The 64,385-nt window shown below is 45.9% G+C and overlaps 1 protein-coding gene across 1 annotated transcript; it reads right to left on the minus strand.

Annotated features, from left to right (window-relative positions):
- Positions 1–19,505: 19,505 nt before the first annotated feature.
- On the minus strand, positions 19,506–54,150 carry CCDC69 (coiled-coil domain containing 69). The gene is made up of 10 exons (XM_061188986.1): positions 54,145–54,150; positions 53,175–53,348; positions 36,708–36,777; positions 33,603–33,709; positions 33,011–33,098; positions 23,217–23,290; positions 22,206–22,307; positions 21,601–21,720; positions 20,545–20,642; positions 19,506–19,848 (listed from the first exon to the last, which is right to left on the minus strand). The coding sequence occupies exons 1-10, from the start codon at positions 54,148–54,150 to the stop codon at positions 19,671–19,673; spliced, it is 1,017 nt and encodes a 338-aa protein (XP_061044969.1). The 3' UTR covers positions 19,506–19,670.
- Between the last annotated feature and the right edge of the window lie 10,235 nt (positions 54,151–64,385).

Here is a 64,385-nt window from a genome sequence, read left to right on the forward strand (position 1 = left end):
AAGGTCACACAGCTAGCGTGTAGCAGAGCAAAGCTTCAAAGCCCAGCACCACCGGCTCTAAAGGCCATATTGCCGTCAGTTTGCCCAGGCTTATCCCCACTTCTCTGGAGTGGCTTAGAGAATACCTCCTTAGAGAATCTTTGTTTTCAGATGCCAGACCTCAGTGTCCTAGGCCACCTCTTCAGTATGTTGAGTCCAGCTCTTCTCTCGGAGGCTTAGTTTCTCAACTTGTAAAAAGGGGATAATAATGCTCGTTGGGCGCCCTTTTGGGGCTACAGCAAGGATTAAACCAGAATGTGGGTGCAAAAATTCTCTGCTCTGTTAAGTGCTCTCCATGTAAGAACTTCAGAATAAACCTCCCCCAAACTACCAAAACTTGCCCCAAACCATTGCAACTTCCTTTCCCTCCAAGGCTGGGCATGGCTCCCAGGATATATCCCTGCCAGGGACACTAGGGAAACCTTTTACACTTTTAGTGAAATTACAGAAAAAAGATATATTGGTCTCTGTACCCCGTTCCTGGCACGAGCTTCTAAAAACCCTTGGAATTTCCTAAGTGATAGGAGCACTGGGAGCATCTTATAATGTTTGGGTTTTGACCCCCGTTCCTGACACAGAGCTCCGAAAGCTCTTGGAATTTCCCAAGTGACAGGAGTGTCTTTTGTTCTAATGAGGTGACTCTTGGGGGCTCCTGGATGAGGGCTGGTCACCATCAAGAGCAAGCCACGACTAGAAGCTTGGAACTTTCAACTCTACCCCCGTCCTCTGGGAAGGGGAGAGGGGCTGGAGAGTGAGTTGATGGATCATGCCTACGTGAAGAAGCCTCCTCCATAAATATCCCCAAAGTATGGGGTTTGGAGAGCTTCTGGAGCTAATGGGCAAGTTCTGGGAGAGTGGGGCACCACAGGAGGGCATGGAAGCTGCAAGCCCCTTCCTACACACCTTGTCCTATGTATCTCTTCTATCTGGATATTTATCTGTATCCTTTGTCACATCTTTTGTTTCTTATTTTATTATTATTTTTTAACTTATATTGGAATATAGTTGATTTACAATGCTGTGTTAGTTTCAGATGTACAGCAAAGTGATTCAGTTATACATATACATTTATTCTTTTTCAGATTCTTTTCCCATTTAGGTTATTACAGAATACTGAGCACAGTTCCCTGGGCTACACAGTAGGTCCTTGTTGGTTATCTATTTTAATATTTATTTATTTGGCTGCGCTGGGTCTTAGTTGCGCAAGCGAGATCTTTAGTTGAGGCGTGCAGGATCTAGTTCCCTGACCAGGGATCATACCTGGGGTCCCTGCATTGGGAGCATAGAGTCTTAACCACTGGACCACCAGGGAAGTCCCGGTTATCTATTTTAAATATAGCAATGTGTATATGTCAATCCCAAACTCCCAATTTATCCCCCGCTCCACCTTTCCCCTTTGGTAACCATAAGTTTGCTTTCTAAATCGGTGAGTCTGTTTTGTAAATAAGTTCATTTGTATCATTTTTTAAAAATTCCGCATGTAAGTGATATCATATGATATTTGTCTTTCTCTGTCTGACTTCACCTACTATGATAATCTCCAGGTCCATCCATGTTGCTGCAAATGGCATTATTTCATTATTTTTAATGGCTGAGTAATAGTCCATTGTATATATATACCACATCTTCTTTATCCACACCCCTGTCCATGGACACTTAGTTTGCTTCCATGTCTTGGCTATTGTAAATAGTGCTGCTATGAACATTGGGGGTACATGTATCTTTTTGGATTAGAGTTTTGTCTGGACATATGCCCAGGAGTGGCATTGCTGGATCATATGATAGCTCTATTTTTAGTTATTTAAGGAACCTCCATACTGTTCTCCATAGTTGCTGTACCAATTTATATTCCCACCAACACTGTAAGAGGATTCCCATTTCTCCACACCCTCTCCAGCATTTATTGTTTATAGACTTTTTGATGATGGCCATTCTGACTGGTGTGAGGTGATATCTCATTGTAATTTTGATTTGCATTTCTTTAATAATTAGTGATGTTGAGCATCTTTTCATGTGCCTCTTGGCCATCTGTATGTCTTCTCTGGAGAAATGTCTATTTAGGTCTTGTGCCCATTTTTTGATTGGGTTGTTTGTTTTTTTGATATTGAGCTGCCTGAGCTGTTTGTAAATTTTGGAGATTATTTCCTCTTCAGTCACATCATTTGCAAATATTTTCTCCCATTCTGTGGGCTGCCTTTTCATTTTGTTGATGGTTTCCTTTGCTGTGCAAAAGCTTTTAAGTCCCATTTGTTTGTTTTTGTTTTTATTTCCATTACTCTAGGACATGGATCGAAAAAAGATATTCCTGTGTTTTATGTCAAAGAGTGTTCTGCCTATCTTTTCCTCTAAGAGTTTTATAGTATCCAGTCTTACATTTAGGTCTTTAATCCATTTTGAGTTTATTTTTGTGTATGGTGTTAGAGAATGTTCTAATTTCATTCTTCTAAATGTAGCTGTTCAGTTTTCCCAGCACCATTTATTGAAGAGACTGCTTTTTCTCCATTGTATAGTCTTGCCTCCTTTGTTGTAGATTAATTGACCATAGGTGCACGGGTTTATTTCTGGGCTTTCTATCCTGTTCCATTGATCTATATTTCTGTTTTTGTGCCAGCACCATACTGTTGACTACTGTAGCTTTGTAGTATAGTCTGAAGTCAGGGATCAGCATATCTTTTTATAATAAGCTGGTAAGCATGTTTCCCTCAGTTCTGTAAACCATTCTAGCAAGTTAACAAGCCCCCAGGAGGTGGTTTTGGGAACCCTGATTTGCAGCTGGTTGGTCACAAGCATAGGTGACAGCCTGGGACTTGAGTCTGGCATCTGAAGTAGGGGGGCAGGGGCAGTCTTGTGGGACCGAGCCCTTAACCTATGGGGGGGGGGTCTGATGCTCTCTCCAGGTGGATATTGTCAGAATTGAGTTGAATTGTAGGACATGCAGCTGGTGTCCCAGAATCGTTTAGGGTAGGGGTGGAAAAATCCACACATCTGGTGTCAGAAGTGTTGTGAGTGTGGTCGTAGTGTGAGAACAAAGGAGAAGCAAACAGGAGTGTAGTTTTTTTCTTAACAATGGTGAAAACCAGAGGACTCAGGTTTGAAAGTGGTGGTTTGGATCCTTTATTTTGTTGTTTTGTTTCTGCCCATTGGGTGCCTGTGTGTTGGTGATGGTGGTTTGGGGCCATAAAAAAAGGACGATTGCTAAACTCCACTGGGACTTTTCACTATTACTGCTGCCCAGACACTGTACCAGAGTCTCCTTGCCCCGACTGGCCCCTGCCATCTGCACCAGTGATGGGGTTGCCCAAGGCTTTTGTAACATGGTGGTTTAAGAAGATGCATCTGATGTCGTGTGTAAGATAGTAGGACAGAGGCAAGAAGACTAGCTGGGAGGTACTGCAACAGTCTAGATGCGATCTGATCACAGCTTTGACTGTGTGGTGTTAACAGTGGGGATAGAGGCAAAAGGATGAATTTGGTAACTGTTAGGAAGGAAAAGAGCCTCGGGACTTAGTATAAATTTACAACTTCCTCTGTATGAAGAGAGATTTGGGGGCTGGAGTGGCAGGCAGGCATGTGGAATGATTCCACTTCCTCTTCCACAGGGAAGATAATTAGATCAGTGGTAAAAGCTGGAGATAGTGGGTCCATTTCTGAAAGGACTGTTGAGCAGCCAGAGCCACTCAGTGTCAAGATCACTGCTGGTGGAATTACCGTGGGCTCTGGAGTCAGGCTGAGCTAGGTCTGAGTTCTGGGTCTCCTACTTCCCCACATACTTTGGGAAAGTTAGCCTCCGTGAGCCTCAGGTTCCTCATCTGTAAAATCAGAATAATACTTTGCAGTCATTAAGAGGATGAAATAAGATGTATATAAAGGGCTAGTCCTGTTCCAGAAACACTATAGGTCCATTAACGGTAGCTATTGGTATATTTAAATACCAAGCTCCCCATCATGAGACATATCTAAGCGCAGGTTAAGCTGCCTCTTTTGGAGCATGCTCTAGAAGGTTTTGAAATATTGGTGGCAGCTTGGATACGAAAATGTGTAAGGTCCCTTGCATAGCCTACCAGCAGTTCCGCTTCTAAGGAATTCGTTCTAAGGAAGCAATCTGATTGAAGGTGCATGAACAAGATGATAATTGCAAAATTGTTTATTTGGGCTAAGAATGAAAAACCCAAATACCCAAAAATAAAGATACATCACTGTCATGAAATACCATTCAAGTTATTAAAAATGTTGGTGCGCGTGTGTTTGACACGGAATGGTAATCACATACTAACTGAAAATGCAGATTATTAATATGTATTATATTCCATTTTAACAATATTTATTTAAAATATTTGAATTAAAAAGCCCTGGGAAAATATGCTTCAAATACTCATGGTGATTATCTCTGAATGGTAAGTTTTGGGGCAAATTTAATCCTTTTTCTTGGTTTGTCTGTATTTTATAATTTTTCTCTAAAGAGTGAGAATTACTTGTATAGTAGTAGTAAGTATGAAAAACAACAGAGCTCTGTGGTTCTGTCAACTGCTCGGGTGAGGAAAGGACAGAATGGTGGAGGCTGACCCCAGACTCACCGTTTCTTCCCTGCAGCTGAAATCCAAGAGTGTGGCAGAACTCCAAAGCCCAGAAAAGAGGAGCCTCAAAGCAGCCAGCCCTGGTGAGGTGAAGGCCCCAGGAGCTCCAGGTGATAGAACCCAAATCAGACCAGAGCCAGAAGTCCCTGCAGATAAAGACGCCTGTGGAGGCCTCAGCCCCAAGCCGCCCAGCTCCCTCCATCCTGACCCAGGTGTTAGGGAGGGGCCAATTCCAAAAGGTGGGGGACTCTGAGCCTGTGGGCTGGGGAGTCCCCGGAGCTGCCAGCAGAAGGTGGTCTGCTGGAGGGCCCCTGTGAACCTGGAAGAGGAGGGTGAGGGATGCCTGAGGTATGGGATGGAAGAACTCCTGTGACAGCCTAAATGGATCCAGGGGTGGGTCAGACGATGTCAGGCAGTAGTTGTCAAGCACTTTGAAAAGTCTTTATAGGGATTAAAATGGCCCAGAACCCACACTGGGCATCCCATTACAAGCAACTATAGGCATTTAAAAGGCACAGTAATATGGGCTCACAGGACCCGTCAGCTGCCTAGTGGTTTTACAGAATGGGAGATAAGGCTGTCCACAATCTTGGGATGTCAGTTGTGGAGGCAGTAAACAGTGCCTGTAGGGAAAAAGGTGGCAATGGTAAGGCCAAAAGACTGACCTATCTGTGCTTGGAGGTCAGGCTAGAGACCACCCTTCTTTCAGGCGCTCCATCACAGGGAAGGCAGAAATAAAGGCAAAGTTGGTCCCACAGTGTTGCCCACCTGGGTCCGGAAGAAAATCAGGCAAAGATTGGGATATAAAACTGGGTTCAGAAAATTTGTCCTCCCTCAACTGAGTCTTTTTTTTTTTTTTTTTTTTTTTGCTGCACCACACAGCATGCTGGATCTTAGTTTCCCAACCAAGGATTGAACCCATGCGCCCTGCAGTGGGAGCTCGGAGTCTTAATCACTGGACCGCCAGGGAAGTCCCTCAACTGAGTCTCTTAAAATGAGAGTTCTGTGGACTCTGCGTCTTTTGGCAGGTGGAGGCATTCAGAGGGCATTTGCTGGCCTGAACAAAGGGACACAGGAACGGAGCCAAGGAGGGCAAAGGAGTTTGGGAGATTTCATTTGCAATGTGTGGACAATGTCAGTGCGGGGGAAGATGGACCAATTAGAGGTTGCACTTGAGGCCAGTGGGATAGGAGAGCCGATCAAACTGTGGGTAGGGCCAATACAAATCCTGACAGCTCGATTGGGGAAGACTGGGTGGGTGGAGTGATAAAAATTGGGGAAGGGGACTGTCAGCCAAACAAACGCTGCCCACTAGGTGTCTCAGGTCATCCCCATCTCCTGCCCGCCCTGGCCCACTGCCCACTGCCCACCAACTGTCTTTCAGAATCAAGCCCTTCAGCCAGCACAGTCACTTGCAGCTGGTGGAATCTAAGGGCACAGAGATGGGAATACAGCTGGTGGGCTTGGCACTGCCAGGACAGCATGTGTGCAGACAGCAAGGACCTCCAGGGGAAGACCTTCATCTTCACAGGTGCCCTGGAGTCAGGGTCTCCAAGAAACTCAACTCAGAAAGCCCTTCAAACCTGTCTTCAGTATTTCTCCTTAGACCCACCTATAAAATGAGAGGATTGCACTAGTGGATCTCTAAGGTCCTTCTTGTGACATTTTGGGATTCTGTGGCCAGGTCCATGTAGAATGGAGGAGTCCGAGTCCACCTTTGTCCGACGGAGGAAAGAGATGACTCTTCTAGACTCAGCAGTGTCTCTCTCTTACTCAGTTCCAACCCTAGCAGTAATGATAAGCTAATCTAGAGGGTCTTGATCATGACTATCAGCATCACCTGGGAGCCTGTTAAAAACAGGTTCTTAGGCCCCACTGCCATTAACTCTGGACAGAATCTAGAAGCCTGACAAGTCCTATAGGTGATTCCAATCTTCAGGAAGATTTGGGAACCAACAGCCAGTGTGTCCCAGCTATGGCTGCACATCAGGGTCACCTGGGGAGCTTTAAAACCGCTGATACCAAACCCTCGCCTCAAGCCAGGTCCCCATGGACTTAGTCTGGGGCTGGGGCCCAGGAACTGGTTATCTTAAAAGCACCTCAGGTGACTCTACTGTGCAGTCAGGTTAAGAACCTTTGCATTTGTCTAATTCTAGAGCTTCTTCACCCAATACAGAAGCCACTCAACAGATAGGGCTGTTTAAACCTAAATGAACTAAAAGCTGAAAATTCAGTTAAGTTGCACTAGCTACATTCAAAGAGCCCTATAGCCACATGTGGCTAGTGGTTACATCTTCAACAACACAGATACAAGTACAGAAAGTTCTATTGGTAGCACTGCTTTAGAAAGCTAGTCCCCAGTTAATTCCTACTCAGTGCACCATTATGCACCGAAGAATCTGACTTGAGATTGTGTTGCTAAAAGTACCGTGAAAGAATTTGATGAGTGTTTGCCTCCCACAGGCCTGGTGCCTCATATCCAGTATCTCATTTGCTTGTTATCAGCTCTGCAAAATAGGCCAGAGTGGGATTATTGCTCCTACTTGATGAAAAAAAACCAAACAAGAACCGAGGCTCGGAGGAAGAAAGTGATTCGCTTAAGATCCCACAGCTTAATGGGTGGCAAGATTAGGAATCAAACCAGAAATCTGGACTTCTAGTTCAGTATTTCCTGTGAAATTTTTCACAAAGAAAGGCTCTTAGAGACTGAATGGTCTGAACCCCTCATTGTACAAATGAAGACACTAAAGATCAGAGAGGGAAAGAGACTGAAGATGCACAGCAAACTGATGACAAAACTGAAACTAGCAGACTGGTCTTCAGCCTTCAGTGCAGGACACCATATGAGATAGCCAAGCGCATGGAGAATGGGGATGGACAGGTAAGGTAGGATTTCAAGTCCCCACCAGCGACCTTATGCTTGTGGGTGGTGGTAGAGCATCAGGAAGCAACAAATCTGTCAAGCTCATTCTCTCTCCTTCCATACCCAGAGGAACTCTTTGTCCTCACAGAGGATTATATGAGGTGATGCAGCCGTGCAGCTATCAGCCAGTTCCAGTTCTCTGTCAGGTGACCAACGCCCTGGCCCAGGTGACACTGCATTGGGAGTTACCCCCTAAGGAGTTCCCCGTGGATGAGACCGACGTCTCCTTTTCAAGTTTTATTTTTATTATTTTTTTATTGAAGTATAGTTGGTGTGTAATATAAGTTACAAGTGTACAATATAGTGATTTACAATTTTTAAATGTTATACTCCATTTATAGTTATTATAAAATATTGGCTGTATTCTCTGTATTGTACAATATATCCATGTAACTTATTTAGTACATGATAATTTGTATCTCTTAATCCCTTACCCCAGTATAGTAACCCCTGCTTCCCTCTCCCCACTGGTAACCACTAGTTTGTTCTCTGTATCTGTGAGGACAGACATCTCCTTTGTTGTGAAGAGGGCTTCACCATCCACTGGCCCTGAGCTTCCTTGGCTGGCTCTCTCTTCTGCTTGGCCACCCTGGGCGGCATGAGGCGAATCTCTACCAAGTACGTGCTGATCTGCATCAACTGTGCATGAACTTAGGGCTCTGGGTGGGCAGGGAAGGGGGAGGTTATGGGGAGAGATGCCTCCTCTGGGCACCTCAGGTTGGGGTTCTATGGATTATGGAGCTCTAAACAACCAACCAGATTTAACAGTGCTCCACATATTCAACCACCTTGTCTGACAGCCAGTCAATCAGCTTAAGCTAGCTTGCATCAGGTCAGCCTGTCTATTCACCCACCCATTCTCAAACTGTTCCACTGATCCACACTTCTTCCAATCAACCATTCCATTCATCCATCCTCCATTAATTCATTATACCCATTCACATGGCCTCTATCAATTCAACCATCTCAACCATTTATCCTCTTATCAATTTAACTATTCCTCCTATTCATTCAACTATTCTCCCATTCTGTAGGTAGTCTTTTCATTTTGTCAGTGGTTTCCTTTGCTGTGCAAAAGCTTTTAAGTTTAATTAGGTTCCACTTGTTTATTTTTTGCTTTTATTTCTTTTGTCTTAGGAGACTGATCCAAGAAAATTGCAATGATTTATGTCAGGGAGTGTTCTGCCTATGTTCCCTTCTAGGAGTTTTATGGTTTCAGGTCTTACATTTAGGTCTTTAAAACATTTTGAGGGGTTTTTTTGGGTATATTTTTGTATATGGTTTGAGGGAATGTTCTAATCTCATTGTTTCACATGTGGCTTTCCAGTTTTCTCAGCACCGCTTCTTGGAGAGACTGTCTTTTCTCCACTGTATATCCTTGCCTCCTTTGTCATAGGTTAATTGACTGTAGATGTGTGGGTTTATTTCTGGGCTCTCTATTTTCCATTGATCTATGTGTCTGTTTTTGTGTCAAGATCATGCTGTTTGGCTACTGTAGCTTTGCAGTATAGTCTGGTGTCTGCAAGGGTTATACCTCCAGCTTTGTTCTTTTTTCTCAGGATTGCTTTGGCAATTCTGGGTCTTTTGTGGTTCCATATAAATTTTAGGATTCTTCTAGTTCTGTGAAAAATGTCCTGGGTAGTTCGGTATGGATTGCATTAAATCTGTAGATTGTTTTGGGTAGTACGGCCATTTTAATAATATTAATTCTTCTAATCCAAGAGCATGGGGTATCTTTCCATTTCTTTGAATCATCAGTCTCCTTCATCAGTGTTTTATAGTTTGCAGAGTATAGGTTTCTCACCTCATTGGTTAAGTTTATTCCTAAGTATTAATTTTTTGATGTAATTTTAAATGGGATTTTTTTTTTTACTTTCTCTGATATTCCATTACTAATGTATAAAAACACAATAGATTTCTGTATATTAATCTTTTATCTTGCTACCTTGGTGAACTCATTTATTCTGATAGTTTTGGGGTGAAGACATAAGGGTTCTCTAGAGTATCATGTCATCAGCAAATAGTGACAGGTTAACCTCTTCCCTTCCAATTTGGATACATTTTATTTCTTTTTCTTGTCTGATTGCTGTGGCCAGGACTTCCAATGCTATGTTGAATAGAAGTGGTGAGAGTGGACATCCTTGTCTTATTCCTGAGTTTAGTGGGAAAGCTTTCAGCTTTTCACTGTTGAGTATTATGATGGCTGTTGTTTTGTTGTAAATGGCCTTTATTTGTTGAGATATGTTCCCTCTATGTCCACTTTGACAGTTTTTATCATGAGTGGATGTTGAATTTTGTCGAATCCTTTTTCTGTGTCTATTGAGATCATGTGAGTTTTGTCTTTTGTTAACATTGTGTATCACACTGATTTTGCATATATTGAACAAACCATCCTTTTGTGATCAATCATGGTATATGATTCTTTTTATGTATTGTTGAATTCAGTTTGGTAATATTTTGAGGATTTTTGCATTTATACTCAAAGATATTGGCCTGTAATTCTCCTTTTTGGTAGTCTCTTTGTCTGGTTTTGGTATCAGGGTAATTGTGGCCTTGTAGAATGACTTTGGGAGTGTTCCCTCCTCTTCAGTCTTTTGGAATAGTTTGAGAAGGATCAGTATAAGTTCTTCTTTATGTTTGGTAGAATTCCCCAGTGAAGCCATCTGGTCCTGGACTTTTGTTTGCTGGGAGTTTTTAAAATTACAGGTTCACTACTAATGATCAGTTTGTTCTTTTTTACTTGGCCATGCCACATGGCTTGCAGGATTAGTTCCCCTACAGTGGAAGCATGGAGTCTCAACCACTAGACCGCCAGGGAATTCCTGATCAGTTTGTTCTAATTGTCTCTTTTTCTTTTTCTTTTAATATTTTATTTATTTATTTATTTGGTTGCACTGGGTCTTAGTTGTGGCATGTGGGTTCCTTTGTTGTGGCATGCAAACTCTTAGTTCGGCATGCACATGGGATCTAGTTCCCTGACCAGGGATCGAACCTGGGCCCCCTGCATTGGGAGTGCAGAGTCTTAACCACTGCGTCACCAGGGAAGTGCCCCGTCTGTTTCTTCTTGACTCAAGTCCTGGCATGCCATTTGTTTCTAGAAATTGGTACATTTCTTCTAGGTTGTCCAATTTGTTGGTGTATAATATTCATAGTGTTCCCTTAATGATTTTTTGTATCTCTGTGGTATCAGTTGTTATTTCTCCTCTTTCATTTCTTATTTTATTTGAGTCCCCTCTTTTCTTGGTGAGCCTGGCTAAAGATTTGTCAATTTTGTTTATCTTTTCAAAAAAAACCAGTTCTTGGTTTCCTTTCTATTGTTTTTTTTTTTTTGATCTCTGTTTCATTTCCTCTCTGATCTTTTAGTTCCTTCTTTCTACTGACTTTGGGCTTTGTTCTTTTTATTATTCTTTTAAGTTGTAGGTTAGGTTGTTTGAGATTTTTCTTGTTTCTTAAGGAAGGCATGTATCACTACGAACTTCCCTCTTAGAACTGCTTTTGCTGTATCCCATAGATACTGGAAAGTAGTGTTTTCATTTTCGTTTGCCTTGAGGTATTTTCTGATTTCTTCTTTGCTTTCATTGCTGACATGCTGGCTTTTTTTTAGGAGCATATTGTTTAGTCCTCGCATGTTTTTCCATTTCTCTTTCTGTAGTGGACTTCTAGCTTCATACTGTTGTGGTCAGAAAAGATGCTTGATATAATTTCTAGCCTCTTAAATTTGTTGAGGCTTGTTTGTGACCTAGTATGTGATCTATCCTGGAGAACATTCCATGCACACTTGAAAAGAATGTATATTATGCTTTTTTTCTATGTAGTGTCCTGTGGATATCAATTAAGTCCACCTGCTCTATTGTGTCTCTTAGGATCTCTGCCTTATTGATTTTTTCTGTCTGGATGATCTGTCCATTGATGTCAGTGAGGTGTTATAGTCTCTATTATTGTATTATTGTCAGTTTGTCCCCTTATGTCTGTTAGTGTTTGCTTTATATATTTAGGTGTGCCTATATTGGGTATGTATGTTAACGAGTATAATATCCTCTTCTTGTATTGCTCCTTTTATCATTGTATAATGCCCTTTGTCTTTTGTTATAGTCTTTGTTTTAAAGTCTATTTTGTCTAAGTATTGCTACCCCTGCTTTCTTGTCATTTCTATTTGCATGAAATAGATTTTTCTATCCCCTTGTTTTTAGTCTGTGCTTCTTTGACCCTGAAGTGAGTCTCTTGTAGGCAGCATATTAAAAGGTCTTGTTTTTATCCAATCAGCCACCCTATGTGTTTTGATTGGAACATGTAGTCCATCGACATTTTTTCATACATATTTATTTTAATTTTTTTTGGAGTATAGTTGATTTACAATGTTGTGTTACTTTCAGGTGCATGGCAAAGTGAATCAGTTATATATATATATATATATATATCCACTCTTTTTTTTTTAGATTCTTTTCCCATATAGGCCATTACAGAGCATTGAGTAGATTTCCCTGTGCTATATAGCAGGTTCTTATTAGTTATCTATTTTACATATAGTACTGTGTATATGTCAATCCCAATCTCCCAATTTATCCCTCCCCCACCATCCCTGGTAACCATAAGTTTGTTTTCAACATCCATGACTTGACTTCTGTTTTGTAAATAAGTTCATTTGTACCCATTTTTTAGATTCCACATACAAGGGATATCATATTTGTCTTTGTCTGACTTACTTCACTCAGTATGACACTCTCTAGGTCCATCCATGTTGCTGAAAATGGAATTATTTTGTTCTTTTTTTATGGCTGAGTAATATTCCATTGTATATATGTATCACATCTTCTTTATCCAGTCCTCTGCTGATGGACATTTAGTTTGCTTCCATGTCCTGGCTGTTGTAAAAGTGCTGCAATGAACATTGGGGTGCATGTATCTTCATGAACTTTGTTTTTTTCTGGGTATAAGCCCAGGAGTGGGATTGCTTTGTTGTATGGTAGTTCTATTTTTAGTTTTTAAGGAACTTCCATACTATTCTCCATAGTGGCTGTACCAATGCATTGACACTTAAAGTAATTATTGATAGGTATGTGCTTATTACCACTTTATTCCTTGTTTTCCAGTTGTTTTTGTAGTTCTTTGTTCATTTCTTCTTTTTGTTTCTCCCATTGTGGTTTGTTTGTTTATTTATTTAGGCCAAACCACACGGTTTGTGGGATCTTAGTTTCCCTTGGCAGTGAAAGCACAGAGTTCTAACCACTGGACCACCAGGGAATTCCCTCATTGTGGTTTAATTTTCTTTTGTAGTATGCTTGAGTTCCTTTCTTCTTGGTTTGTGTATCTATTATAGATTTTTGATTTGTGGTTACCATGATCTAGTTTAAATTGATAATCATTTAAGTTCAAACACATTCAAAAAGATCTATATTTTTACTACCCCTCCCCACATTTTGCTCTTGATGTCATATTGTACATCTTAATCCTTAACTATTTACTGTTTATTTTAGTTGTAGTTGCTTAAAAATTTTTTTTGATCTAAGTACTGGCTTATTTAAGTGATCTTCAATCTTTATATTTGCTTTTCTTATTGGGATTTTCCCTTTCCTGCAGAGTCTTACTACTTTTCCATTTAGTGAAGACCCTTCAACATTTCTTTTAAGGTAGGTTTAGTATTGATTAATTTTTTTAGTTTTTGCTTGTCTGAGAAATTCTTAGTTTCTCCTTCTATTCTAAATGATAATCTTATTGGGTAGAGTATCCTAGGTTGCAGGGTTTTCCCTTTTAGGACTTTGAATATGTCATGCCACTCTCTTCTGGCTTGCAAAGTTTCTGCAGAGAAAGCAGCTGATAGCCTTATGGAGTTCCTTTGTATATGACTCTTTGTTTTTCTTCTTGCTGCCTTTAGAATTCTCTTTAACTTTTGCTGTTTTGATTATGATATGTCTTGGTGTGGGTCTGTTTGATTTCATCTTGTTTGGGACTCTCTGTTCTTTCTGTACCTGGATATCTGTTTTTTTAGGCTTGGGAGGTTTTCAGGCATAATTTCTTCAAATATATTTTTGATCCCCTTCTCTCCCTTCTTCTTCTCTGGAACCCCTGTAATGTGGATGTTAGCACATTTTATATTATCCCGTAGAGCTTGTGTATTTCCTCCTTCCTTGCTCCCTCCCTCCCTCCCTTCCTTCCTTCCTTCCTTCCTTCCTCCCTCTTTCTTTCTCTTTCTTTCTCTCTCCCTCCCCCCTCCCTTTCTCTCTTTCTCTCTTTCCTCCTTCCTTCCTTCCTTTCTTTCTCTCTCTCTTTCTTTCTTTCTTTCTTTCTTCTCGCTTATCTTTCTGCCTGCTGTTCTGATTAGGTGATTTGCATTATTCTGTCTTCCAGATCACTTAGGCGTTCTGTGTCATTTAGTCTGCTATTCATTGCTTTTAGATTGCTTTTAATCTCAGAGACTGAATTACCTATTTTTGATTGGGTCTTTATAGTTTCTAGTTCCTTATTAAAATGATCTGTGCTTAGATCAATTCTCTTAACTCAGTTCGCATTTTTATTACCAACTTTTTGAACTCATTGTCTGGTAGTCTGATTTATCTGTTTCATTATTTTTTCAAGGGTTTTCTCTTGCTCTTTAAATTGGGAGTAGTTCCTCTGCCTTTTCATTTTATTTAACTTTCTCTATGAATTTAGGCGAAACAGTTACTTATTGTGGTCTCGAAGTGGTGTTTTTATGTGGGAGCATCCCTATGTAGACTGTGTGTGCCAGTGTCTTCAGTGTGAGGGCTGGATTTGATGTGGACACCAGCCACATCTTTCCTCAGGGTGTGGTAACCACTATCACCTTGAGAAGGGGTGTGATTGGTATTGGAGAAGCCAGAGCCTGCATAGGGTGTGAGGTGGGACTCACTGTCTGCTCAGTGGTGGTCGTAGGCCTGTTGGGTGGGGCCCGCTCCCAAGTTGATGGAGTAGATGACTTGAGGGTCAGGCTCAACCTGGCTCTGTTGCCTTTTAAGTGTGTTTTCCTCCTCCCTGCACTGGGGCCTTTGCCCCAAAGGAGGGTGACGCTGAAACAAGTGGGGCTCCCGTGCTTCCAGGGGTCTGATGCACTGCCTGTGTAGGCGGCTGCTGCTCCGTTCAGATGCAGCCCATGGTCGCGTCGCTCCCCGTTGTGTTCGTCTGTCCCGGATCTAGTGCAAGGCTGTGGTATGGGGTGGGTAGAGCTGGAGCATTCACTAGGCTGCTACTGGGGATGGTGGCCTTGTGGTGGCGGGAACTGAAGTGGCTGCACTGCAGTCAGAAGTCTGGGCTGCTTCTGTGGTGCTGTTTAAGTAAGCGCCAGCAATGGCCACTGCTGCCCCACCTGGACCACACCCCAGGCCCCCAGGTCACCTCTGCATCCCTAGATAGTCTTTTCCCAGGTCCGGGCTTTCCTAGATCCAGTGCCAGGCCGTGGTGTGGAGTGAGTGGGGCCGGGGTGTTCGCTCAGCTCAGGTTGGGAATTGCGGCGAGGCAGTTGCTGCTAGGGCAGACCTCTCCACCCTGTCTGCTGGCAGGCTGGTAGCCCTGTACTCCTCACGAGTGGAGTCCTGGCTTTGCCAGCATTTCTGTCTGTCCCACTGGTTCTCCAAGCAGCCAAGAGGGCTTGTCTCCTCCGTGTAGGACCCCAGGACTGGGACACCCAGTGTGTGGCTCAACCTACTCACTCCCCAGGGCGAGTACCCACCCCTCTGATTTACCTCTTAGTCCCCTCCCAGGCTCACAGGTGCTGACCCAATGCTTTTCTTCCCATCCTACCCGATTCTGAAGGAATCTTTTTGTAGCCTTGGTTACACAGGAACTCTTCCAGTTTCCAGTTAGTATTCTGAGAGACTTGTTGCACACGTAGATGTATTTTTGATGTGTTTGTGGGAGGGAGGTGAGCTCCATGTCCTCTTGCTCAGCCATCTTGTTCAGGCTCCGACCCAGACCCTCATTCCAACCATTCTAACAATAATTCAACATATGTGTCCCCATTTCTCTCCCCTTCTCTCCATGGCAGACCCTTCTTTCTCCCCCGAACCCACCATCCAAGCTTCAGCAACATTGGTGCGACTGGGAGAGAACTTCAGTGTGATCTGCACAGTTCTGAGTGAGCCAGAGGTGGCTGTGGACTTGAGTTGGGAATATCCAGGGCAGAAGGTAAGAGGAGGCAGTGTGTATGTGGTGGTGGTGTATCAGGGCAGGGGCGTGGGAGTGAAGGCTTGGGATGAGGGCCAGGAGCCAGAGGGGAGACAGGGCTTGACTGGGAATCTGAGCAACCTGCATTCTAGTCCCAACTCTTGACACTGCTTCTCTGAGTGACCTTGGGGAAGTCACTTCCTTTTCTGGGCCTCAGTTTCCTCATTTGTCAAGTACTTATCAGCTTATTGTATAAAAATATATAATTTGTTATAATTTGTCCAACAATTATTGAGCACCCACCACGGAGCAGACACTGAACTAGGTGCTGGGACTACAATGACGAATTAAAGAGAAAGATGGCTCCCCCCTCTTTGCAAGCTTACAGTCTAAATGGGGAGGAAGAAGTGGGAGATGAACAAACACGATCATCTACACAATACTAAGTGCTCCATCGAGGATACAATAAGGCAATGTGAGAGGGTCTACTGAGATAGTGGTCAGGGAGTCTTCTGAGGTGACACTCAAGCTGAGACCAAAGTGGCCCAAATCCCATGAAAATGGGTCTTGAACAAATGCTCACGCCCTGTGGCTGGGTGTGTATGTGATAGGAAATGGACCAAATGCATTAGTAACTGTTTCCTGACCATCCCATGTGGGCCCAGACCTTCCCCAGGTGGTGGTGGTGTTCTTTTCTCTCAAAGAACTTAACCCATAACCTCAAACATCTAAAGAACTGTGCTAAGCAGTAGGCTACCAGCCGTGCGGACTTCAGGAATTCTTAAAAGAGCTTCCTGGAGGGACCGGAATTTGAGGTGCAAAGACTTGAAGGTGAGCCCCCCAGAGGCCTTAGGAAGTAGAGAGAGTGAGGTATCATTCTCCCACTTGTCAAAAGTGGAAACTTGAGACCCAACAAAGGGAAAAGAACACCCCGATGGCTGGGAGACACTGGCTTTGCTAGGCCAGCGTTTCCACAGACATGTTCCTTGGAATGGCAGAAAACCAAAAAAATCATACCACCCCCTCCTCCAAAAAAAAAGCGTCCTTAGGAAAACACTGCCTCTTAAAAGCATTTGCCTTGGAGATTCAAAACATACAGGGACACGTGTTAGACTCAGTGGTCTGAGTCTCCCCAGTTTTACTTTGCTTGACTATTTACCAAACAATTTTGCCCACCTCTGCAGAGGGAACACCCCTTAACATCCCCACAGAAGCAGAGTGCAATAAAACCCACACCGGGAAGTGCCGAGTTACCTCCTGCTTCTCCTTGAGTCGGGGAGGAGATCCCAGCTTCCCTCCAGGGACTTGAACAGCTTATTTTTCCACAGAGAACCTGGCCTTTCAGGTGCTCTAATACTGAGGTGTGACCTTGGCCAAGTTGCTCCTCCTTTCCCTGAAGGGGTACATTGTGCCTCTTACCTGCCCACTGTGCCCCAGTCAGAGATGGCACCTGGGGCAGCTGATGGACAGGTTTTTTTGTCCCTGCAGCTGGGTCCACCCCCCGATGTCAGTGAGCAGGCCCATGGCGATGTGGACAGGTACGCCAGGAAAGCCAGGTAGGATGTGGGGAACACCCTATATGTGGAAGAGACCTGGGCCGGGGACACTGGCATTGACGCCTGCCAGGCCATGAACCTTCAGGGCCCAGGGACAGCTACCACCCGTGTCCTTGTGTTCCCCCGCTCCCTGGCATCCAGGTGTAGAGCAATAGGTAGAAGCAGGGGTAGGTAATCGTATGAACCTCGGTGGTTTTGATGCCAAGGAGGTGCCCCTTGCAGAGAGAACCTTCACGTTCACCCACTACACTCTGCCAGCCCATCACTGCTTTCACCTCTTGTTTCAGCCTCATGGCCTCACTCCAAGCCTCGCCCTATTCTGACAGCCAGCCTTTGAGCCAGCCTTTACGCCAAGCCCAGGCCCCACACCAAGCCTGGGCAAAGCCAGGGCCCGTGGGGCCCCGGTACCTGAGGAGGAGCCCAGAACTGCTGGTGAGTCCCCCCAGGCCCCAGGACTTACTCCTCAAGGATCCCTGCCCCTAGCAGAGGCCTTGAGTAAGGACCCACCTCCACCCTCTCCCAGAAAAACAGAGGCCAAATCAAGGCAGTATCACGTGTTTCTTAGTTTCCATAGCTTGCCTGTCCCAGGGTGAGGGTAGGACCACAGTTCACCTCCTCACAACCACCACGGGCTACATGAGGGAAACCCCACTTCCCACGACCTGCCCCTTCTCCAGCCCTCAACTCTCTCAATTAGAACGATGTTTGCTAAAGTGCATTCTGCAGCCTGAAGTGCTCAGGTTGGGGGAGAAACTTGGTCAAAGATGTTTAGGAGATGCTGGACACTTTGCTTCCTCCTTGGGAGTTTGCAGTGCATGTTAGCATATTAAAGGCTCTGAGAAATCCTGCAGTTTGCAGAGCTGTTTAACTTGAGTGAACCTAGAGTTTCCCAAATTACTTGGCTACCCATTCTTTTCTTGGTTGTGACCATTAACGTCCAATGAACTAGCCTATCCTAGTCAGGCTTTGGGGAAAGTTACAGGAAGGAGTATGTGTGTGATTCACTCCAGAGCTGTCCCCAAGGCTCCTGGATAACCTGTTTGCCCAGGCTGGAGAAACAGAGTCACATCCGAACCCCTAGAACTAGAAATGGATGAAGCCCAGATCTGGGGGAATGAAGAAGGCAGTCTGGGATGACAGAGGAAACCTCAGTTCCTGTGAGTTGACTTTTCCTACGTGATGATCCGGGGGGCTGGGGGACCCCAGGCAAGGCCCATTGGCTCCTGTGATCTCAGTTTGCTCTCTGCTAAAGCTGGGTAAGAACCTGCTTTGAGGATCTTTTGCAGATCAAGGAGGGCGGTGTGTATGAAAGCATTTAATTAAAATGCTTATACAGGGGCGGGATTGTTACTGTTTCCAGAAGACCCAACACTTCCTGAGAAGAAGCTTGAATCCACAGACAGTCAGGACTGGACAGCCCTGCCGGGGTTAGTTATTCGAGCCACCGCTTTGCACTGACGGGGAGGCTGAGGGCCAGGATCCGTGGGCCTGGGGTCAGGGGTGGTAGAAGGAATTAAGTGGAGAGCAGGAATGAAAGAGAGGACTGGTAAGGGTGGGGGGCAGTCAGAGCAAGGAGGAGAAAGACCAAATCTCAGACATGACCTCCCAGAGCCTGGGGAGGAAGAAAAAGTACGATAAGGTGAAACCTGGATGCCAGATGAGGCCCTAGTCCTGGCTCTGCGGGTCCCACTCCCCACCTTGGTTTCCTCATCAGTACAGGAATGAGTTTCCAGCTTGGCTGTCGAGGGTACTTAGATCCACTAGGTGGCCCCCGTGTCCTGATGGCACTGAGGCTGAGGGACCGGGAGTGCCGGGCAGTGAGCCTTGCCCGGTCCAGGAGGAGCAGCTCTGCCGGTAACCCCTAGACTGACCGGACTCTGGGCCTGGGACCGGTGCCATGCCTGATCCAGTGCCCCCCTCCCAGTCACTCACCCTCCCCAGTTTGATTCACAGCATGTGGCCCCTGTCCTCCCCTGCCCCCCAGCCCCTAGTCTAAACTTCAGACAAGCCTAGAATGGGACACTAGGGCCGTCTGTTCAGTTCCCCAACCGGTTCAGAGGCTGAGAAAAGGCCGGGGTGGGAGTGGGGCTTGTGGGGTGGCTGCGGGAAGTGAGCTGGCTTCAAAACTGACAAGTTACAACCAGGGGTTGTCCCGTCTTGGTCAGATGACCAATGTGGCATGGCTGCCCCTGGGGGAAAGCCTCAGAACTCCCCGATCTGAACAGACAGAAGGGGAGGGAGGAAAGGGCTCCTCTTGCTTGTCCCCCGCGCCAACTTGAGGGGCCTCCGAAGCCCCGTGGGTGAGTCTACGTGGCCCAAGCCCCCAGGGCTGACCGGGCACACATCCTGGCTCCCCATCTCACTCCCACCCTGGTCCCCTCCTAGGGACAAGAGGCCCCTGCTGTTTTCTCTGCCAAGTCCTCGAGAGAGAGCTGTGACCACAGCATCCCGGCGGTCCAGGCCCTATGTGGCGAGGAAGGAGACCTCAGTGGGGGTGAGAGAGGCCAGCGGGAAGGCGGGGGAGGCGTCGGCCCCGAGGACCCGGTACAGCAGCTCCTCCTTCTCCTGCTGGAGCTGCCGGCGTAACTGCGACTCCTTCTCCAGGGCCTCTCGGGCGAGAAGCAGGTCCTCAGAGAGCTGCCTGTGGACACAGACAGAGCCCGGGGTTGCCGGCGGGGAACCGCCCCTCGGGGTCTCCATCGACCGCAGCGACCAGCCCACTTCTCCAGGATCCCTGCCCGGGGGCCCACCGCCCCGTCTGCCTGTCTGCAAAAGGCAACTCCAGCTGTTGACCAAGGAGCGTGGCCCTCACAGGCAGACAGCTCTGGGTTCAGATCTGCTCCACCACTGAGACGCGTAACTCTGGACAAGGTATTCACTCTTGGTGAATTTGTAAAACGGGAATGATAACAGGACTGGCTCTTAGAGTAATTACGAGGTTTAGATGAGATAATGTGTAGTCAGCAAATTACATCTGACACATGATCTTAGTTCTCATTTACTGATCTCTTACAACTGATTCATTCATTCATTTGGCCTCTTGAACCCTAAGCTTCCTGTTCCTCCTTCCTGGATTGGGCTTTCCCATGGAGCCCACTTAGCCAGGATGGAGACAAACAGATATTAATCAGCCCTGTGACTTCTGTTTCCAGGCAGAGCCGGTCCCTTGGGATTTCCCTTTGCTGACCCCCCCAAGCAAAGAGGAGCCGCATTCCCCAGACAGGCCTGGGGCATGGGGCTCACGTCAATCCATTCCCAGGGCCTCTTGGAGACTCTCCCAACTGGAAGTTCACAAAAAAAGCTGTGGGGATGGGAGGAGGGGGGTGGGAGCAGCTACCTGGACACAGCCGTCTGGTTGCGGCCTCGGGCATGGAGGTCCTCGTTCTCCTGCTGCAGGGTGGTGATCTTCTCCTCCAACAGCAGGTTTTTTTCTTTCTGTGACAGATAAGAGCGAGCTCAGAAAGCCACCAACCTCACTCGACACAATGTGTGCTGTCACCTCCCTCTTATCTGTGGTCACTGAAAACACTGATTAACTTGAGACCAAATGTCACATTTCGTGAAGCAATAAGATTACTTGGAACAATACAGCTTGGAACAATACAGCTAAGGCGTGAACACAGGACTGCCAACTTTTCACTTTGCCAGATGAGTATTAAAAAAAGAAGAGAGCCACTACTATTTAAAATCTCCATCAGTTCACAAGAGAAAGAGTATTTTGGTTCTCCAAAAGTCAGAAGTATCTAATGTACAAAAATGTAAGTGTATCTGTTATGCTATTCCACAGAAATGGTTGAAAAAAATTTATAGGGAAGCTCTGAGATGGTCTGATTTAAAATTTAGGTTGTGCGCCACACAAGAGGACAGGGAACTTCTTCCAGGACAACGTAACATAATCTGTTTGGATTCAACCCTAGGTGGGAACCTAGGCCTCCCCTGCCCCCCTAGAAGGCCTCCCTTCTCCTGGAGACAAAGCCACCTGTGTCCCCAATGCCCACCACTGCCCAGGCCTGTCTTTGCTGACTCTGGCTTTCCATATCTGTCTGACTTTTTTTTTTTTCAGCCTTGACTTCTTCCTCAGCCCCTGCCCGACCTGTGACATCTGCCAGCCCCTCCTGATTATCCAGGCTACCTGCCCAGTGTCACCCAAGTGACAGCAACATGAGCGGTCAAGAAAAGTATAGGACCCGGATGACAAGGAGGCACTGTTGGACCCAGACCAGCCGCAGCGGCTCAAGGGCCAGCACAGGTGGCAGGTCACAGCTGGTGTGGACCAGGCTGGGCCCTCCTCAAAGTACCTTCCCTGGGCACACTTGACAGAGGAAATGCCCAGAAAGCAGAAGCATGAGCTGCCCCCCCTACCATCCCCCACCAGCCGCTGCCAGCCACGGACCACTGTCTCCATGAGGATCAGCCGCTTGTCTAGCTCGTGGATTCGCTCGTTCTTCATCTCGATGACAAAGTGTAAGCTCTCCAGCTCCTGCTCCCAGAACTGGCTGGGGCTCCCGTACTCCTAGACAGGAACACAGAGTGATCTCAGCAGACCATCCGGCAGAGGGGGCAGCAGGGCACAGGCTACCTCCCTCCTACCCACTCTGCCCCCAACTCTGACTTTCTCAAGTCACCTCCCTCTCTTGGCCCATGGAAAGTGCTTAATGTGCTTTATCTTACTCTAGTCAGTACTGCATGTTGTGCTCACACCATCACAGATGAGGAAACCGTGGTTCACAGAGGTCAAGTCGCTTGTGCTAAGTGGCAGGTTTGCTCTTTGCACCTAGTTCTGAGTCCAGAGCCTGAGCACTTGACCATCCCATATGCCTCTCTCTGAACTTTACCTTCCCCCTCAGTGACATGGGGACACTGTTTCTTCCAGACCCTTGTGGAGGTAAGAGTGTCAGGTCTGAGCTCTGTCCTTGAAGAGGGACTGGGCTTTCCCGTTGCCCAGACCTGGACCTCCCTGGAGATTGAAGGAGAAGCTGCGGGTGAACTGCTGCCTACCTGGATGTGCTTCTTGTAGTCTTGGCTCAGGATGGACTCCTCTACCCTCTTCATCTTGGCCTGGAAGGCCTCCAGCTGTGCGGTCAGTCTGTCAGTGGTCTCCTGGAGAAGGGCGTGGGATGGAGATGATGAAACCCTGGCCCATAAGTCTGGAGATGGACTTCTCCACCCCACAAGGAGGGGTCAGTATTGGGTTCTTCAGTCTGTTGTTGCTCTACCCAACAATGCAGGCTCTAGCTACTTCAACCACTGCTCGAAACACACAGCCCCACCTCTCCATACTCTTGGGGACGATGTCAGGGTATTCAAGGCCGGTGGTAGTCTGGCATTCAAAATACATGCAAACCAGGCTCAGTGTCCTTGCCCTGTCTCTTCTCTCACTGGTCCCTCTACACGCCTTCTCCTGCAGCCAACATCACATCACTCTTCCAGCTGCCAGGTGCATTCCTGTCTCCATACTGCTTCCCTGCCAAGGATTTCTTCCACCCGAACCTTGCCCATTGCCTTTAGGATAGTGCACCCCCTTACTATGGCTCACAGACTCCCACCATTTGGTCCTTGCCTCCCTCTCTGGCCTCAGCTATCTCCCACTTATACTCTATACCCAGTCATCTTGGACTTGTTTCAGTTCCACAGGTACTCTATATTTTTTCCCTTTCCTCCATGCCTTTAAACACTTTTTTTTTTTTTCCTACCTAAGGCACTTTTCCTTACCCTTCTTCATCTGAAAAATTCTAACCCACCCTCAGATTCCAGCTTAGATCTCACTCCCTCTAGGAAACCCCTGACCAGACAGATTGGGTCGGACACCTCCTTTCCTGCTTCCACAGGTCCCTGTGCATCCACCCATCGCTCTAATCACACTGTGGCACCAGGCCCATGAAGTCTCCAAGATGCTCCCAACGGTCCTTGAAAAACAGGCCAACCCTTATCTCAGACCAAGTCCTCCTGAGCTAATATAATAGTGTGGTGGCCACATCACAGAGACTGACACGGCCCAACCCGTCTCACCTGCAGGGCCGCCTTGGCCTCCTGGAAGGAGTGGGTAAGGGCTTCTTTATCCTGCTCATGGGAGGCCTGGAGGACTGGAGGGAAAGGAGACCACTGTGAGCTCAGATCCCTGACACTTCACCCTAAAGCTGTCCGGCAGGCCCCATGAGCTTCAGAGAGCCCAGGTGACCCCCTGGGATCATGGGGGCCAGGAGTCTGAGAATGCTTTTATTCCTCCTCCTATCTCATGGGCTTGGGTGGGGCTGTACCAGAACTATAGTAGATATTTAATAGAAGCTCATGGAAGGGGAAACAAACGAGATCCTGGGAAGAACTGTGAACCCTACCAGATTGTGGGTGCCACCCATACCTGGCTGAGGGGAAGATCCAAAGATCTGCGGCAGGCTGTTAATCTCAGGCCACAGCATGCTGTGGAAAATGCACAGTGCCAATGTTCTATAAGTTGGGTTAGCCAAATCACAAAATCATTGACTCATTAGTTGTCAAACTATGGCACAGAACTACAGTAAGTACATTAGATTTGGGGCCAGGAAATCTACCTGGTCCTAATTCTGCTTCCTTAAAACTGAGAAACCTGGAGGAGATCACTTGAAATACCTAAAATTCCTGTTGATTCAATTGTGAAATGGGTCAAAATAAGCCTGGCCTAGTTGTCTCTAAGGGGTGAGAAAAGGACATGCAAGGGCTCTCCAGGCTGGTCAGTGCTGTGCAGAGCTGGACTTATCACTCTCCAAATTCACAGAGTTTATTTTTCATCCTGCCTCCTCTACAAAGTTCCTTTTGGAAAATTCCAACCTTGTCTTGGCTGAAAGAAGATAAGAGGGAAATGACTAGTCACTGGGTGGGATGGGAAATAGGACAGACAACAGGAAAGTGTAGTACAGCCAAAGGCCCAGGTATATAAGGGGCCTGTGTCACAGTGGGCAGTGACACAAGGAAAAGAATGTTCAGTAACATAAATGTGATAGAGCTGTCAAAAATAGATAAGATCAGCTATATAAAAACCACAGGCTTAATTTTTATAAATTATGGGCTTAATTAATTGGCCTATCAAGACAGGTTTGTTTCCAGGTAAGATGGAGGAGGCACACTCCATGCAGTCTACTGAATTTAGCTATAAAACCAGGACAGAATGAATGGAACAACTATTTTCAGACTCTGAAAAGTAAATGGTAGCAGGCAGACTGGGCAAGAAGATCAGAATTCAAAGTACCACTCAACCAGTACATTTAATTTAAACAAGACCCAGAATCTGATGTATTCAAACATCCAAAATATCCAGAATGCAATACAAAATTGCTCAGCATACAAATCCAAAATTCCTCAGCTTGCACTTCTAAATACTCAGCATCCAAAAAGTGGGAAAATCTCAATTCTCCTGAGAAAAGACATTCAACAGATGCCAACAGTGAGGTGCCACAGATGTTGGAATTATTAAGGGACTTTAAGGAAGCCGCTATACAAATGCTCTGAAATAAGGGTGAACACTCTTCAAAAGAATGGAAAACTAGAAAGTGTAACCAAACATTAAAACTAGGAGGGAATTTTAGAACAAAAAAAATGAAGTAAAAAACTCACTTGGTGGGCTCAATAGAAGATGACATAAAAAAGAGCTAGTGAACTTTTGAAGATCAATAGAAATTACCCAATCTGAAAGAAAGTGAAAATATATTGGAAAAAAATGGACAGAGCCTCAGGGACCCAAAAGATAATCCCAGATATCTGACATTTGAGTCAAAGACTCAGAAAGGATGCAGCGCAGAAAAACTATAGGAAGGAATGGTTGAATGCTTCCCAAATTTGGCAAAACATAATCCTACAGATTCAAGATGCTCACTGAACATCAAAGTAAACCCAACAAAATCCACACTCAGACATATCATTTTTAAAAACTAATAATCAGCCATAAAAAGAAACGAAACTGAGTTATTTGTAGCAAGGTGGATGGACCTAGAGACTGTCATACAGAGTGAAGTAAGTCAAAAAGAGAAAAACAAATACCGTATGCTAACACACATATGTGGAATCTAAAAAAAAAAAAAAAGGTTATGAAGAGCCTAGGGGCAGGACAGGAATAAAGACTCAGACGTAGACAATGGACTTGAGGAGGGGGAGGGGGAAGGGGAAGGTAGGACAAAGTGAGAGAGTGGCATGGACATATATACACTACCAAATGTAAAATAGATAGCTAGTGGGAAGCAGCCGCATAGCACAGGGAGATCAGCTCAGTACTTTGTGTCCGCCTAGAGGGGTGGAATAGGGAGGGTGGGAGGGAGATGCAAGAGGGAGGAGATATGGGGATGTATGTATATGTATAGCTGATTCACTTTGTTATAAAGCAGAAACTAACACACCATTGTAAAGCAATTATACTACAATAAAGATGTTAAAAAAAAAAACTAATAACAAAAAATCTAGAACAGAAAGAAAAATGGTGCGTTACATAGAGGAAATAAGTTTGAATGAGTTGTGGATTTCTCATTAGAAAGCTTGGAGACTAGAAGGCATAAGAACATTTTAAAACTGCTGAAATAAAAGAACTGTAAATCAAGAATACTATCTTCAGTAAAAATATCCTTCAGGAAAGAAGGTGAAATAAAGACATTCTAGATGAAGAAACACTAAAAATTCATCACCAATAGACCTGCTCTAAAAGAATTGCTCAAGGAAATTCTTTAAATAGAAGGCAAATGGTACCAGAGGGCAACTTGAAACTTCAGGAATTTAGGAAGAACAACAGAACTGGTAAACACCTGGGTAAATGTAATAGACTATTCTTTTTCCTTTGAGCTCTTTAAAATATGATGGTTAAAAGCAAAAATTATAACATTGTCTGACGGGGTATTCAGTGTATGTAGATGTAATACATAAGACTAAGTATAACAAAAAGGGGAGATGATAGAGAGACCTATATGATGATAAGGTTTGTACATTCCACTTGAACTGGTAAGATATTAATTCTAAGTAGACTGTTACGCATATCGTAATTCTTAGAGCAATCACTAATACGTACATACACATACATATATACATACACAAAGAGATATAGTAAAAGAGAATAGGTAAGTTAAAAAGGAATACTAAAAAATGTTCAGATACTCCAAAAGAAAGCAGGGAAGGGAAAATAGAGGATAAAAAAAAACAGAACAAGGGCTTCCCTGGTGGCGCAGTGGTTGATAATCTGCCTGCCAATGCAGGGGGCATGGGTTCGAGCCCTGGTCTGGGAAGATCCCACATGCCGCGGAGCAACTGGGCCCGTGAGCCACAATTGCTGAGCCTGCGCATCTGGAGCCTGTGCTCCGCAACAAGAGAGGCCGCGATAGTGAGAGGCCCGCGCACCGCGATGAGGAGTGGCCCCTGCTTGCCACAACTGGGGAAAGCCCTCGCACAGAAACGAAGACCCAACACAGCCATAAATAAAATAAAAATAAATAAACATAGAACAAAAAACCTGTTTAAAAAAAAAAAAAAGAACAAACAGAAGACAAATACCAAAACGACAGACCTAAATTCAACCATATCAATAACAACATTAAACTGCCTAAACACTCCAAATAAAAGAAACCCCAACTATGTGCTATTGACTTGATATAACACCTACTTTTTTTGTTTGTTTTTGGCCATGCCGTGAGGCTCGCAGGATCTTAGTTCCCCGACCAGGGATCAAACCCATGCCCTCGGCAGTGAAAGAGCAGAGTTGTAACCATTGGACCACCAGGGTCCCTACAAAACCTACGTTAAATATGTCATAGATAGGGTAAAAGTAAGAGTGGAAAAGCAACATTTAAGAATAAGGAAGGGCTTCCCTGGTGGCGCAGTGGTTGAGAATCTGCCTGCCAATGCAGGGGACACGGGTTCGAGCCCTGGTCTGGGAAGATCCCACATGCCGCGGAGCAACTGGGCCCGTGAGCCACAATTACTGAGCCTGCGCGTCTGGAGCCTGTGCTCCGCGACAAGAGAGGCCACGACAGTGAGAGGCCCGCGCACCGCGATGAAGAGTGGCCCCCACTTGCCACAACTGGAGAAAGCCCTCGCACAGAAACGAAGACCCAGCACAGCCATAAATAAATAAATAAAATTAAAAAAAAAAAAAAAAAGAATAAGGAAGATTCTCGGGACTTCCCTGGTGGCGCAGTGGTTAAGAATCCACCTCCCACTGCAGGGGATGTGGGTTCGATCCCTGGTCAGGGAACTAGATCCCACATGCATGCCACAACTAAGGAGCCTGCGAGCTGCAACTAAGGAGCTGGTGAGCCGCAACTAAGGAGCCCTCCTGCTGCGACTAAGACCTGGCACAACCAAAAAATAAATAAAATTAAAAAAAAAAAAAGAATAAGGAAGATTCTCAGGGATGAAGATGTACACTACATCATGATAAAGGGGTCCATTCTCCAGGAAGACATAACAAACCTTAAATATTTATACATGAACAGTCGTTCTTCAAATTACATGAAGCAAAAACTGACAGAACTGAAAGGAGAAACAGACAAATACACAATTACAGTTGAAGATGTCAACACTCCTCAGTATTCGATAGAAAAGGTAGACAGACAGTAAGAATATAGAACTGAACAATACTGTCAATGACTTGTTTTAATTGATTCATTTATAAAATACTCAATACACATTCTTTCCAAGTGCACATGAAACAGTCACAAGATGGACCATATCCTGAATCATAAAAAAAGCTGTAAAATATTATAAAAGAAATGAAATATAAACTGTGTTCTCTGACCATAATGGAATCAAACTGGAAATCAGTAACAAAAAGGGAACTGGAAAATGTCCAAACACTTGGAAGGAAATACACTTCTAAATATTCAGTGAGCCAAAGAGGAAGTCTCAAGGTAATCTCCCTTGAAGATATTTTGAACTGAACAAAAATAAAAATATAAAACATCAATTTGTAGGATGCAGATAATGCAGTGCTGAGGGGGAAATTTATAGCACCAAGTGCTTATGTTAGAAAAGGAGATAGGTCTCAAATCAATAAACTTCTAGTTTAAGAAACTAGAAAAAAGAGCTAACTAGATACAAAGCAAGCAAGCAGGAGGAAGGAAATAAGAAGTCAGGGAGATTGAAAATAGAAAAATAGGAAAAAAAAAATCAATGGAACCGAAAGCTGATTCTTGGAAAGGATTAATAAAATTGATAAACCTCAAGCAAGACTGACAGAGAAAAAAAATTAAATGCACAGATTACCAATTACAGAAACTTAAGAGGGGATAGCATTATAGATACAGAAGATATTTAAAACAATATTAAGGGACCACTATGAACAATTCCTATGCACATAAACTTGACAACTTAGATAAAGAGTACCAATTCCTGAAAAACTACAAACTTCCAAAACTCATCCAAGAAAAAATACATAACCTGGACATTCCTTTATCTATTGAAGTTAAATCTGTACTTAAATACTTTCTGGAAAGGAAATGTCCAAGCCCATCTTTTCTTGTGTTTATCTGCTGTCTGTATATCCTCTTTGGTCAAGTATCTGTTTAAATCTTTAGGTTTCTCTGACAAATTCTACTGAATATTTAAAAATGATATAGTACCAACTCTATACAATCTCTTTTAGAGATAGAAGAGGAAGGGGCATTTCCCAACTCATTCCACGAGGCAAGCTTTACCCTGATACTAAAACCAGACAGATGGTACAAGAAAAAACTACAGACCAGTAGCCCTTATGAACATAGACACAAACATCTTCAGTAAAATATTAGCAAATCAAATTCAGCAATATATAAAAAGACCAAGTGGGGTTTTGTAACACAAGTCCAAAATTTGAAAAATCAGTGCAATCTACCATGTTGACAGTATAAAGAAGAAAAATCACATGATTATATGGATCATAGACCTAAATGTAAAACTTAAAATCATATAACTTTTGGAAGAAAACATAGAAGATCTTTGTTACCTAGAGTTCAGCAAAGAGTTCTTAGATATGACACCAAAAGCATAATTGATAAAAGAAAAAATAACTTGGAATTTATCAAAGTTAAAAGCTTTGCTTTGTGAAAGCCATTAAGAGAATGAAAAAGAAAAACAAAACAAAACCAAAACACCCACACAGACTAGGAGAAAATATTTGCAAATACAGAGAACTTGTATCCAAAATATATAAAGATCTCTCAAAACTCTACAGTAAGAACAAACAAGCTAATTAAAATGGGCAAAGGATTTGAACAGACATTTTACCAAAGAGGTTATACAGACAGCAAATAAACACAAGAAGAGATGTTCAACATGATTAGTCATTACTGAAATGCAAATTACACCCACAGTGAGTCATCACTGCTTATTTATTAGAACAGCAAAAAATAAAAAGTATTGACAAGTGTTGGTGAAAAGGAACAGTGGAACTCATCCATCGCTGATGGGAATGTAAAATGATGGTCCCTTAGGAAAGCAGTTTAGTAATTTCTCATAAAGCTGAACATACATTTATCATATCCATTCCACTCCTAGGTGTTTACCCAAGAAACTTAAGAACACAGAGAGACCTGTACACAAATGTTTAGAAGAGCTCTGTTCATAATTGCCTCAAGTTGGAAACGACCTGTCCCCCCCGGGACAAGGGGATGAGTGAACACTAGATCACAACTCAGCCATGAAAAAGAAGGTACTATTGATACACCCAGCCACTTGGATGACTCTCAAAGGCATCATGATGAGGGAAAGAAGACAATGTTAAAAATTATATTGTATTATTTTGTTTCTCTAACAGTCTCAAAAAGACAAAACCATAGTGGTGGAGGACAGATCAGTGGTTGCCAGGGGTTGGGGTGGGAGAGGATGTGAATACAAATGGGCAGCCTGAGAGGGTGTTTTGGGGGTGATGGAACTGTTCTGTATTGGATTATGGTGATGGTTGTACGAATCTACACATGTGTTAAAGTTTATGAAACTATATCAGAAAGTCAATTTTAATGTATAATAATTAAAAAATAAAAACAAAAATAGAAAATAAAAGACAGCAAGGTTATCAAACATGAAAAACCACCACTAGCCTCTCCCAGTTATACTTCCCCCATGCTGTGCTTTTAGTCATTCATTTAATACACACTTAGGCAGCACCTAATAGGTGCCAAGCAATTTAAAAGTAACTATGAAAGAATTCTGACTGATGGGAAGAACTCAAGACAGGCAGTCCCTTCCCCTCTGGGGTTTTTACAGTAGGAAAATTTTCTTATCAATATATTTACAATGCTAAAATTAATATCAAAGCAATGCTCTGCTTGGAGAAGAAAGTTGTTTTCCCATAATAGCCTTGAGAGGGAGGGAAGGAAGATTTTAGAGATACAGATACTGAAAGGAGATTCAAGGTAGGTTTTAGAGATATAGAAAGTGAACTAAGGTCCAGTGACAGACCCAGTTTCACGGGGTGTATTAGTATTAAAATGCAACCCTTCAAATTCCCAGGGCAAGGCCTTCAATTCTATTTCAAAATTGCGCTAATGTTGCAATATGTTTCAAGATTCTTAAAATTGTTCAGAACTCTGTTCTAGTTATTCCATTTCTGGGACTCTAAGGATATAATGTAAAATGTGGGCACATCTTTACGCAAAACACGTTTAGTGCAGTGTTACTTACAATAGTTAAATCTATATGTCTAGACTCACAGGAAGTAAGGAAAACCATGTATGCAGTGGTCTAGATTTTACATTTTAGTAGCAGAATTACTTGGAAACATGTTTGATACAATGTTAAATAAAAAGAACAAGATATAAAATTTTGCATATAAAATAATCTTAACTGTGTTTTAAAAAAGATAAATAATTCTGGGGGAAAGTCATACAAATACTGATGATTAAAGAAAAATTGGTATAACATTTTCAAGGTCAATTTCAATAGCATCAAAAATCTAGATAACCTTCCCCAAAGAAGCTATACAAATGGCCAGCATGCACATGAAAAGATGCTCAGCAAAATTAGTCATTAGGGAAATGCAAATCAAAACCATGATGAGATACCACTTTGCGCTCACTAGGATGGCAATAATAATAATAATAATAGCAACAACAATGGAAACTAACAAGCGTTGGCAAGGATGTGGTGCAAATGGAACCCTTGTGCATTGCTGTTGGAACTGAAAAGTGGTGCAGCCACTGTGGAAAACAGTTTGGTGGTTTCTCAAAAAGTTAAGCATAGAATTACCATGTGACCCAGCAGTTCTACTCCTAAGCGTACACCCAGGGGAACTGAAAGCAGGTGTTCAAGCAGGTGCTTGTACTGGTGGCACTGGTTCATAGCCCAGGTATCCATCAACTGATGAATGGATAAGAGAGTGTGGGGTGCCCAGGCAATGGAATATTATTCAGCCACAAAAAGGAATGGAGTAATTTTAAAAATGGGGGGAGAAAAAGGAATGGAATGCAAATGCACACTGCGGCATGGATGAGCCTTGGAAATGTTATGCTGGGTGAAGGAAGCCAGATGTAGGGGTTCTATGATTCCATTTACATGAGTGTCCGCAGTGGCAAAGCCATGAGACTCAGAGCAGATTGGTAGTTGCTGGGGGGTTGGAAGGGTGAGGGTGGGGTTTGGGAGTGACTGCTTAGTGGGTATGGGGTTTGCCTTTAGGATGAGAGAGTTCTGGAAGTGGACAGTGGTGATGGTTGCAGGGCACTGTGAATGGAGTAAATGTCACTAATGGTAAATCTTATGTGTATTTTACCAAAATAAAAGATATACGTACATAAACTTTGCCATACCAACCCTACTAGGATGTTATTCTAATGATAAAATCATGAGTGTGGCAAAGATTTTACAAAATGAGGTTCACTGTGTAAGTATCACTGCTATTATAAACAATGGCAAAAGTTTGAAACTGCCGAAATGCCTAACCAAAGGGGCTCAGTTAAATGAACAAGGGTACACACTGGAATGCTATGTAGTTACTAAAACTGTGCTACAGGAGTTTAATGACAAGATGTTAATACAGTTCAAAGTGAAAAAATCAATTTATCTCCTCCCCCCAAAGTGTGTGTGTGTGCATAGATATATATTCTAGGTAAATACACACAAAAGAAGTAAAAGGGATCTATATCAAAGGGGTAGCAGTGATTAGTTCTGGGTGGAATTACACACAATTTTAATTTTCTCAGTAATAAAATAATAAATACTAATAAATACTTGCTAAGTATCTTGTGAACTATCAGGGACTGTTCTAGATTCCTTCATCTACCTATCTATCTATCTACCTAACTAACTATAAATTAAATTGTTTGATTCTCATAAAGACCCTATGAACAAGGGTTAACTAACTTCTTTAAGGTTACACAGCTGGTAAATGGTGAGGCTGGGATTCAAACCCAGAGACCATTTGCAGAGTCTGAGATCCAACCATTATGCTGTAAGATCTTTTTGTTTAATCCATACATTCTAAATTTTCTATGATGAACACATCACATTGTAAAAGGAAAGAAAGTTACTTGAAAAAAATAATCAACCTAACCATAAATTGTAAGAGCCGTCATCATTGTGGGGAAGGAAAACAGATATTTTAAAATTCTCCTATTTGTCAAGGTTTTCCAAATTTCCTGTAATGAATATGAATTGCTTTTAAAATGGAAAGGAAAAACACCTCTCAACTAAGGTAAAACAAAGGATGGGGTCAGATTTTACATGCCTGGAAGGACAAGTCGAAGGACCCTGCAAATTCTAGCCCTGAAGTGACCAACTGCTTACGGACCAGAGGTGGGAGGGAGGGGACAGTGGGAGTCCCGTGTGAGCTCAGCAGGTAGAACAGGAGTCTGTTCCACACCCTCCCAAGTGCATCTTGTCCTTACCTCTCAGGGCCTCCGCATGCTCTGCCTCCAGGACTCTTCGCTGTTCATTCAGTTTCTCTCCAAGCTCTAGTTCCCTCTCCTTCTCCACCTGGGGGCGGAGGGTCCGGAGCAGGATGAGATTGAGTAGGTTCAGGGCAGCCTCGCTTATTCAGTCACCGACACTGGAGCCTTTTGGAGGTTGGTGATCAGAGTCCTACCCGCTGATCTGAGTGATGGGAATGACACGTGCCCAGAGAGGGCACAAGGCCTCCAGGACACAGCAGGTGTGGCTGACTTTGCCCTCTTTAGGGCTTAGAACGGGGCTCCCAGAGATTTACCAGGTGGAAAGGGGTTTTGGAATCTTCTAATCCTGATGCCACTGAAGGCAGGGAGCCCTTTATTATGTTAGTGTTTCCCCACCTTTCATTGCATAGAATGAATATAATGAATTATAGGCCAGCAGTTACAAATATTTGTTCAACAGATAAAGGACTCTCTTCCTGGCAAAACAAGTAAGAGATACTTACACCAACAATGAAACCAAAAGATGGCCTCACTCTGGGAGTTAACATGGTTAGCAGAGCAGGAGGAAAAGAGAGGGGCTGGGACTTACCTTCTGTGCCCATTTCTTCTTGTCCTCTTCGTGCTGCTGGAGAATTCTGGTGACAGACTTCTGGTGCTGCTCGGCCTCCTCAGATGCACAGAGATGGGCAGCTGTGGCTATAGGTGAGGGAGGAAAAAAAAATCACAGAGCAGAGGTTGGGACCAGGCCCAGCAGGGAGGGTGTATGAGGCTCAAGCTAAGGGGTGGGGAGCCTGTCTCCTCCTCAAGAATGGTCTCAGTTGGGGGGAATCAACCTCCAGAGGCAGCCCCTTAAATCTCCCTGGCTTTGGAGACCCTCCTTCATGAAGTGCAGGAGCCAGGGGTCTCATTTTGCCCCTGGGATCTATAGCAGAGCCGGTAACTCACGGGACACGTTCAGCCCATAAAGGTGCTATTTGCTCTACCCCAGGGGTTCCCAACCCCCGGGATCTAATGCCCGATGATCTGAGATGGAGCTGATGTAATAATAATAGAAATAAAGTGCACAATAAAAGTAATGCGCTTGAGTCATCCGGAAACCACCCCCCCCCCACGCCCCAGTCCTTGGAAAAACTGTCTTCCACGAAAATGGTCCCTGGTACCAAAAAGGTTGGGGACCGCTGCTCTACCCAATATCTAAATTAAAAACAAATAGTGGCTGATGCTTAATAACTGGGCAGATTTTACTTAGTACGACAGATTTCCAACTTATCTTGAAAAAGCCAAAGAAGTGGCGGTGTGTGACTTAGTGTCAAGCAGGAGCTGGGCTGAGGGGCAGTTGCCTTCCCCTCCACCCAGGATGTGGCTCTGCCGTTTGCCACTGTCCTTACCTCTCCTCACACAGGACGCGTGTAAGGGGCCACTTGGTCACACACTTTACCTGCTGGGCCCTGTGTCTGAGTGTGTGACCCCTCACCTTCAGCATCCCCCGAAGCGGGGGGCAGAGAGGCTGCTGTGAACAGTGAGGAGACGCAAACAGGAAGTCTACAGGGAAACCCCAAAACAGGCCTGGTGATGCCACTCTGAGTCCAACAGGCTCTGGGTCTCACCTAAGGCAGGGACCCACCCTCTCGGAGCCTCAATTACCCAATACGTTAAATCAGGATAATGATAATACCTACCTCATGGGGCTATTGAGATGATTAAGTCAAAAAACAATGGCGATAAAAATAACAACAGCAGGTAAAGAATAAAGAGAGCTTACCATGCTCAGAAACATGCCCAGCTCTGTTCCAAGTATCTCACAGGTATTACTCACTGAATCTTCACAACCACCCAGAGTGGTGGGCACTATGATTATCCCCATGTCACAGATGAGGGAACTGAGGGACAAAGAAATCATGTAACCTGCCCAAGATTACCCAGTTCACAATCGGGATAAAGGACAGCAAACATTCTGAACTACCACCTTGTTCTACCAGCTTATGCATAAAAAGCAGTAAGTGTACAATAGCCAACACATGGAAGCAACCTAAGTGTCCATCAACATATGAATGGATAAAGTAGATGCAGTATATACATCTAAAGGAGTATTACTCAGCCATAAAAAAGAATGAAATTCTGCCATTTGCAACAACATGGATGGACCTAGAGGGTATTATGTTTAGTGCACTAACTCAGAGAAAGACCAATACTGTATGTTACCACTTATATGTAGAATCTAAAAAATACAACATATGAATGAATTTAAAAAAGCACTAAGTATATTGCCAGGCATTTGGAGGTACTCAATAAGTACTCTTCTTCATTGTTCACTAAATGTTCTTTAAATATTCCTCGGTGCTCATGACAAGCATTGGAGGCTAATACTAGCATTGTTAGCATTATTATAAATGTAGTAGTGATAGGGACTTCCCTGGTGGCACAGTGGTTAAGAATCCTCCTGCCAATGCAGGGGACACGGGTTCGATCCCTGGTCCGGGAAGATCCCACATGCCGCGGAGCAACTAAGCCCGTGTGCGCCACAACTACTGAGCCCACGTACCACAACTACTGAAGCCCGCACGCCTAGAGCCCGTGCTCCGCAACAAGAGAGGCCATTGCAATGAGAAGCCAGCTCACTGCAACGAAGAGTAGCCCCCGCTCGTCGCAACTAGAGAAAGCCCGCGAGCAGCAACGAAGACCTAACGCAGCCATAAATAAATAAATAAATAAATAAAAGTAAATGTAGTAGTAATATTACTACAGAACTTCATAGGCCAGGTTGGGTACAAGATATGACGAGAAATGTGAGGAAAGAGGCTGTGGTCAGTCCATAAGATAGGAAGTCTGAGGTCATGATCAGCTATCATAAATCATTTGGCTCAGGGTCCCAAACGTTGGTCAGCAGTACCAGACTGGCCCCAACTGGGGAGAAGCTTATTATAAAGATTTATCATCACTAACAATGCAGAGTCTTCAGCCCCACTCCCAGAGATCCTTATTTAGTTGGTCTGTGGTGAGGCCCCAGAATCTGTACTTTTCAAAATCCTCCCCCAGGTAATTCTTATGTACATTCAGATTGGAGAACCTCTGAATTCTGACCCAGTTGCTTATCTGGTACTTGAACTTCATCTACAATATCCCTGACAGCCTCCAGGTGGTAATGAAACACTTTCAGAGATGGAGAGCTCGTCCTATTACGAAGTATCTCTGATGATGTTAAACCAACAACTGCACAAAAAATCCTTTGAGACTGAACTGAATTCTGCCAGCCTGTTTCTGCTACATTGAGGCCCTAGTACTGATCTCTTGGTCACTGAACAAGCCTCATCTTTCTTCTCCATGAGGGCACTTCAGTCACTTGGAGAGAACTGTTGTGTTTTATTGCAACATCCTCTGTTTCTTTAACTGTTCCTTCAAGACATGGTTTCCAGATTCCTCACCAGCCTCATCTTTCTCCACTGTACTCTCTCCACTTTTTCTGGATTCCTCTGAAAATGTATTTTCCAGAAATAAACTCAGCACTCCAGGTGTGGTATCAATAGTCGGGAACAGGGAAGAACCATCACCTCCCTGATTTTAGACATGATACTCCTATTAATGTAACCTAAGTAAAATCTTGTGAGATAATTAAATAGCCATATCATGTCTGTTGATTATAAAGTAGGAAATCTCATAGATGTCAGGGAGGCCATTTATAGGGCTGCCTACTCACCTGTGTCACCATTGAGGGGACCCAGTTCCTGCAGCTCTGGTTTGGGAGGCTGATCTGGTCCTTGGCACCTCTGGAAGAAATGAGACAACAAAGAGGATGAAGGAAGAAGGTAGGAGGTCAATGTGAGGACGGATGCTATGGTAAGATTCTTCTAAAGGCAAGACAGGAATTCCAGTCGTGCCAAACCCGGCTCTATGCCCAGTTCACTTAGGCTTCCTTCCTCACCATCCCAAGGCAGCACTCCCTCTGTGGGGAAGGGGTTCTCAGAGCAGAATTTCTCATCTTGGCCAGGGAAACCCTCTGCAGGGAGTTTGATGCTGGTTGGTCTCTCCTTAGATTCTTGTGATTTGGCTAGGGCACCAAGCATGGGCCCCTCTCTGCCCTTATCTTTCTTCTCTAGGGACTTGGCCAGACCTTCTGCTATTACCCTCACCCCAGTTATGGCCTTTAGGTGTCCTAAAACTTCCTAACCCCCGGTTCAGAGACAATTCCCCTTCCCTCTCAGGGCTTGTGGCTACCACAACTTCCAGCCAAGTTCCCTGTATTGAAAGCAGAGCATCAAAGTTCAAACCATGTTTTACTATGCTTCTTCTCTGCTAGAAGGGCTGTTTCCCCAACTATAAGGAGACAGCAGTACTTAATGTGACAGATGGGGGTGAGATACTGCAGCCAGGATGTACCAGGCACTATGCTGTCTTGTCTATACTATCTCAGGTAATCTTCAGAAGGACCCTGGGAAATACGAATGCCCCCCAATTTAAAGATGAGAAGGCTGAGGCAGGTGAGGAGTCAATCAAGGTAAATCAGGGGACAACTGGCAGAGCCAAGTATTTGAGCCATACCTAGTGGGCACTTTAACCAACCTTGGCCAGTGTGGGTTGAATCTGATCAAAGGAGAGAACTGAGGCAAAAGGGCCTTCTGTACCACAAGGCAGTGGCTCCCAGATTTCAGTTTTCATAAATAATATTTTGAAATAGGAGAATTGATATGGGTTGACAAGAAAGGATGCTGACAAAAATTATTTGCAGACTATCACTATCATTTCATAAAATAGAAGACATTTTAACCTTCCAAAGTATATTAAGGAAAGCTCAAGATAGTTCTTCCAGGAAAGGGGAAGTAACATCTTACTCAATGTTACACACACATTCACACCTTTAATTTTCTCATTTCACCCCAGAGAGGTGAAAAGTTGGTCAAAGTCTGGCACTGGCCACTGGACCAGGATCTGGGGTAGAAAAAAATTTAAGCCATTTTGTATACTTTTCAAAATGCTCTAGGATGTTAGCTAGACTTATTGTGATCATTTCACAATGTATATAAATATTGAATCCTTAGGTTGTACACCTGAAATTAATATGTTACTTCTCAATTATACCTTGAAAAAGTGTTCTGATTTAAAAAAAAGATATTCTAGGCCCCATTTTATTTTTATTAATTATTTATTTTTGCCTGCATTGGGTCTTCGTTGCTGCACGCGGGCTTTCTCTAGTTGCTGTGAGCGGGGGCTACTCTTCGTTGCGGTGTGCGGGCTTCTCATTGCGGTGGCTTCTCTTGCTGCAGAGCACGGCCTCTAGGCACACGGGCTTCAGTAGTTGTGGCCCGCGGGGTCTAAGGGGCAGGCTCAGTAGTTGTGGCGCACGGACTCAGTTGCTCCGCAGCATGTGGGATCTTCCCGGACCGGGGCTCGAACCCGTGACCTCTGCATTGGCAGGCAGATTCTTAACCACTGCGCCACCAGGAAAGTCCCTAGGCCCCCATTTTAAAAAACACTTCAATAAGTCAGCCTGTGAAAAGGCTATGAAAGCATTCAATTGTGAATTATCATTGTAAAGGAAAAGCTTTACTTTTTCCTGTGATAACAGATTAATAAAAATTATTAACAATTTCCTGAACTTGAGAATGAATGAAATGCTGCTAGAAAGCATACTTCCAGTTGAGGAGGGAAGAGAAGGGAAGGCTTCTAGAACATTCTACTCCTGCCCCTGGCACAGGGCCTGGTGCAGCGTGAAACTCTGGCAAACTGAGCAAGGCACAGTGCTTCCCCCAGGCCCTGGTCTCCACATCTGCTCAGTGGCTGGCACGCCTGTCACCCTCCCTCCACCCACCCTGTGAAGTCTCTGCCCTCCTGCCCAGGGGACAGGGGACGCCTGGCCCAGGCACAAGCTGTCAACACAGGATTCTGGGGAAATGACAGGAGCCAGTCTCTCCACCCTGGGCTGGAGGAAGGAGGGAGATAAACACCAACGATTGTCTTGTCCCTGTTGCCACCACTGGTTACACTAATCTGCTCAACGTTTTTATGAGAGTGAGATTTCCAGAATTCCAGTCTTGGCTTTTCCACAAATTTGGACAAGTCTCCTTCCTCCTCTGGGCTCCTACTTCCTCCTTTGTGAAGTGGAGGTGAGGAAGTCTTAGTTTCACCCAACGACGCCTGTGGCGTTCGAACTCTGAGCGTCTGATTTCAGCTCCTCTCAACTGCACTGAGAGGCAAGGGTTATTACAAGGGAGGAAACTGGAGCTGGGGAGGTAAGACACTATCTAACGGGACCTCGATGTCAAAATCAGCATAAGAACAAGGTCTCAGAACAGTAGAGACTGGAACAGTATCATTAAGGACTGTGGGAGTCTAAAATCACCCAGATCTGGGGCTTCCCTGGTGGCGCAGTGGTTGAGAATCTGCCTGCCAATGCAGGGGACACGGGTTCGAGCCCTGGTCTGGGAAGATCCCACATGCCGCGGAGCAACTGGGCCCGTGAGCCACAACTACTGAGCCTGCGCGTCTGGAGCCTGTGCTCCGCAACAAGAGAGGCCGCGATAGTGAGAGGCCCGCGCATCGCGATGAAGAGTGGCCCCCGCTTGCTGCAACTGGGGAAAGCCCTCGCACAGAAACGAAGACCCAACACAGCCATAAATAAATAAATAAATAAATAAATAAATAAAAAATTTAAAATCACCCAGATCTGGATTCAAATACTAAATCCAACACTGTGTGACTACATGGCCTCTCCAAGCCTTGGTTTCCTCAGGAGGTTATTTAAAGGATTAGATGAGATAAGGCACCTATAACGTCTGGCATATTCTAAGATCTCAAACATGGCATTATGACAGTTATCACGTTATGTTTGAAAAGCATGGCAACAGCAAAGACGCACAGTGCTTTCCTAGATCTTCTAGGCTGCTACTGGCCTCAGGTTGCCTGAAAAAAGTTCATAAAGCTCATGAGAAACTGTCTTCTCCCAAATAACCAGCACAGAAGGTGAAAAACTCTTCTCCACTAACAGCTTCCAGACCTTAGGCAGGACATGGCCTTGTGCTTGAGTCTCCAGATCCTGACGGCACCCCTGCCTCCAGGATAACTCCTCCAGAATGACATTCAAGACTCATAATCTGTCCTCACTCTACTGTTCTCCTCTCCATTTTCTTAATATTTAAGTATTGGTAAACATCTTTTTCCAATTATAGTGGTAATAAATAATACATATTTATTCATTATTGGAATATTATATATACTTTCTTACATCTTACTTTTTCAAATATGAGCATTTACTACATGGCATTAAATATTCTGTAAATATATTAATTTTAATGACTTGAGTATGACATCCTTATGGGTGAATTTAATCATTTAATCAATAATCCACAGTTGAAAGTTTTTTTAATCCATACAACCTCCACTGGTTTTAAATCATTAATATTACTCAATATCTAACTGAGTGTTTCATTTTCTAAATACTTTGCAAGAATATGTTGACCGCAAAGAATTTGCTTTTTAAAAAAAATAATGCCTTCATGTATCTCCTTCCACTCTCTAACATTTCTATGAAGCTCCCACTTTGAGTAGCTTTCTGACATTTGTGATCTAACTGTAAAATGTTATTCCCTCCCACATGTGAATAAACATAAATCCAGATGTGAAAAAAAAATCCACATCGTTTTTTTTCACATTGAGGGAAAAAAAGTTGAGGGACTTCCCTGGTGGTCCAGTGGTTAAGACTCCACGCTCCCAATGCAGGGGGCACAGGTTCGATCCCTGGTTGGGGAACTAAGATCCCACATGCCGCACGGCACAGCCAAAAAAAAAAAAATCCACTGTTGAATATTTACATTATTTCCATTTTTTAATTTCCAAATCATGCTTTAGAGAACATACTGATTTATAAAATTTTTCACACATCTAAAATTACTGGCTCTGCCTGTGCTCCGCAACAAGAGAAGCCACCGCAATGAGAAGCCCGCGCACCACAACGAAGAGTAGGCCCCGCTCACTGCAACTAGAGAAAAGCCCGCGCGCAGCAATGAAGACCCAATGCAGCCAAAAATAAATAAAACTTTTAAAAAACAGAAATATAAGATTAAAAAACAGAAATATAAGATTAAAAAAATAATAATAAAATAAAATTACTAGCTCTACTTTCCAGAAAGTTTTATCAATTAACTCACCCACTAATAGCACACAGAAGGCCAGTTTCACTGCAACCTTGTCTACATGGACTAGTGTCTTTTTTTTTTTTTTTTAATTAAAAAAATTTTTTTTCATGTTGACCAATTTGCTAGGCCAAAACCAAACCAAAACAACCTACTGTGCTCCTGGCCCCAAGATGCACAACCGTGTGTTCAAGACCATCCCAGCATGACACATGGTCAAGAATTTCTCAGGCCTCCAGGCCCAGCTCATATATTATTTCCACTTGGTCTCTCCCCAGGGCTGAGTTAGCTCCTGTCAGCGCTACGCTCCAGGGCCTGTTCAGACACCTATGTGAGTAGCTACCCAGTTATCTGTACTTCTGCTAGTCCAAGGGGCTCCTTGAGGACAGGGACCATTTTTGAAATCGACTTTGGATTTGCCCCAGTATCTGTTATGATGCCCAGAACAATATTTCTAGGAATTTGCAGGCCTAATAGATGGTCTCCTGTATTAGAACCACCTGAAGTCCTTGCTTAACATAGCTCCCGGGCCCAGTTCTAGACCTACAGCATCCGAGGGTGGTGTGTGTGTGTGCTGGGAAGCTCCGATCTACCAACCCACCCAGGTGATTTTGAGGCTCCCCAAAGCCTGAGGACACACAGCCCAGAGCTGAGCAGGAATCGATAAGCAACTGCTGCATGGAAAATTCCCACGGTGGGGCCTTGGCTGCTTCCTCCTCAGAGGTCATGGAGCAGAGTTCACCCTGCAGTGGGAGAGAACAGGAGCTGGGAGGGGGCCACAAAAATTTTCCCTTCCAAAAGCAGAGTGGGGCCGGCCTCAGACTGGGAGGGGCATCCGGCCTGAGCTCTGGAAGAGGGATGGCAGCTTCCTGTGTCAATGAAACTTGGGCGAAGAAAGCTATGAGGTGGCAGCTAGCAGCACAGGATGGAGGGAGAACCCAGCACTGGGGGAGAGGCCAGGAGACCCAGGTTCCAGCTTCACTGTGTGACTTGAGGGAAGTGCTGTCCCCTCTCTGGACCTATCTGTGATGGGTCAGGGTTGGAACAGACGTTCTCCTCCGTCCTTCTGGGCTCCAGGGCAGCCCTTCAACTAAGAGGGCTGGAGACAGGGCCCCTCCATCTTGGTGACATGCACCGTTCTGGGGCCCAGCTCCTTGCTGTCAAGCAGACCAGAGCTCTGCTCTGGGTTCAACCAGAAGCAAACCTGGTCCGCGGTAGAACACGGCTCCGAAAGCAGACAGGGTCCAGGCAGAGCGGGAGGACAGGGCCCAGAGCCGTGAGGAAGCCAGGCAAGCTCGGACTGGGCCTGGCGAGACCCTCTCGAATATGCTTGCATTTTGGAGGGTAAATTGACCAAATGGAAGGTGTCCAAGAGGAGCTGACAGGATGTGGTAGGAGATTCAAACCAAGTGACAGGAGGGACTGTTAACAATAGTTGATCAGCCTTGAGAATAGGCAAAAAACAAAAACAAAAAGAAAAAACTCAGGACTCCATCTTCAAATCTCTGCTGGACTGCCATGAGGTAGAAGCTGCTAGTGTGTGGTCCACGGCCTTGAAGGGCAAGATGGTGTCCAAGGACTAGAAGTTTCAAGTGCAATATGAAGAATCTCAGAACTGTCCCAAATAGAGATAGGCTGCCTTATTGGAGGGTGGGGTGGTAGTAGTGAGCTCCCTGTCACTGGTAGCATACGAGAAGAGGCAAACTTCATTTTGCAGGTTGAACTGACTGAGTGATCTCAGAGGGCCCTCAACTCTAACCGTCAATAATTCTATAAAATATCCCTGATGTTCAACAAGTAAAGACCTCCGGTAAGCATCAAGTGTTTAACTAGTGCAGGCGGTATGTAAAACCCACCAACATTAACAGAGTCCCAGGGGGCTCTGTTGAGTATTATTCAGGTTGTAGTAATTTGGGGTGAATTTTCATAGTCTCATACTAAAGTGTCCAGGATAGACTCACTTCCCTCAAATTCCGAGCCTCATCAGGAAAGAATGAGAAAGGCAGAAGCAACTTGGGTAGAAACTTCCCAGCTATTCCTTCCCTTGGGAATCCCACTAGGATGGAAGCCAAGCCCTGAGGCTGGCTCGGCCTTTCCTGAAGACACTTGGTCTAACCTTGCTTTAGGGACCATCACTCCATCTTCTTCATGGGCCTTCAGGCATTGTGTATATCTGATTGAATGGTGTGATTTATGGCCTCATTATTCCTGTTTAGCTTCGAGAATTTAGTAATCAAAGGACCCGTAAGAGTTCACCAAGCTCCTCTGCCATCCCCATAAACCACAGCCCTGGCTTCCCTTGGCCACATAGTTCTGTCACACCCACCTTGGCTGAGGAAGGCTTACTGGGACCCAGAAGACAGGGATGGAAGGGACCCTGGAGACAGTTTATTCCAATCCTCACCTCCTATTTCCAGATGGAAAAACTGAGGCCCAGAGTGGGGGTGAGCAGTGCTTGTCAGAGGCCACAAAGCAGGGAACAGAGCCCTAAAGGGAATCCAGACTCGAGGCGGAGCCCCTTCCGCGTCCTTCGTGCACGCGCCAGATTGATCCAAGTAGCCGAACGTTTAGGGGATTCTGAGCCTCAAGGGACTCATGTCACAACCCTCTGCAGTATCAGAGCTGCCTTTCCGGTATCAGAACTCAGCGTGGGTGGGGCCCCTGGCACCACTGGTTTCGGGATCTGAACAACCACAGCAGAGACCACTGGCTGAGGGTAGAGGCAGGAAGGAGGTGGCGGCGGAGGCCTGTGGAGGCGGAGGCCCCCAGGGCTTCGGGTGGAGGAGAGGCAGGACCTAAATGTTCAGGGCTGTTGAGAAATGATAGCGTTCACACCCAAACTACAGAGCCTCAGATGTAAGAACACCATAACCACAGGCCTCAGCTTCCCCATCTCTAAGATGGGCAGAAGTATTTTGCCAAAGCAATGCCTGAATGTGATTCCATTTTCACGCAGCCAGGGACACCAAAGATTGACTTCAACTTGTTCATTTTACACATGACGGCGTCAGCATCAGCCAGTGTCTGCCTGGGGACATACCGACGTGACCACGCAACCGAACGAAAGGTAGGAGCACCAGCCAGTACCTCTCAGCTGTGTCAGGAGGCCCCGCCCATTCTCTGAATACCTGCAATGCCCCTAGAACACCCCAAGTCAGGGGCGGATGTGGTCTCCATCCCTCCCATCTGACCAGCTGACGAAAGAGATCTCAGGGGAGGACAGAACCACTTCCCTCCCACGCACCTGCTGAGCCCACCCATGGCAGACAGTGAGCGCAGGGCCCAACCCCTCATTCACAGATGGAGAGGCTGAGGCCTAGGAAAGGGTTTCCAGTATACCATATCCCCTTCCCTCCTCCCTAGAGCCCACCTTTTCCTGTCCTGTATCAGCCTCCCAGGGGGTCTGCCAGCTCTGCTCGCCTGAGAGGGCCCGGAGCTGGCAGAAGCACTCGGTACCATTTCCAGCATTTGGGTCAGCCCACCAGGCAGAAGGACCCTGAAGGAGTGGGACAGAAAACGGTGTCAGTGGCCACAGCGGGGGAAGAGACGGGCTGAGGGCATAGATACACGGCTGGATATCCACCCGTCTCACCAACCCAATGGCAAACTCCCCAGTCGGAGTCTAGAGTCAGGCCCCTAACTTGCTACTTGCTTGCTGTGTGACCTTGGGGAAGCACCCTCCCCTCTCTGGGCTTCTGTTTCCTCCTCTCTCTGGCATGCAGTCGGGCAATGGGATACATCAGGGCCCTTCTGGTTTGGGTATGCTGTGGATGCAAAGGAAGGGGCAGAGTGAGGTCATCCTGACACCTCATCCTCTATCAGTCCTGTCACGCTCGCTGGCTCCAGGCACGGCAGAGCTGGCAGTTGGACACACGCAGCTGTCAGCCCCTGCATGGAGAGGGCTTCTCTGCAGGACAAGGAAGGAGGGGCCCTTGCTCAGGAGGGTCTGCGGGGTGTCCTGAACCCTTCATACCACCCTCTGTTCTTGAGCAGCTCCTGAGGAGAGGATGTAAAAGCGGGGGCTGCAGTGCCTGGAGCAGAAGATGACAGAGCCCAGCAGCCACCTCGCAAGGTACACGCGGCAAGCACCCCCACCCTGCCATAGCACGGCCAGCAGAGACCTGCACCCATTAGCGAGGACCGTGGCTCCTCCAGGGTGCTCAGGGCGGGGTCACTTGTAACAGGGAAACGCTGGAAACCAGGCTCATATCCACAACAGGGCACCAGCTCAATACACTAAGGTATATAACACTAGGCAATGCCACTCATATGTTTAAAAAAACAAAGTAGGTGAGCCTGCGCGTCTGGAGCCTGTGCTCCGCAACAAGAGAGGCCGCGACAGTGAGAGGCCCGCGCACCGCGATGAAGAGTGGCCCCCCACTTGCCACAACTAGAGAAAGCCCTCGCACAGAAACGAAGACCCAACACAGCCAAAAATAAATAAATTAATTTAAGAAAAACAAACAAAAAAAACAAAAACAAAAACAAAGTAGGAATTTACCAACAAGCGTGGAAAGCCATTAGGTAGAATATCAATAGGCAAAATACACTATTTCTACTGTACGTAAATACACAGGAAAAACTACCTAGAAAAGCGCACACTGATGGCAGTCAGTCATCATCTCTAGAGAAAGGACTAGAATTATTGCAGTCAAGGAGGGGGAGCTTCAGTTTTGCCTAAATTCTTAGAATTTTTCAAACCATAGTGTATTCAGGTTTGACTTGTGTACAATGAACGACAACAGGCAGAATAAATACCTCTCTTGGAACCTAAAAGCAGCCATGGCGATCATTTTACAGGTGGGGATATCAAGGCCCGGGGAGAGAACCAGCTGAGATCACACAGCAAGTTAGTGAAAGAGGCAGGAGTGGGACCCACTCTTGACCCCCGGCCCAGTGCGCTTTCCTCTGCAGATGCTGCAGCTGGTGTCCAACAGCACTTGGGCCTTGTCCAAGCGCCTCCTTGTTTGCAGTGTTCCGTACTCTTCTGCCAAGCCATGGTTCCAAAGGGGAGCCACTGGGTTCTTCCTGCCCATTTCTACTGGTGGCAAGGTGGGGGAGGGGTGAGAGAGGGTGGGGAGTAATTAACCTTAAAATATATATGTTTCCTAGGGCTGCTGTAACAAATCACCACGACGCTGGTGACTTAAAACAACAGAAATTTATTCTCTTCCAGTTCTGAAGGCTAGAAGTCCCAAGCCAAGGTATCAGGTGGGTTGGGTCCTTCTGGAGGCTCTGAGGGAGTTTCTGTTCCATCCCTCTCTCCTAGCTTCCAGTGGTCGTCAGCAATCCTTGGCGTTCCTTGGCTTGTAGCTGCATCACTCCAATCTCTGCTTCTGTCATCACATGGCCTTCTCCCCGTGTATCTGTGTCCAAAGTTCCCTCTTCTTACAAGGACACCAGTCCTTGGATTAGGGCCCACCATCATCCAGTATGACCTCATCTTGACTGATTACATATGCAAAAACCCTGTTTCAAATAAGGTCATACTCACAGGTTCTGGGTGTACATGAGTTTGGGTAGGAACACTAATCAATCCATTAAAGGGACTTCCCTGGCGGTCCAGTGGTTAAGACTCCGTGCTTCCACTGTAGGGGGCACGGGTTTGATCCCTGGTCAGGGAACTATGATCCCGCATGCCGCGTGGCACGGCCACAAATAAACAAACATAAAAAATCCATTACAGATAACTTTTCTGATGTCAGAGCTGTTTTCTCAAGGAGAGGGCAGGGGGTAGGGTTGTACGGGGCGGTGGAGAAATGACAAGGTTCGTTGTACACTCTGAAAAAGAACTTCACTGCTGGGGAGGAAGGAAAACTGGAAGTAGGTCAGTTTGTACATCACTTATCTGGGGGGAAAGCATGGGTGTGGCATGGATGTATTGTGAGGCATTTGGCCTAGATGTTCTGGAAGATTCAGATTTGAAAATAAAGTGACACAAGATAAATGATTTTTAAGGATTCACATTTACCTGGTGAGAGAAGTCGATGGCTTGTCTTCGGGTGATGGATAGATTTAGATCTATCTATGCTAAAGATAGATGGAATTTCTCATTTTCTTTCTCTCCTTCTCTCTGCCTGGGGCGGGGCCCCGGGAGCTCCCCCTGCACCCACCTGCAGGTCCTGCTCCCTTCCTGGCCCAGACCCTGGTCGACCAGTCATCCGGGATGGCTCACAGTGCTCTGAGGGTAGAGGACACTGAGAGAACAAAGTGCAGGCCTTGAGGATGGAAACCCAAGTGCACCCCGAGATGTCAGAGCCAGGATTCAGGCCATCCATCAGACTCTTCCTTTTATGGGGGCTACCCAACTTTTTCCAAGTTTGGTTTTTGAACATGAACTCTCATGAATGTTATACTGAGGTCTCTTGGAACTCTTTTTCAGGTAGATTTCAGACTTTTGCTTACTAGCCAACCTATGAACACTGAGATGTCTGGTGGCAGTCCCTCCTACCAGGAGTGTCACCATCTTGACTTATATGGTATCCTGTTTCTGGACGAACGATTTGAAGTTTTATCTTTTCGGCCCTTTTTATAACAAAAAAATACAAGTGATGACGTGAAGCATGGGCCCCAAACTCAACACCCAACTGAGGCAGCAATGGAAGTCCTGAGGTGGCTGGGGGCATCTCAGGCTCTCAGGGACCTATGCTAGCTGATTGGGAATTCAGCTACAAAGGAACAGAATTAAAAAACATGTACATGTGCAGAAAATGTGTTACCAAAGGTTGTGTGTCCAAGGCAAGGATTATTAGGAATTATTCTGATAGGTTTTAGGTCACAGGGCACAGATGTCTCTTTATAACATAGAAATCTGGCATTGAACCTCACAAGGTTGTCAGAGGTCATATATATGGAAGCCTGTATTGACTTTAACTAGGATGATTTTTCCGGTGGGGGGGGCATCATTTTGGGGGTTGGGCAAAGCTCGGAGGCCACATACACAGCAACGTCCCCACAATGTTTGGGACAGAGGGCTCAGTGCCAGGGAAAGGCAGTTTCCTTTCATAGACCCTCTGTCCCACCCTTGGCAAAGCAAGTTCAAAGGTCAGATTTGCCCTGCTCCTACCGACCAGGTGTCAGGGGTCCCGCCTCTTGTGTACCCCATTCACCCTGGCACAAGTGTCTGGCCCCCATCCACCTTCAAAACCCAGCCAAGATGACACCTCTCCCTGGAGGCCCTCCCTCCCCCAACCTCTCCCCTCTGACAAAAAGGCACAGTCTCCCGGCTTAGGATGAAAACACAAGGGTGGGTAGGAGTGGGGAGTGTAAATAACCAAGTGTCCAAACTGGTTAAATAAGCCACAGAACATCCACAGAACATTAGATGGCCATTAAAAATCACATTTCTGTGGACTATTTCACATGGGAGAATGCCCCCAACAAAATATTAAGTAACTAGAATATAATCATTTAAAATATATTCCCAGGAACTTCCCTGGCAGTCCAGTGGTTAAGAATCCACCTTCCAATGCAGGGGACGTGGGTTCGATCTCTGGTCGGGGAACTAAGATCCCACACGCCGTGGGGCAACTAAGCCCCCGCGCTACAACTACAGAGCCCACGAGCTCTGGAGCCTCGCGCCACAACTAGAGAGAAGCCCGCACGCTGCAACCAAGACCTGACGCAGCCAAAAAACAAATGCATAAATAAATATCAAATAAATAAATAAGATAAAATATTTTCCCAATTCTGCAAACATAGTCACATTCACATATACCATACATGTAGGAAAACAGTAGAAAGAATGCCGCTGAAATGTACACAGAGGCTACCTCTTCATGGGGATTAAAAACTACTTTAAAACTTCTTTACACTTTTCCAAATTCTGAAATTTTGCCTCAAACATTATAGTAATCACAATAATGAGATGTCTTGAGTTGAATCCTAAGTACTTCCTCGTCCGAGGCTTGCATCCTCTCTTCTATTTTTGCCACAATCGCAGCTGACCTCTGCTTGAACTACTCCAGGATGGGGAACTCACTACCTTTCTTCCTGGTGAGAAGTAGAATCTGGCTCCCTTTAGCTTCCCCTCATTGGCCACAACTCTGCCTCCTGGAACCAGAGAACAAGGCTGTGCCCTGTGCCCATGCCGCTTGACAACACTTCAGAGGTTGGAAGGCAGTGGCCAGGCTCCAGGCTTCATCTTCCTAACCCAACAGCCTGCCAAGGACATTAATGTCCCCCTGTCTTCCGCAACCCTGTTTGCTTTCCTTGGGTACAATCCAGGCGGTGATGTCCTCACCCACATTCCGTCTTATCGAGGGTGTGCCACTTACCAGTTGGTGTATCAGGGGCTCTATTACATGCATTCTTTCATCTAATCTTAGAACCCTATGACTCAGGAGCTAACATCACACGTATTTTACAGATGAGGAAACTGAGGCACGGAAAAGCCAAGTCCCTTCCACGGTCACTTAATGGATCCACGATGGAGCCAGGACTGAAGTGGCACGTGGCCCAGAGTCGGACAGCTGAGTTAATAAATGAATATGTGGACCCAGTTCTAAAGTCCATGTCCTAAGTGTCTATGGTTTTGTCTCAGAATTAGCTGTGCCCATGCCAGGCTCTCCCATGGTGTTCACTTCTGCATCTCTGCCTCTCTCACCTGGCCTGCTACATGGAAACCCTCCTGAAGGGCTACTGACCACAGAGAACCTGTTGCGCGAGGCCTGGCTCCAGGAGCAGTGCTGAGCCAGGGTCTCTGATGCGCTGCTCAGAGCTCCGGCACCAGAGCCGAAGCCCTGGGGACACCAGGCACACATACAGGGGACTGACCATGAGGCACTAGCTGTCCCTCCCCACCTTGGGCCCAGACGGGTAACCTGTTGGGGATGGAAGGCCCCTGCGTACTCTCCATGTCACTCCTACAGGCAGGTCCATGGGCTTGCTTCCTCAGCCCCTCCCCTTTCTGTCTGGCCTTCTCCCAAATCCTCTCAGGGATGTGGCCACGTCAGCCACGGTCTCTACCAAAAAGGGTTTCGGAAGGACCACACAATGCAGGTGGTTCTTCGGTATCCACATCCAGCCTGCTAGGGATGCCCACTCATTTTTTCACCAGGATTTCAACTTTCCCCCAAAGTCCCAGTAACACTCGGCCCCAGGTCAGGCCTCTCAGTGGGATCTAGGACAGCTGGTCAGCTAAGGCCACCAGGCACTGTTGACCACGGGACTCAGCAAACCCTCAGGGCCTGGCCCCTGGAGGGACCTTGAGAAGTCCTAGTGGTCAAGCCCCTGTCCCTAGCCAGCGAAGTCCCCGCTGAGAGCGCCGGCCTCATTCCTCACAGCTGGCCACGCGCGCCCTCCACAACCAGCACTGCCACTCTGTGCTTCTCGGGCTCAGCCTCTGCCCAGACTGCCTTTTCTGCCTCGACCGGGTGACTCCTACCAAACCTTCAACACTCGGCCAAGGCGTGCCCGCATCCAAGAAGCCTTCCTGTGTCTCTCAAAGCTGGATGAGACACTCCTGCCACACCCTGGGCTAACCCCTAGTCGGGCTCTCATGTGGCCCTCATTCACTCACTCAAATATTTATGTAGCACCTGCTCTGGGCTCTGTGCGGGGCAGTGAGCACTAGCCGGGAGGGCAGGAAACCAGGCCCCACTGCACGGCTTGGCCACCAGCTGACTACGTGACATCACTCCTCCCTTGAACCTCAGTCTCCTCCCCTATAAAGCGGGGAAGATTCGGCAGCTTAGCCTGGCTTCCAGGCTTCTGTGAGGTCGGCAGGATGTGAAAGTACTCTGTCAACTGCCACTCAGGGTGAGTCACTGTTGTCGTGACCTGAGCCTCCTGCGGTCTAAGCTCATTTTTGTACATCCCATCCTCAGAGGCCCCCTCTCCCCAGGGGGGCTGAGAGCCTACTGGGGATGAGCTTGGAAGCTCATGCCTTCTAGGGGTTGGCACCTGGATGAGAACCTGGGCAGAAGCACAGCACGAAGGGATGGAGACAGGCGTGAACTTTAAACAAAATCAGCTTATAAATCCTGCCACTCAGGAGCAGGGGCCTGGCACTGCTGGGGCAGGAAGAAAAGCCAGGCTGCTCTGAGGCAACAGGGTAAAGGCTTTAATGCCAAAGGGCTTTGGAATCAACAGGAAGCCACTGGAAGCACCGAGTAGGGGCAGACACAAAGAACACTGGGCTAGGGGACTGGATATCTGGGTTCTACTCTAAGTTGCTCTGTGACCTCAGTCAAGACCCTTCCTTCTCCAGGCTTTAACCTCCCATCTGTATGTTGGGTGCATCAGCCCGGGTGGTACCCAAGGCCCTTTCCCACAGGGATAGTCTCTGCTGACTTGACTTGCCCTTCACAGCTTGAGAAAGGGGGTCCAGTTCAGGCTGTGCCAGGGACAGACAGGGACAGCTGGCGAGGCTTTCAGAAAGGCCACGAGGCAGGGGAACCCATGCTCACTGTGGTCTCCTCTTCTGGACTATGGAAGAGTCAAGGCCTGGAACAGGGCTCCTCCTCCAGTCTCCTCCCACCGCTGTGTAGATGGAATTCACCCTTGGCCCACTTTGCAGACTAAGAGGTTGACACAGGTGCAGAGAACACAGATTCTCAGACTCTCAGAAATCATCCTGCTCATTGCCCTCCCTCTCCATATAGAGGGAGAAACTGAGGCCCAGAGAGTGCTAATGGCTTACTTGGGGTCACACAGGATGTTGGTGGCAGAGCTAGGATTAACACTGAGGATCGATGTCCTCCTATCACCAGTTCGTTATAAGTCTCAAGCCAGGCTCAGGTTTATGTGTTCATCATCCCATCAGCCAGCCTCTGCTTCCACTGATGGAGGCAAGCCTCAGTTTCCCTGTCGGAGCCAGGGAAGACAGGAGGGTTTCTGGGTCAGAGCTCGGTGAGGTTTTCTGAACTGGGAATAAAGGAGGAGCAAGGAAAGCGGGGGAGGCACTGTACTTGGGACAGAAACTCTTCTCCCTGGACTAGGCACAGGGCAGGAAATAGAATCATCCAGGTTGGGGACAGTACTGCATACTCAATAGGCAGAAAAGCTTGTGCTCAAGCACAGGCAAAGCAGCAGACACTCAAGTTCAATGAAAAATTACTAAATAGTGTCACAGTGGGGGGGGGGGCGCCTCTTGAGGTCTCAGGGGACTGATCATCAAGTTTATAGGACCACCTATTCCCACCTGGCTGGAGGGCAGGCAGTCGTAGGAAAAAGGCTCAGGACTTGAGGGTCCTCCCTTCCTTCTCTGTGCCTCAGGTTGTCCTCTGGCTCCAGGCTCTGACCTTCTGGGCTTGTCAGAACCCAAGGGGCAGCTGGTCCCACTGCAGGAAACCCGAGTAGAGTCTCCCGGGCCCTGACCCAGCTTGGAGGCCCCTTGGGGGAGGGACAGGAAGGGAGGGAAGGGGAGCAGAAGGCGGTAAATCTCCCCCACCCCCTCGTTGGCCCTCCCAGCTGCCCTTAGAACAGCCCACATGCACCGGCTCCGGGGCCTGAAAAGGCTCTAAACCAGCACTTCTCAAACTTTAAAGCGTAGTGTAATCACCTGGGCATCTTGTTAAAAGGTTCTATTTTAGTAAGTCTGGGGCACAGCCAGAGATTCTGCATTTCTAACAGGTCCCAGGTGATGCCGATGATGTAAAGCCGTGGACCACTCTGCGTGCGAGTAGCGGCCCTAGAGATAATCTGCCTTTTAATGGTGGGAAAACCCAAGGCCCAGAGAGGTCAAGTCACATGTCCACGGCCACACAGCGAGCAGCCCCAGACCGAAGGAAAAGGGCACCTGCCATAGGCACTAGGCATTTCCCCAGCCCGCCAGCCGGAATCAGCTGCCCTTCCCCGGCCCTGGGGCCGTGTTTGTAAACTCGGCTGCCCCGCGCGGCTCAGCCCAGGGCCGTGGGGGAGAGAGCGCCGCCCGGCCGAGTCTTCCCCGCCTCCCTCCGCGCCGGCCTCTAGCTGTTCTCCGTCCGGCATCCCCGGCCGACCCGAGGGAACCCGGGGCGCCGAGGGTCCCCTGAGGCGGAGTGATTCCGCACCCTCCTTCCCCTCCGAAGGCAAACTTCTCCGCCGGCGCCCTTTACCTTTTTGGGGGGTTTGCAGCAGCTCAGCCTGCTGTGTCCGCAGCCCATCCTCCTCGGGGGGCTCCCGGACGCCGCCTCCCAACTCCGGGGCCCCCAGAGGAGCCTGCCGTTCTGGCCCCGCTGCCGGCTCCGCGCCCGCCGGCCGGGGCTGCCGGCGAGACCCTGAAACTGAACCTGGAAGCGCAGACTTGAGCGGGAGCTGGGGCGGCCGCGCACCGTAAATACTCGAAAAACAGGGCCTCAGCGAAGCCGGCTGGGCGCGCGGAGCCGCCGCCTGAGCAGGTGACCAGAATCTTTGTAAATGATAGAAAACTCGGGCCAGGGCCGAAAAGATCCCTACGATCAATGGATTCCTTTCCAGACCCGCAGCAGAGAAAAGGCCAGGAAAAAAAATTAAAACAATTATTTAGTAAACACAACAGCTACCATTTACTGAGTTGTTTCTGTCCCGACTTCTTTGCACATATTATTTCGATTTCTTGCAATCTCCTTGCAACAAAGGTATTAGTTCCTCCATTTTACAGGTGAGGAAAATCAGGCTCCGAGATGTGATTTGCCTAAGCTCACAAAGCTAGTAAGTATCAGAGCCCAGATAAAAATCCAGTTCTAACTCCAGAACCTAAGCTTCCAACCATTTCCCTACAAATACATAATAATGGGAAGTTTAATTGTAATGCCTCCCCACTTCTGGGTCCACAGCTCCTTCCAGCTCACAAGCACCTGTAATATTCTACTCTATCCATTTTGAATCGATGTTGCCCATCACAACAACTTTGTGAGGCAGACAGGCAGATGCAGGGAGAATAAGGGATGTAAAATGTCAGAGTCTGGGAAAAAGAACTTTTGTTTACCCTTGCTTTGTTACTAGCTGAGGTTTCTGGGAGTGGCAATGCAGGAAAAAGACACCTAACTTTGAAAATCAGTGTGAGTGTGTGCCACTTGGAAAGATGTGCTGATGAAAGGGACTTACAGTCATGAATGGGAAAAGAATGTGAGACCACTACAGAACTTCCTCCTCCACAGAGTAAAAACCCAATTGCAGCAGGTTCAAAGAAAGGAAACTGAGGACACAGGTGATATTAGGTTCTTGGAAAGAAGAATAAGATGGTGGTTCACAAGGTGTGGCCCCCAAATCAACAGCATAAGCACTACCAGAAATCTTTGACAGAAATACAAATTCTCAGACCCCACCCAGACCTACAGATCCTAAACTCTGGAGATGGGGCTCAGCAATCTCTAGCTTCCCAAGCCCTCCCAGTGATTCTGAGCCATGCTTATGTGTGAGAACCACTGCTGTAGGACGCGCTGAACAGGTAATGAGGAAAGAGTATCTACTTAAATTAACAATGATTATGAAACAGTGCTCATGATTTACTAAAAACCCAAACCAACAAACAAGCAAAAAACCAGAACAAAGTAAATATCCAAGAAAAGGAGCTTGGTTAAAAAAATTATGATATATTCATAAAAATAGAATATCATGTAACCTGCTAAAATACTGATGAGGATGAAGTTTTTAAATGTCATAAAATGTAACAAATTCATTCTTATTTTTAAAAAGTGTTAATAGTGATTACCTCTACATGAGGGTGAGATTTTGGATATTCATTTTCTTATGTTAAAAAAAATGAGTATACACTTCTACTATTATAATAAGAAAATTATTGTCATAATAAGAAAAAAGTTCTCTAAAAAGTATGTTTTTAGGGCTTCCCTGGTGGCACAGTGGTTAAGAATCCGCCTGCCAATTCAGGGGACACGGGTTCGAGCCCTGGTCCGGGAAGATCCCACATGCCGCGGAGCAACTAAGCCTGTGCGCCACAACTACTGAGCCCGCGTGCCACAACTAGAAGCCACTGCAGTGAGAAGCCCGCACACCGCGCAGCAACGAAGACCCAATGCAACCAAAAATAAATAAATTTAAAAAAATATATGTTTTTAAACCCAGGCATGAGATTGAGACTAGTTTTTTACCATCAAGTTGGTAAGGATGTGAAATCCCAAGGAAATAGACAATGATTGTGATGAACTAGGTAGGAAAGCAATGTAAAGGACAAACAGGGCCAAAAATGTGTAGGGAGATCCTAACCAGTAATGTCTTGGGTGATCCTGAACCTGTTGTTTCTCTTTTTGGAGAGTTTCCCATCTGAACATCGAAGAGTTGAACTTTCTAAAAATGATCTGGAATTTTAATGTCAGCAGTTGGAATCAATAACTTGGGCTGGTGGGTAGGAACCAGGAAGGCAAATTCTGTTCCCAGAGGCTCTGTTCTCAGGAGCTCTTGCCTCCGGCTTCTTTAAGCTTCCTGGGAGACCAGGCTCAGATTTCCTATGTTCACACAACTGGCTTTTTGGTTATGTGCTTTGAAGTTCCACCTGAGAAAAAACCCTAAGGAGTTTTTTTTTGCTTTAGGAACTTGAGTTTAAATAAGTTGCTAATGAGATTTTTGGTGGTGGTCGTGCCAGTCAGGTTAGGTAAGGTTTTGCTGCAGTGATGAAAAACATACAAATCTCAGCAACTTATGAGTGAAGCTAAGTTTTGCTCACACTACCCATCTAGAATGGGGAGGCCGAGGGCTCTGCTTCACAGAGATATTCGACACCATTCTAAGATTAAGATGCAGCCATCCCAACTCCATGGCTTCAGGGTTTGCCAGGCCAAGAGGAGACAGTGTATGGAGAATGGTGCATGGGGTCTTAAATTCTTCCACTCAGGAGTGACACACATTAAGTCCACTCACATTTTATTGGCTAAAGCAAGTCGCATGGTCAGGCGCAACTTCAAGGGGATGGAGAAGTGTAATGTGTGCCCAGAAGGAGAAGAGAACCAGAAATACTGGTGAACAGCAGAAATGTCTACCACAGTTAGCAATCAACAAGCAGGTACTATGACGTGCCCATTTCTTGGGCAAGTAGGGTAACTAACTCGTCCTGGTCTGCTCAGGATTTCCCCACTTTCAGCACTGAAAGTCCCATGTCTCAGGAAACTCCTCAGTCCTAGGCACACTGGGACGGTTGGTCACCCTATGGGCAAGGACAGTGAAGACTCAGTTCTTGTCTTAAATTAGTTATAATCTATTTTCTTGACATTAGACCTATACATAGGAAAAGATGGGAAACTTACAAAAACAGGTTATAAAGCAAATGTCAAGTTGCATATTCCATGCAGGAAGTATTAGCATTAAAAGGAGATAAGAGACAGTGGTGGATGGGGATGGGAAAGGAAGACTTCCTGGAGAAATACTAAAGCCAAAAGCCATTCATGGCAAAAGGAATCCTAGAATCTCAGGCTGGGATGGGATCTAATGCTTCACTTCTGTTGCTTCTAACTCAGATAAATCTCTTTTATAATTTCCCTTCTATAATTACCTTTCCTACTGTATTTGTGCAGTCTATGTTTGAATACTTCCAGTGATGGGGAAATCACTACCTATCTTTCCATATCTAGGGGGAAGAGGAGAAGCAGGAAGGAGTAATCACAAGAGGGAGGACCAGCATGGGTCAAGTCAGGGTAGAGTGTGGAGGCTGGGGAGTTGGGGAAAAAGGAGGAATTAGTGTTGGTGACTAGGTTGTGTGTAAAGGGACAAAAGTTGAGGATGGGGTGAGCAATTTTTGGGAAAGATTGGAAAGAACAATATGGGAATTATCTTAAACACCTTTCATATGAAAAGTACAATATACTCACACATAAGAAGTTTCGCCTAGAATTTCAGGAATTTCAGGGCTCCCTGCAGCCCACACAGTGGGGCTGTGTGTGGATCCCAGGTTAAGAACCTCTCAATGCAGTGGTCACTAAACATCATTCTAGCCCTGAAAGCTTTCTCTGTGTGGGTTCCGAATGAGCCCCACTGTTTCCCAAACATGTTGTCTGCCCGGAGTAACTTTCTTTACTATCCACCTGTGTGAGTTATCATTCTACCTGTACATCAGGAAACAACTCAAATGCCCTCTCCTTACAAAAGCCCTGCAGCACCTGTTCTACAACTCTCTTACTTGTTTGTGTGCTCTGTGAGTCCTCCCTAATGGACTAAGGGTTACACAGGTCTGCCACCTCCCTCCTTATGCCACCTGGTCCTTAGTAGGTCATGGCAGAGACTTGCAGTCACCTTACTCAACTTCCATTCTTCTCTCTTCCTTAGTGATGGAATCCCGATATTCTCTGGGTCAGGGGCGTGCTACTTCCTCAGCTTCACTCGCATCAAGGGGCGCTCAGTGATATGTAAGGGGGCATTACTGGTTGGGGCTTCCAGGACAACATTTAACAGAAGAATGACTCAGCTGGGAGCAGGTCTCCCCCTTTTCTTGTCCCTGTTTTTCCTGCCTGGAATACAGACATGATGGAATACAGCCATTTTATTACCCTGAGCAAGAAGGTGGAAGGAGCCTTGATCTCTGATGAACTGATGGAGCCCCAGTCCCAGCTTTGATCAACCACTTCCTAATATTTTCACGTAATAGAATAAACAACAAATTTGTTTAAGCCACCGCCACTGAGATCACTGCCACTGAGATTCTGTCACTAGCAGCAGAATGCAATTTCCGACCAATTCATAGGTCACTAATTAACATTTGTTATATTGAATTTAATTAGAATAATTTACTCTTGGAGATACTGGATGTACCCCAGCTTCAGTTCTGGAGGTGGGACACGAGGCTCTGCTGAGAAAATTTTCCTGGATTTGCCAGACTCTTGATGGAAATGTTGGTTTTGACAGCTTCCTCCTGGAAATATATGTAAGAGAAGGAAATGAGAGGGGACCTAAAATTGTCGAGTTCTTAGGCTTCTATTGGAGTGTTTCTCAGGGAATAGGCAGGCTCATGTGCTTCAGAATCATCTGGATCCTTTTCCCATCTATTCGATCAGGCCCTGGAGGGCTGAGTCTGAGAAATTTTCACAATAAAATTTGAAGTTTATTGCTCCAGTTGTTGTGGTAGGTTATCTCACCAGGGAATCAAATTGTTACATTAATTGTATCGAGTTGTGTTGAACTGAATTAATAGGGAGGTCCTTGGAAAGGAGAATTGAGTCTGAGTAATGCTAATTAGCAAGAAGCCATCCCTGCCTATTTTCCCAGAAGACCTGTGGTTTGGGTCTTGGGCCTGCCTTGGGAGAGGCGGCAAGATTCACTTTACCACTTTCTTTATACCAAGAGTGAATTCATGCCACTGATCATTGGTTAATGCTTTCTCTGTTCGATGAAGTTTGGATGGAGGTCCTCAAGGAGCTTCTGTGGTGATGCAGATTAGGAGGGTACAGAGCATCACCTAGGGATTCCAGGGGAAATTACACATCACCTCTTTAAGCGGGCTCTAGGGTCCGGAGGCTGCTAGGAAACATTTCTTTACATCAGGGTTCTCAGAATGTGGTCTGGGGAGTAGCAGCATCAGCATCTCTTGGGAAATGGTTAGAAATGCAAATTTTTGGGCTCCACCCCAGACGACCTGCCTCAGAAACGCTGGGTATGGGGCCCAGGAATCTGTGTTTTAGGAGTCCTCCAGGTAATTCTGATGTGTGCTTATGTTTGAGCTACTTTCAACCTGTATGTCCTCCTTTCAGCCATTTCTAAAAAATTAATTTTATTTATTTATTTTTGGCTGTTGGGTCTTCTTTGCTGCGTACGGGCTTTTCTCTAGTTGCGGCGAGCGGGGGCTACTCTTCGTTTTGGTGCGCGGGCTTCTCACTGCGGTGGCTTCTCTCGTTGCGGAGCACGGGCTCTAGGCCTGTGGGCTTCAGTAGTTGTGGCACGCAGGCTCAGTCGTTGTGGTTCGTGGGCTCTAGAGCGCAGGCTCAGTAGTTGTGGCGCACGGGTTTAGTTGCTCTGTGGCATGTGGGATCTTCCCGGACCAGGGATCGAACCCGTGTGCCCTGCATTCGTAGGCGGATTCTTAACCACTGCGCCACCAGGGAGGTCCCTGTCCGCCATTTTTTAATGGGCACAGAGATGAGAGATGGAGTGAGGTCCTGGGCTCAGTGAGTCTCCAGTAAGCCCCATTTTCCATGTTTGAGACATCCTTGGCTGGGCTGAGTGTCTGGTTTCCAGGCCACTCCTAACCGTGCCCTTCATGTGACGCACAGAGGACTGTTCCATGGGTTCTGAGCCAGGCCCTGAGCCATCTCACATCTAGGGACTAAGGGTGAGTCCTTCCAGATAGAGTCCCCTGATGATCAGCTTTTTCGTTTAAATGTAATTGGATCATGGGACTTCCCTGGTGCTCCAGTGGCTAAGGCTCCACACTTCCAATGCAGGGGGCCCGGGTTCTATCCCTGGTCAGGGAACTAGATCCACATGCCGCAACTAAGAGTTCACATGCTGCAGCGAAGATCCCACATGCCACAACTAAGACCCGGAGCAGCCAAATAAATAAATAAATATCAAAAAAAAAAATGTAATTGAATGAGCAGGACTTCAACACTAGCTGGGGGCTGGGAGCTTTCCAGGCCTATATCAAGGATGGATATTGACTTGTCTGGCTGGAAGTCAGCCATCTACCTGTCCCCTCCTGTATGCCCCAGACTGTTTGCGCCTTCTGCACGTTCCCACCCAACATCATGTTCTCAGTTCCATTCGGTTCCAAACAAACTTACTGTATATTTTTAGTGCAATCCCAGTTTCCACCAGCCCATCTCATTTGAAAAATGAATATTTTTCCACCTATATCATTTGCTATGTAATCAAAATTTAAGCAACACTTTTTGAACAGATAACTGCCCTAAACCTCTCCTTTCTGGAAAACTGGTGTTTCCTGCCCTGATGCCACCTTCCTTGCTCCACTCCAATGGGAGCATCTTACCCACAGGGAACTAACTGGAGTGAGAGTTGGAAGATGGTGAAGCAGGGCCTGTTTTCCAAGTCAAAAATTGGAACACATGATTTAGCAAAGGAATTTGTGACATTTATATTCTTTATTCACCTGATTCTATTCATTTACTCTTTGCCAACATATTGGAATTTCTAGGACATCTAAACAGTTTATGGGGACAAGGAGGCGGAATATTTGTAAATGGGAACAGAACACATGAGAAGCATGATCCAGCTCCAAGGCTTAAAACCTAACTGTCCACAAGGCTGGGTAGGTACATAAATGAGAAGAGGGCATAAGACAGGGGTGGAGTTAAACTGGGGACCACATACCCCTCTAAAAGGAGCACAAGTGGATGTGTTGCGGTGGATGGTTGTTAGAAGGAAATGAAACTCCAAGCTGGCCTGACCTTCCGATTTTTCAAGAGAAATTAGAAATCTGGGGGTTTTTTTTAACGTAAAATTTGTCTCTCTCTCTCTCTCTCTCTCTCTCTCTCTCTCTCACACACACACACACACACACACACACACCATCATGCAAGCTAAACAAAATATTTGCAGGAGGTTACATAGCTTCTGGTTTAGGTAGACAAATAATGTAACAAGGGGTATGGAAAAATACCATGGAAGCAAAAGGAGTAACGAACTCTATCTGGGAGGAAAGGGAAGGGCAGGCTTCCTCAGGGATGTGATGGTTGACCTGGGCTGTGTAGATTAGGCCAGGATTCTTCTTGTCAAGAAAGTGGGGAAGTGTAACTCTGTGAGGGGATGACTGTGTTAACTTACATTATTGTGCTGATCATTTTGCAATAGATATATATACACACACATACATACTTATGTATACATATATGTATAAAATTAAAAATTAAAAAAAAAGAAAGTGGAGAGAACATGAGTGCCCAGTGCCCAGTACTGCATGGGTTTTCAGGGGGGCTCAGCCGCTCTGTGTGGCTGGAGTACTGGGTGAGATTAGGGAAGGAGGGGGACGTAGGTAGACAGGACAGCCTTGAAGGCCCTTCTCGCGCCGCATGTGGGATCTTAGTTCCCCGACCAGGGAATGAACCCATGCCCCCTGCAGTGCAAGCGCAGAGTCTTAACCACTGGACCGCCAGGGAGGTCCCTGGCCAAGACTTTCTTTTTTTTTTTTAACATCTTTATTGGAGTATAATTGCTTTACAATGGTGTGTTAGTTTCTGCTTTATAACAAAGTGAACCAGTTATACATATACATATGTTCCCATATCTCTTCCCTCTTGCGTCTCCCTCCCTCCCACCCTCCCTATCCCACCCCTCTAGGTGGTCACAAAGCACCGAGCTGATCTCCCTGTGCTATGCGGCTGCTTCCCACTAGCTATCTATTTTACATTTGGTAGTGTATATATGTCGATGCCACTCTCTCACTTTGCCCCAGCTTACCCTTCCCCCTTCCCATATCCTCAAGTCCATTCTCTAGTAGGTCTGCGTCTTTATTCCCTTCTTGCCCCTAGGTTCTTCTGACCATTTTTTGGTTTGTTTTTTAGATTCCATATATATGTGTTAGCATACGGTATTTGTTTTTCTCTTTCTGACTTACTTCACTTTGTATGACAGACTCTAGGTCCATCCACCTCACTACAAATAACTCAATTTCATTTCTTTTTATGGCTGAGTAATATTCCATTGTATATATGTGCCACAACTTCTTTATCCATTCATCTGTTGATAGACACTTAGGTTGCTTCCATGTCTTGGCTATTGTAAATAGAGCTGCAATGAACATTTTGGTACATGACTCTTTTTGAATTATGGTTTTCTCAGACGTTCTTATTTTATCCTGTGGGCAATGGGAGTGGCACGATCAGATTGGCGTTATTCACGGTCACTCTGGGGACTCAGGTGGAGGGTGGACAGAAAGCTCTCTCCTGGAGCCGTCAAACATCTCCTGGAATGGTTCAGGAGGGAGCCGGGGCGCTTCCTAAAGGCACTTCGGTCCAGAAGGCCTGCAGCCCCCAGGTCCAACTCTGGCCCTGCCCCCACTGGGCTCCCAGCCTGAGATAATATGGTAATGAGGCGGGTACTGCAAGGAGGCAGTGGAGCTTGGGTGCTGTGGGGTAGGCAGTGGGCAGTTTCCTTTCCTCTTGGCTGTAGCAGCCAGCAGTGCTGTGCTTACCAGGGCCTTGGGTTACAACACATGTTTGTTTTTGAAAAAACGTTGCAATACCTTTTAAATCAGCGCCTTGGACAGGATCCAAGGACAGTAGCGAGGACCAGCCTCTGTGGTGCTTCTTAAAGAAGTAGCTGCAGAGGGAGGGAGCCTCGGAACCTGGATTGCTGGGAGAGCCCGAGTTCAGGCAGGGCTTGGAAGGTGGGCAAGGTGGAAGGAGATCAGATCTCCAGGTCACCCCATTTCCACTCTTCCTTCCTTAGGGCACTTTTGCATCCAGAGCACTTGAAGATGATCAGTGTTCCGAGCTGTCCTGGAAAACTAGAAGTAGTAGGTAGGGTAGCCCAGGAATGTGGGGTCCAGCTCCTTGGGAAGAAAGACCTTCCAACTGGTCCAAGATTCAGGGGTCTGGCTTGACAGGGAGTGAGGTCCCCATTGTGGGAGGTATGCAAGCAGAGGCTAACATTGATAGGGCATGCTGGAGAAAGTACTGCAAGGGCCTGCTGAGGTAGGGGTCCTGAGGGAATGGATGCTCAGATCCACTGTGATTGTGACTGGAAGGGGTATTTATTGTGGTCCCCTTTCAGAGACAGAAGTTCTTCCTCAAAGGAATCAAGATTGGCATTCAAGAGACTTTCATTCTGGTACATGTTGGTGGGAATGTAAAATGATACAGTCGCTATGGAAAACAGTATGGAGGGTTCTCAAAAAATTAAAAAATATGGTAATATGATCCAGCAGCCTCACTTCTGGGTATACAGCCAAAAGAATTGAAATCAGGATCACGAAGAGTTATCTGCACTCCCAATGTTCACTGAAACATTATTAACAAAAGCCAAGATATGGAAACACCCAAATGTCCACTGACAGATAAATGGTTGTATGCATACAACAAAAGTTTAGTTAGCCTTTAAAAAGAGAGAAATTCTGCCACTTGTGACAACATGGCTGAACTTGGAGGACATTATGCTAAGTGAAATAAACCAGGCACAGAAGGATACTGCATGATTCCACTTGTATGAGGTATCTCAAACAGTCTCAAAGAAGCAGAGAAAGGTGGTTCTAGAGATCTGTGGTACAACATAGGGTCTGCAGTTAACAATACTAAAGTATTGTGCTCTGAAACACTTGTTAAGAGAGGGGATCTCATGTTTCATGTTCTTACCACAAAAATGAAGCCAAAAAACAAAGGGGCACAAGGAAACTTTCGGAAGTGATGGACATGTCTCTTATCTTGACTGTGGTGACGGTATCAGGGGTGCATGCATATGTCCAAACTCATCCAATCATATATGTTAAATATGTACAGGTTTTTTTGTATATCATTTATACCTCAAGAAAGTTGTTTTAGAAAAGAGAGAGACTTTCATTCTGATCCTTGGCTTGCTATTGATTTGCATTTTGACCCTGGATAATTCACATACATTCACTTCTCTGGCCTCACATCTCCCCACCCTACACTTTACCCAGTGCCTGGCATGGAGTAAGCTCTAGCAAAGATTTGTTTTTTGTTTGTTTTGTTTTTCTAAATTTAATAAACTCCTACAGTATATATACATATTTTTTTTGGCCGTACCACACAGTTTGCGGGATCTTAATTCCCTGACCAGGGACTGAACCCGGCCCCCAGCAGTGGAAGCATGGAGTCCTAACCACTGGACCGCCAGAAAATTCCCAACAAAGATTCGTTGAACAAATGAATGAATGGATGAATTAGCTGGATTGGGTCCAAAGTTGGAGTGGGATCAGCAGGCCTCAGAGGCTACCTGAACCTCCTGAAATTACATTCACAACTCTGCATGTATGAGCAATTCAGTTTTTTTCTGGGTAGAGGGTCTGTAGCTTTAATCACTATTGCCATCATTTATTGAGGATTTGTTACGGCAAGCTAAGGTCTGTACATATTTTATCACATTTAATCTTCAGGAACCATGAGGGAGGTTGGAGGGGTTACTATTTCCACTGTACTAAAGTGGAAACTTGGGTTTGGGGAGTGTAAGGACTTGCTTAGGGTCATATACTGGAGTCGAACCCAGGTCCATGAGACTCCACAAAATAAGCTCTAAGCCACCGTGGTAAATTACTACAGCTTCTCAAAGGGATCTGTGACCGCAGAAGATGAAAACATCCTAGGACCCTGGAGTTCTATTTCTCTGTGGGACTGTGGGGAATGGGGAGAAAGGGGTGGAGGTCGAGGAGGAAGCCAGCCAGCCAGCCGGAGCAGGACAGCGCCCATGCCAGCAAGGGCTGCTATTTAGAGCAGCCC

The sequence above is a fragment of the Eubalaena glacialis genome, chromosome 4, assembly GCF_028564815.1.
Source record: "Eubalaena glacialis isolate mEubGla1 chromosome 4, mEubGla1.1.hap2.+ XY, whole genome shotgun sequence".
Lineage (NCBI taxonomy): Eukaryota > Metazoa > Chordata > Mammalia > Artiodactyla > Balaenidae > Eubalaena > Eubalaena glacialis.

Bases quoted from the DNA above. Each gene is read 5' to 3' on its own strand.
- CCDC69 (XM_061188986.1), bottom strand. The intron at 22,308-23,216 runs GTGAGACGGGTT...GCCCTTCTCCAG, and splicing joins AGGCCAAGGCGGCCCTGCAG to GAGACCACTGACAGACTGAC. The intron at 21,721-22,205 runs GTAGGCAGCAGT...GTTCCTGTCTAG, and splicing joins ACTACAAGAAGCACATCCAG to GAGTACGGGAGCCCCAGCCA.